Consider the following 72,089-nt stretch of genomic DNA (forward strand, 5'->3'; position numbering starts at 1 on the left):
CTTCCTTCCACTTTATTGATTTTGAATTGTCAAGTAAAACCGACAAGAAAAAGCAATAAAATTCTCTCTTCAGAACTCATTCATGCATGATACTGACAATCACTACTTTGATGTAAGGCAAACACATGTTACCAGGATGGAATATGTACAAAAAACAGGACGGCATGGCATGTTCACAACTGTTTGTGTAAACTAAGCAGAAACCATTCCAACAAATAAGAAGTAATGCAAGCTAGACACCACATGGAAGATGCAACCAATATGACTCTGCCAATAAATGGAATTTTAACAAATTAGAAGCAGCGCATGCTATAAATCATATGAAAGATGCAACTAATATCGCACTGCATATACTAAAGGTGACTCATCATATTGATTGATGCGGGATACAAAAAAACAATATTTTTATGTAAGGACATGCTTAATAGACAGATGTACTATGTACTAAATACAGGAAGGCATGTCACATTAACAGGTATAATGTATAAGCTAAGCAGAATAGCACATGCAGTTTAACGAGATTGGAAGAATTACAATCTAGACACCATATGCAACATGCAACTACATATCAAGCTGCCAAGTTAGAGCAAGCACCTGCGATGCTAGTGTAGGGGAAATGCGGTAATCAACTACAGAGCTACGTTCACTATCTTCATCTAGCCTTGCTGTTTCTTGAGAATCATGTCGGGAGGCTGACGCTGCATTCTTTAAATGAGGAGTAGTCCACTTGCCTGACTGCCTCATCATAAGTGATTGATGAGGGATACACAAGAACATTAGTTTGATGTAAGAACATGGTTAATACACAGATGTACTAGTATGTACCAAAAAACAGAAAGGCATGTCATATTCAAAGGTATAATGTGTAAGCTAAGCAGATGCAATCTAACCAAATTGGTAGCAATACAAGCTAGACATCCGGCTGGAGTGGTGAGCATGATCATCTAGGACCTGAGAGCCTGGTGGGAGGCGGGCTGCTTCGCCACCATCGCGGCTTTTTAGTTGGCTTCCAGGTGATGCATGTCTTTGCTGGGCTTGTCACTGGCTCGGCCAGTGCCCTGACTAGCTATTTGTCTTCTGGTGCTCACGGGATGGTGGTTCATGTAAAAAAATATTTCCTTATCTTAATAAAGACCGACTTCGGCCTTTCGAATACAAGCTAGACACCATATGGAACATGCAACCACATATGACACCGCGAAGTTAAAGCAAGCACCTGGGATGGTAGTTCATTGCAAGCGAGGTCATCAACTCCAGAGCTACGTTTACCGTCTCCATCTGCTGACACCGCACCCTTTATAGCACTGTAACGTGTCGTGCCTACCCGCATACAAAGCTGGAGCAACTTCTCTGTTTTCTTTTCTGCTTCTCTTGAGGCAGACTCTGAAATACCCTTGCATAAAAACACAATAGTGAGAGTATGGGTGAAGTGTGTGCAGAACTAGTGCACTGTAAAAGTAGCAGATAGCATGTGGTTGAAAAATAAATGATAGGAGACATATGATAGCTCTACAACATTGCATGGCAAACAAAATTAGATTCTACTCCATATGATTTTGTAATATATGAGCACAGGAAATGCAGGTACTCCTCCAGCACACCACCACATGTGGTCATATCAAGATAACAGCCGACTAAAAATAAATAGGTCAGTCGATTTTTTCAAATGAACCGTCCGATCTATAAGGAACGGGCAGATGGCCTTCGTCTACCTCCCGCCAGTCACTGTTGATGATCTTTCTTGAACCGCCAGTGACCACCGGCCCAAACCCCTGCCTCTGCCGCCCCGCCCTCCCCTCGCCCTCACACCACCGCCGTGCTTGGTAGCGCTCCGAGGCCATCACTGTAATCCCGGCCGACCTCCAGATCGGGCGCCAGTAGCTCTAGGACCCACACGCCCCTAAGATAAACATTGAGGTGCTGCTTCCCCGACGTAATAGGTGGACTAGCGCCTATTACGGCAGGGAATGCTTCCATTAATTGGGAATCAACTGACCAGGAATTGAACTTCAGGGGGTGACGGACCTCTAGCTAAGGTGAAATAGTATATGAGGAGAAACCTTGTGCATCGCGAGTTACTAGGAACATCTAGTATCAAGAAGAAGCAGTCAACTAGTGTCTTCTGTGGGATGAATACCATGCAAGCAGACACGTAAGATTTGCACAAATAAGGGAAGAGGAGTACCCTTAACGGTTGCCAGTGTGGTCTCCTCCATATGTCACGGCGATCTTCTTTTTTCTCCCGGGGGAACTGATGTTTTGGAGAACGGTGGATCCTTGGACATACCCATGGCCAAATTGTTGACTGTGTTACCATGGTCGTATATCGGTGGAGGGGAAGTAGATCCGAGGCGACGAAGGACGGTGTAGCAAGAACAGCTCCAGTGCGGTGGACGGTGGCGAAGTTGGAGCGGTAGCGGTGAGGCGCAGGACAGCGTGGTTGAACTGGCTCACGTACGGACGACTCGGCCTCGGCTTCAACTACTAGCCGTGGAAGGCGTTGCGGTTGAGGTTGCGGTGGACGACGACGTCGGGGTATCGGCTCCGGCGTGATGGAGAAGGGTGGCGGTTGATGGGTGGGATGGGGTGGCGGACGGAGGACGCCGGGGTTTCGCGGCTAGTGGAGAGGTAGTTTTTGCACCCACGGAGTACGAATGGGGAATCGGACGAGTGGACGGGGGGAGGGGGAGCTAAGGGAGAACCATGTTTCGATTTGGGACGCGCTTGTTTTTGGCTTTTTTGAACAGAAGATGGGACGCGCTTGTTTGAAATTTGGGGAAAGTACAAACTTTGCCCCCTCTTAAATTTCGGACCTACTACGGGTCGGGGGTAGGATGGTAATCCCAGGTGTCCCAAATAGTGGGCGGGAGCGATTTCGGCCGCGCGCATGTGTGCTTAGGCGGCCATTTTGTATGAATGTTTTTCGGAGGCGGTTGCGTGGCATCTAGATGAAGCTACAAACCTACCCCGGTTTAGACCTTTGGACGTCGGGCCGGTAGGTTTCATGGGTCGGAGTTATTAGAAAAGTAATTTCCTTGTACTACCAAACATTGGTCTCACGCGGTTTCGGGCGAGTAGAGGCTCTTTTGGCGCTTCGTTCGAAATTTTGAAACACAAGCATTCACGTTTAGAGTACTCTTGAACTATGAGGATTGACCTAAATAGACAATGTTATATTTGACCTTGTATGTTTGAAAACCTCATTAAATTATCCGCTTCTTTTTGAAATTTTGACACTTGAAAATCCTATAACTACGATTATTTTGGAATGGAGGAGCTAAATTTGAATCTATTTTGTACACGACTACATATGCTATTATGTACAAAATCAGAGCAAAGATTGGTGCCCCCATAATTTAGGTATGATTTACAAATGCCATGATATCAAATTCAAATAATTGAATGGACTTCATGTTGAATTCGATTTTTTAAACCACCTTAAGTTGAATTCAAATGTATGCTAGTTCATAGGTAGCTATTTATAATGTTCATTGTGTAACTTTCGTATGTATAATGTGCTTTACACACACAACATGAACTATACTCACGTTTATATTCGATTGCTAAAGCGATGCATTGTCTGGAGTTCAAAATACTAACTATGTGGATCAATTGTGTCGAATAATAACATAGACATGCTCAAATTCGATAGAATCTAGATGTCTGATGGATCAATGACCGTTCCTTACGCGAATTGCAAATATCATGATCCCATCCTAATATTTGGATACAATTTATATCTTTAATCAATGTGTACATCAGTCTTTTACGTGTAGTTTCACTCTCCATCGGTGGTCTCTCACACATGCTCACACACTCTCTCCCGAGGTGTCTTTCTCGCACACATGCTCTCGATATAACCCTCCCTCCCTCTCGTAACCATTTACGACAGTTTTCACTAACCTTTATCACAAGCACTCTTCCTCTCGCTAGCATACACACGCACAATCCCCATTGACCCTTTCTATATACATAGACCTGCCTACATGTCTCCTGTTTCACATTATCTTTAGGCATGTCTCTCACGCATTGTCTCACACCTCTCTTCCTAATCGACGAGTATGATTCTAGGAGAGCATTATGTAGGATGCCCCTTAAAGTTAGGTTGGATGAATAGTAAAATCAGAGATAAAGGGGTTACCTTATTCCGAGAACCTAGGGTTACAAATTCTAGCCGGCTTTGTCAGTGGACATAGAGTCCTTCACAATTCTGCTATCTTTATCTTGTACGACTAGTCATCCATGGGTCTCCCTAAATGCGTCACGGGCTGACCAATGTGGCGCAGGATGGAACCGAAAGAAGGGCCTCACCTCGACCCATCGGACCTCAAGCGGTGACACACCTTCTACCCCCACGTCTCATTATCTTCTCACACCCACACATACCAACACAGACACCACACAAAAAAATTCTACTAGTGCCTCTATCCCCTCCCCCTTGCATATACACACTCAAGGGAATCTCTCGTCGTGACGTCATATCCGTCTCTCTCTCTAGACCACTCTCATTTCTCGTGTTATCTCTCCCACGCCACCCCCCCCCCGCCGGCCCCTCTATCCATGCATCTCTCGAATACGTAATACACACACATACCTCTCTAGGCCCTGCCAAATGCATCAACTACACATTCACACATGTTTCATCACGTACCCCATTGATGTGAAAAGCCCTCTCTTCACGTTTATTTCACATACAACATTCCTTTTGAATAAAGTGTGGCAAAAAAATTATTTTAGAATTTCTACATATATACAACATTACAAAGTTATATGGAGGAGTACGAACGCTAATTTGCATTGCATGGTGCCCACAATGATATTTATTCCACACTGTGAATTTGTATATTTTTATACTATATATAAAGTTAGTCATAATAAAGAGAAACGAAGAGCATCTCTCTCTCCATCGCATACCCCCCCCCTCTACGCCCCTTTCACGTATGCACACAAACTATCTCCAGGTCCTCTAAATGTAAGCTCCCAGCACATTCACGCATGTTTCATCTTTCTCTCGCGATATATACAGTGACGAGCATTGTATTTGAAGCGAAAGCATGATACGTACATTTGACTTCAGAATCCACTCATTACGGTCACCATTTACGTTTTGTGGTTATTATATAGTCACGGGCTCACCGTACAACTCTATATTTGCTCAAGACACGACTAGTTGACTAGTTAAACGCACCACGTGGCACCTCTAGTGTTGCTTCACATTATCTCACTACCATTGGGCCCACCTGTCGGCTTGTATCTACTCTACATCTACACTCTTATAATAAAATACACTCTTATAAAAAACAAGTTGGTGATGATGGTGTGCCTGCCATCCTGCAATATAGGCCGTCCGATTTATATCTGACGGGTAGGAAGAAACTATGACAATTTTGCAAAAAGGTACCCGCACACCTCTCCACATTTGCAAATAAGGCCTTCCCTTGTTCATCCTTTTCTCTCACAAGATAAACTAGTCATACAAATGCATCTTGATGTTATGTGCAACGCACGACCATCTTGCTAGTAAGAATGAAAACAAACGACAAAAAAATATTCGATGGTGGTTCGAAGTCATGACCGCGGGCACAGCGGACAAGGTGGCCTTGTATTGGTATGTTGAGCCATCTGTTTTAACACACAAGAGTTAGTATGGTGATTATACACACACGCACGCATGCACACGAACTGCATGCACGTAACACTCACACGAACACATGCACTCATGCACGCACGCAACACTCACACGTACACACGCAACCACGCACACACGCAACACTCACACGCACACACGCACGCATGCATGCACACACCAGCACACCACACGACCAACACACACTCTCACGCTCAAGTGCTCAACCTACACGTGCATGCGCACACATCATGCCCTGACAGACACATACACAACCAGGTGATTCCCGCGCACGGGTTGGAGTCTTGTCGCACCTGCGTAAATTTGTGTTTATCCGACCTTTTCCTTATGCGAACTGATAGGTGGGACCACAAGGAACGTGGTCAATTTAACTAGTCAACATAGTGCCATTGCCACGCAGACTATTTAGCCGGTCAACAGAGTGCAATCCGATGCTGAACCGTGAGCAAGTGACCGTATAATCACCACAAAACGTATATAGTGACCGTAATCAGCTTATTTTGAAGTTCGATGACCGTATTACGCTTTTCTCTCTGTAGGCCCTCCAAAACTAAATCTCTACACATTCTCGCATGTTACATCTAACAACTATGCAATACAGCACTACTACTACACTCTAACACAATAAATCATATGTGTTTTTAGTTTTACTAGATATCATATTGTTACTTAATTATTCAGTTTGCATACATTAAATTGCCTTTGAAATGTATGGCCAGTATCATCTACCGCGCGGGAAAAATCCCGCCCTTTCCTATTTAATCGGGTTTGTATCAATGGATCGTGTGAAACAGCAAAACTATAGTACTATACAGTACAAGTGACAGTTCACTGGGTCGTCGTGTTGTGTACTCCTCCGTCGTAAGAGTGGAGCACTCGCTTTCATAAATCTTCTAGTCCCTTTTGCCGACATGTGGGACATCAAGCTACCGGGTCCACGTGCCATACCGAAATACAGTTCAGAGTAGCCGGGGTGAAGCACCCCAGTCATGGCGCCGGCGTAGTAATGAGCAATGAGGCGTCAAATCACAAAGCTGCACCTTTCCCGCAGTTAAGTTGGAGGGACGAAGTAATAATGCTAAAAAAGGAGGGACGAAGCAACCATCATTTCACTCGTTGCTGAATCCACTTCTCCCTCATCTTCTTCAAGTTAACCACGTGTTGCTTCTGCCGTTGTTCTGCCTCATGTGGGACGCGAATCGGCTTGGTAAAGCACTGACACGTGGGACCGCATGTTAGCAAACCACCAGGACAATGTCCTCTACAAATAAGAAACCTCCCCCGCCATCCGCGCGGCAAAATCACCTCCTTTTTACTAATCTTGATTCTATAATTTTTTAGATCAATATAATTGAGATTTGTATAGATAGCACACATGAGCAAAATCAAGTGGTACAATTAAGGGCATCTACAATGTGCAGCCAAATGTGAAAATAGCTTTTGGCATCGTGGGAACCATTGTGGAGGTGCTGGCAAAGCCAAAAAGATGGAACCGAAGCTCCCTGGTTGATTGATTGAAGGAATAGAAAAATGCAACATCTCTCCTCTTTCTCCCGTGCTTGGACGCAAGTACAGTATAGAGCACAGAGTCTACTCCTTGTCCCTTCTATCACAAATCACAAAGCAGTGAGGCGTCAAATCACAAAGCACGGACGAAGCAACCATCATTTCACTCTTTGCTGACTCTGTTTCTCCATCGTCTTCTTCGAGAAACCACCTCACCGCACTAAGTTGGACGGACGACGCTATTGTGTACTAGTAGTACTAGTACATTTACGCGTCCTTTGGTTCAATGGACTTCCTGGATGCAAATAAGGCGGTTGTCTCGGCTTGCAGGCGGCACTTGTGAACGACGTGGTCTTCCTCAATGGTGTTCTCCGTCGAACGCACTTCGCCAAACCACAACATTCGAGATATCGTCGATGTTACCGCAATGGGGAAGGAATTCAAATATAGTTACTACCTCCATTTTTTTTGTACACAAGGCCAGTATATAAAAATTACGATTTACAAAAGGCCACTAACACTAATCGAGGCAAAATTGATGGGGTTTGCCTCGTACTAGCAACCAAGGACATTAATATACCCTGCATGCATGCGGAAGTGAGAAGGTTGGTTTGCATGGCGCTGCATTAATCAAGTGATGAGGAGTGAGATGGTTAGCTCTTTGGAGTTTGGAGGAAAAAATACGCATTAATTGACACATCAAACCAGGATTTTTATCGATTAATCCCGCAAAGGAAAACCCCGCCTTTCTTTTTTAACACTAGTACTCCTAGTACGTACGTACTTATCCTGTTTGGGTCTAAGCCTTGCATTGCCATCCTCCGCCACACATTTTTGCCAAGCTTGCCTAAAGTTTTCAAAATGAAAAGGAGGTACACTTGCGCATGGCTGTCGCGGTCGCACCGCACCCTCACACGGTCGCTCCTGCACGCCGTGGTCGCACCGCACCCTCACACAGTCGCTCCTGCACGCCGCAAACCCAACCAAGGGAACGCACCCTCACCGACATGTGATGTCGCATGTGAACAAACCAAACTCAACCATCCTACCGCTGACACATAATTTTCTTTCATAGAGTATGTTTATCCAACCGCATATTGGGGAGTATCCGTACAGCCCGTGCGGTGGTCTGTTGGGGAAGAAGAAGAGGTGAGGAAGGAGGGTTAGGAGACATAGGATATTCATCCAACCACCTGAAATGGTAGACTGGCCCAAGTCAGGCGACTTGCATAACAATATATGTTTTTACGCAACAAAAGATCCATAAAAACAACAACATAAAGAAAAACTATCATTGCTCGCGGAATGAGACGGCCTCGTCGTCTTTGGCTGCCGGCGTGAACCAGTCGTAGCTGCTGACGTGTGCCTCCACACCGTGGTTGTCCTCGGCCTCCAGCTACTCGTTCATGCGGAGCGTGCGGATGCTCTGCACGGACGAGAGCACCGCCCGGTTCAAGTCGAGGACGTTCGGTTCCGCCTGTAGGAGGGCCTCGATGGCAGCGGCATCCGCGCGCTCCATGTCGAATCGAGCCTCCGTCGTGTGGTTCAAGTCCAGGACGTCTGGTTCCGCCTGCAGGAGGGCCTCGATGAGAGCGGCATCCGCGCGCTCCGTGTCGAGTTGAGCCTCTGTTGTCCGGTTCAAGTCCAGGATGTCCGGTTTCGCCTGCAGGAGGGCCTCGATGGCAGCGGCATCCGCGCGCTCTGCCTCAAGTGAAATGATATGCTCTATCACACATAAACCTCCTTATATCTTCCTCAAAACAGCCACCATACCTACCTATTATGGCACTTCCATAGCCATTTCGAGATATATTGCCATGCAACTTTCCACCGTTCCGTTTATCATCATGACACGCATTACTATTGTCATATTGCCTTGCATGATCATGTAGTTGACATCATATTTGTGGCAAAGCCACCTTGCATAATTTTTCATACATGTCACTCTTGATTCATTGCCCATCCTAGTACACCCCCGGAGGCATTCATATGGAGTCATATCTTGTTCTAGTTTTGAGTTGTAAGTCATGAGTTGTAAATCAATAGAAGTGTGATAATCATCATTATTAGAGCATTGTCACCAAAAAAGAAAAGAAAAAAGAAAGGACAAAAAAGGACAAAGAAAAAAAAAGAAAGGCCAAAGCAAAAAAAGAAAAAAAGAGAAAATAAAAAAGGGGCAATGTTACTATCTCTTTTTCCACACTTGTGCTTCAAAGTAGCACCATGTTCTTCATATAGCGAGTCTCATATGTTGTCACTTTCATATACTAGTGGAAATTTTTCATTATAGAACTTGGCTTGTATATTCCTACGATGGGCTTCCTCAAAATTCCCTAGGTCTTCGTGAGCAAGCAAGTTGGATGCACACCCACTAGTTTTCTTTTGTTGAGCTTTCATACATTTATAGCTCTAGTGCATCCGTTGCATGGCAATCCCTACTCCTCATGTTGACATCAATTGATGGACATCTCCATAGCCCGTTAGTTATCCTCGTCAATGTGAGACTTTCTCCTTTTTTGTCTTCTCCACACAATCCCCATCATCATATTCTATTCCACCGATAGTGCTACATCCATGGCTCATGCTCATTTATTGCGTGAAAGTTGAAAAAGTTTGAGATTATTTAAGTACGAAATAATTGCTTGGCTTGTCATCAGGGGTATATAATTTGGGAGCATTTTTGTGTGACGAAAATGAAGCATAGCCTAACTATATGATTTTGTAGGGATGAACTTCTTTAGCCATGTTATTTTGAGAAGACATGATTGCTTTGATTAGTATGCTTGAAGTATTACTATTTCTTATGTCAATATGAACTTTTATTTTGAATCATTTGGATCTGAACATTCATGCCACAATAAAGAAAATTACATTGAGAAATATGCTAGGTAGCATTCCACATCAAAAATTCTGTTTTTATCATTTACCTACTCGAGGACGAGCAGGAATTAAGCTTGGGGATGCTTGATACGTCTCCAACGTATCTATAATTTTTTATTGTTCCATGCTATTATATTACCAGTTTTGGATGTTTATGGGCTTTACTTTACACATTTATATCATTTTTGGGACTAACCTACTAACCAGAGGCCCAGCCCGTATTGCTGTTTTTTTGCCTATTTTAGTATTTCGAAGAAAAGGAATATCAAACGGAGTCCAAACGGAATGAAACCTTCGGGAGCGTGATCTCTGGAATGAACGTGATCCAGAGGACTTGGAGTGCAAGTCAAGCAACAGCCGAGGTGGCCACGAGGGTGGAGGGCGCGCCCCCTATCTCGTGGGCCCCTCGGGCGGCCACCGACCTACTTCTTCCTCCTATATATACCCACGTACCTCGAGAACATCAAAGGCGACCACGAAAAACTATTTCCACCACCGTAACCTTCTGTATCCGCAAGATCCCATCTTGGTGCCTTCGTCGGTGCTCCGTCGGAGGGCTTCTACATCAACACCATAGCCCCTCCGATGAGTTGTGAGTAGTTTACCACAGACCTTCGGGTCCATAGTTATTAGCTAGATGGCTTCTTCTCTCTTTTTGGATCTCAATACCATGTTCTCCTTGATCTTCTTGGAGATCTGTTTGATGTAACTCTTTTTGCGGTGTGTTTGTCGAGATCAGATGAATTGTGGGTTTATGATCAAGTTTATCTGTGAGAAATATTTGAATCTCCTCTGAATTCTTTTATGTGTGATTAAGTTATCTTTGCAAGTCTCTTCGAATTATCAGTTTGGTTTGGCCTACTAGATTGATCTTTCTTGCAATGGGAGAAGTGCTTAGCTTTATGTTCAATCTTGCGGTGTCCTTTCCCAGTGACAGCAGGGGCAGCAAGGCACGTATTGTATTGTTGCCATCGAGTATAAAAAGATGGGGTTTATATCATATTGCATGAGTTTATCCCTCTACATCATGTCATCTTTCTTAATGCGTTACTCTGTTCTTATGAACTTAATACTCTAGATGCATGTTGGATAGCGGTCGATGTGTGGAGTAATAGTAGTAGATGCAGGCTGGAGTCGGTCTACTTGTCACGGACGTGATGCCTATATACATGATCATGCCTAGATAATCTCATAATTTTTCGCTTTTCTATCAATTGCTCGACAGTAATTTGTTCACCCACCGTAATACTTGTGCTATCTCGAGAGAAGCCACTACTGAAACCTATGGCCCCCGGGTCTATCTTTTGTCATATAAGCTTTCAATCTACTTTTATTTGCATCTTTACTTTTCCTATCTATATTATAAAGTACCAAAAATATATTTATCTTATCATACTATCTCTATCAGATCTCACTTTCGCAAGTGGCCGTGAAGGGATTGACAACCCTTTATTGTGTTGGTTGCGAGTTATTTGTTTGTTTGTGTAGGTGCGTGGGACTTTTGAGGAGCCTCCTACTGGATTGATACCTTGGTTCTCAAAAAGTGAGGGAAATACTTACGCTACTATTGCTGCATCACCCTTTCCTCTTCAAGGAAAACCAACGCAAGCTCAAGACGTAGCAAGAAGGATTTCTGGCGCCATTGTCGGGGAGGTCTTCGCTCAAGTCAAGACATACGAAGTACCCATCATAAACTCATCTCCCTCGCATTTACATTATTTGCCATTTGCCTCTCGTTTTCCTCTCCCCCACTTCACCCTTTCCGTTTTATTCGCCCTCTCTTTCCCAATCTTCTCCTCTCTCTTTTGCTTGTCTTTTGTTTGCTCGTCGTTATGGCTAGTTCCTTATCCGCTCCTATGTCTCCCGAGTTTGAAGTTCTTCACTTCAAGCAAAGGCAAGGAGAAAACTTAAAGGATGCTTGGTATAGGATGATGGAATCTTATTGCAATTGCACCCTAGAGGTGAATTTTAGAATTCTACTTCGCAATTTTTATGTTGGGCTAAATATGTCGCATAGACAACTCTTGGATTGCATTGCCAAGGGTAATTTTATTGAAATTGATCCTAGTATTGTGCGTGAAATTATAGAGGGAATAGTGGGAACACTACCTCAAAAGGGGGGACCACATCCTACCCAAGAAGAAACACAAGTGTTTGGAAAGATTTGCAAAGTAACAAAAATATTACAAAAGTCTCGTGAGCCTCTTAAAAGTGTTAGCGGAAATCTTCACCGCATGAATATGTTGATTACTCTTTGCAATAAGCGGTTAGATTCTTTAGATCTAAAAATTTCTGAGTATGAAGGGAAACGTAAAGAACCTCCCGGATTCGAGCATGACTCCGCTAAATAACTGAAAATTAAAGATGGCACTACTTAGATCTATCCTCGCTTTTATGCCTAGCTAGGGGCGTTAAATGATAGCGCTGGTTGGGAGGCAACCCAATTTTATTTGTGTTTTTTGTTTTTGTTCCTGTTTAGTACTCCCTCCGTTTTTATTTAGTTCGCATATTAGCTTTGGTCAAAGTCGAGCTTTACCAACTTTGACCAAGTTTATAAATAAAAATATTATGATATACAATAACAAATCAACAATATTAGATTTATTAATGAATGTACTTTCACATCGTATAGATTTATTATAATAAATGTCTATATTGTTTTCTATAAACTTGGTCAAACTTTACGAAGTTTGACTTCAGTCAACTCTAATATGCAGAGTAAATAAAAACAGAGGGAGTAATAAATTTTGCATCTACCTTCTTTTTAGATGAGTTTTTATGTTTTAATTAGTGTTTGTGCCAAGTAGAACCTATAGGATAACCTATGGTGATAGTTAATTTGATTATGCTGAAAAACAGAAACTTTGCGCGCACGAAATTAGTTTTGTTAATTCACAAAAACGTGCTTTTGCGTTGATTCTTTTTGATGCAGATCAACAGACAAATTGCCCAGGACTTCATATTTTGGTAGGATTTTTAGAGTTCCATAAGTATTCAAGGGTTATAGATTGCTACAGACTGTTCCATTTTTGACAGATTCTGTTTTTCGTTTGTTGTTTGCTTATTTTGATGCATCTATGGCTAGTATTAAGTGGTATGAACCATAGAGAACTTGAAAACAGTTGGTTTAACACCAATATAAATAAATAATGAGTTCATTACAACCTTATGTGGTGGTTTTGCTTTCTTTCATTAACGGAGCTTATGAGATTTCCTGTTGAGTTTTGTGTTGTGAAGTTTTCAAATTTTGGGTAAAGATTTGTTGGACTATGGAATAAGGAGTGGCAAAAGCCTAAGATTAGGGATGCCCATGGCACCCCAAGATATTCAAGAATAGCCAAAAGCCTAAGCTTGGGTATGCCCCCGGAAGGCATCCCCTCTTTCGTCTTCGTTTATCGGTAACTTTACTTGGAGCTATATTTTTATTCGCCACATGATATGTGTTTTGCTTGGAGCGTCTTGATGATATTAGTATTTGCTTTTAGTTTTCCACAACAATCCATGCTGTACACACCTTTTGAGAGAAGCCCACTTTATTGGAATTTATTAGAATACTCTATGTGCTTCACTTATATCTGTTGAGCTAGATAGTTTTTGCTCTAGTGCTTCACTTATATCTTTTGATGTCTAGTACACAACCTTCTTCTTGTAGACGTTGTTGAGCCTGCAAGTGCACAGGTTTGTAGGACAGTAGCAAATTTCCCTCAAGTGTATGACCTAAGGTTTATCAATCCGTGGGAGGCGTAGGATGAAGATGGTCTCTCTCAAACAACCCTGCAACCAAATAACAAAGAGTCTCTTGTGTCCCCAACACACCCAATACAATGGTAAATTGTATAGGTGCACTAGTTCGGCGAAGAGATGGTGATACAAATGCAATATGGATGATAGATAAAGGTTTTTGTAATCTGAAAATATAAAAACAGCAAGGTAACTAATGATAAAAGTGAGCGTAAATGGTATTGCAATGATAGGAAACAAGGCCTAGGGTTCATACTTTCACTAGTGCAAGTTCTCTCAACAATAATAACATAGATAGATCATATAACAATCCCTCAACATGCAACAAAGAGTCACTCCAAAGCCACTAATAGCGGAGAACAAACGTAGAGATTATGGTAGGGTACGAAACCACCTCAAGGTTATTCTTTCGGATCAATCTATTCAAGCATTCGTACTAGAATAACACCTTAAGACACAAATCAACCAAAACCCTAATGTCACCTAGATACTCCATTGTCACCTCAAGTATCCGTGGGCATGATTATACGATATGCATCACACAATCTTAGATTCATCCAACCAACACAAAGTACTTCAAAGAGTGCCCCAAAGTTTCTACCGGAGAGTCAAGAAAACGTGTGCCAACCCCTATGCATAGGTTCATGTGCGGAACCCGAAAGTTGGTCACCAAAACATACATCAAGTGGCACGTGATATCCCATTGTCACAACAGATAAACACGGCAAGACATACATCAAGTGTTCTCAAAGTAAAGACTCAATAAGATAAGATAACTTCAAGAGGGAAACTCAATTCATCACAAGAGAGTAGAGGGGGAGAAATATCATAAGATCCAACTATAATAGCAAAGCTCACGATACATCAAGATCATGCCATAGAGAGAACACGAGAGAGAGAGAGAGAGAGAGAGATCAAACACATAGCTACTGGTACATACCCTCAGCCCCGAGGGTGAACTACTCCCTCCTCGTCATGGAGAGCGCCGGGATGATGAAGATGGCCACCGGTGATGGATTCCCCCTCCGGCAGGGTGCCGGAACAGGCTTCCGAGAGGTTTTTGGTGGCTACAGAGGCTTCCAAGAGTGCCCCAAAGTTTCTATCGAAGAGTCAAGAACGTGTGCCAACCCCTATGCATAGGTTCCCAATGTCACGTAACCCGCAAGTTGATCACCAAAACATACATCAAGTGGCACATGATATCCCATTGTCACCACAGATAATCACGGCAAGACATACATCAAGTGTTCTCATAAAAGACTCAATCCGATATGATAACTTCAAAGGGGAAACTCAATTCATCACAAGAGAGTAGAGGGGGAGAAACATCATAAGATCCAACTACAATAGCAAAGCTCGGGATACATCAAGATCATGCCATAGAGGAACACGAGAGAGAACACGAGAGAGAGAGAGAGAGATCAAACACATAGCTATTGGTACATGCCCTCAGCCCCGAGGGTGAACTACTCCGTCCTCGTCATGGATAGCGCCGGGATGATGAAGATGGCCTCCGGTGATGGGATCCCCCTCTGGCAGGGCGCCGGAATGGGCTCCCGAGAGGTTTTTGGTGGCTACAGAGGCTTGCGGCGGCGGAACTCCCGATCTATCTTCTTATTCGATGGTTTTAGGATACGTAGGGTTATATAGGTGAAAGAAGTCGGTCGGGGGGGTGCTCGAGGGGTCCACGAGACAAGGGGCGCGCCCTGTAGGGGGGGGGCGCCCCCTATCTCCCGGGCTCCTCGAGTATCTTCTGACTTGACCTCCAAGTCTCCAGGATGATAATCTTCCAAAAAATCACGTTGCCGAAGGTTTCATTCCGTTTGGACTCCGTTTAATATTCCTTTTCTTTGAAATACTGAAACAGGCAATAAAACAGCAATATGGGCTGGGCCTCCGGTTAGTAGGTTAGTCCCAAAAAATGATATAAATGTGTAAAATAAAGCCCATAAACATCCAAAAGGGTAATATAATAGCATGGAACAATCAAAAATTATAGATACGTCAAGCATCCCCAAGCTTAATTCCTGCTCGTCCTCGAGTAGGTAAATGATAATAACAGAATTGTTGATGTGGAATGCTACCTAGCATAATTCATAATGTAATTTTCTTTATTGTGGCATGAATGTTGAGATCCAAATGATACAAAATAAAAGTTCATACTGACATAAGAAATAGTAATACTTCAAGCATACTAATCAAAGTAATCATGTCTTCTCAAAATAACATGGCTAAAGAAAGTTATCCCTACAAAATCATATGGTCTGGCTGTTGCTCTATCTTCATCACACAAAGTATTTAATCATGCACAAACCCGATGACAAGCCAAGCAATTGTTTCATACTTTAGTAATCTCAAACTTTTTCAACTTTCATGCAATACATGAGCGTGAGCCATGGACATAGCACTATATGTGGAATAGAATGGTGGTTGTGGAGAAGACAAAAAGGAGAAGATAGTCTCACATCAACTAGGCGTATCAACGGGCTATGGAGATGCCCATTAATAGATATCAATGTGAGTGAGTAGGGATTGCCATGCAACGGATGCACTAGAGCTATAAATATATGAAAGCTCAACAAAAGAAACTAAGTGGGTGTGCATCCAACTTGCTTGCTCACGAAGACCTAGGGCATATTTGAGGAAGCCCATCATTGGAATATACAAGCCAAGTTCTATAATGAAAAATTCCCACTAGTATATGAAAGTGACAATATGAGACTCTCTATCATGAAGATCATGGTGCTACTCTGAAGCACAAGTGTGGAAAAAGAGATAGTAGCATTGTCCCTTCTCTCTTTTTCTCTCATTTTATTTTATTTCTTTTCCCTTTTTTTTCTTTTTTTCTCTTTTTTTTTTCTTTAGCCTTTCTTTTTTTTGGCCTTTCTCTATTTTTCTTTCTCTTTTTTTTCTTTTTGTAAAGTCCGAAGTCTCATCCCGACTTGTGGGGGTATCATAGTCTCCATCATCCTTTCCTCACTGGGACAATGCTCTAACAATGAAGATCATCACACTTTTATGGATTTGCAACTCAAGAATTATAACTCAAAGCTAGAACAAGATATGACTCTATATGAATGCCTCCGGCGGTGTACCGGGATATGCAATGAATCAAGAGCGACATGTATGAAAATTATTAAGGTGGCCTTGCCACAAATACGATGTCAACTACATGATCATGCAAAGAGCAATATGACAAAAGTAATGCGTGTCATATGAACGGAACGGTGGAAAGTTGCATGGCAATATATCTTGGAATGGCTATGGAAATGTCATAATACGTAGGTATGGTGGCTGTTTTGAGGAAGGTATATGGTGGGTGTATGGTACCGACGAAAGTTGCACGGTACAATAGAGGCTAGCAATGGTGGAAGGGTGAAAGGGTGTGTATAATCCATGGACTCAGCATTAGTCAAAAGAACTCATATACTTGTTGCAAAAATTTAGAAGTCATCAAAAACCAAAGCACTACCCGCATGCTCCTGTTGGAAATATGCCCTAGAGGCAATAATAAATGGTTATTATTATATGTCCTCGTTCATGATAATTGTCTTTTATTCATGCTATAATTGTGTTATCTGGAAATCGTAATACATGTGTGAATACATAGACCACAACATGTCCCTAGTAAGGCTCTAGTTAACTAGCTTGTTTATCAATAGATGGTCATGGTTTCCTGACCATGGACATTGGATGTCATTGATAACGGGATCACATCATTGGGAGAATGATGTGATGGACAAGACCCAATCCTAAGCATAGCACAAGATCGTGTAGTTTGTTTGCTAGAGCTTTTCCAATGTCAAGTATCATTTCCTTAGACCATGAGATTGTGTAACTCCCGGATGCCTAGCTTTGGGGGTGCCAAATGTCACAACATAACTGGGTGACTATAAAGGTATACTACAGGTATCTCCGAAAGTGTCTGTTGGGTTGACACGGATCGGGACTGGGATTTGTCACTCCGTATGACGGAGAGGTATCTCTGGGCCCACTCGATAATACATCATAATAATGAGCTCAAAGTGACTAAGTGGTTGGTCACGGGATCATGCATTACGGTACGAGTAAAAGTGACTTGCCGGTAACGAGATTGAATGAGGTATTAGGATATCGACGATCGAATCTCAGGCAAGTAACGTACCGATTGACAAAGGGAATTGTATACGGGATTACTTGAATCCTCGACATCGTGGTTCATTCGATGAGATCATCGTGGAACATGTGGGAGCCAACATGGGTATCCAGATCCCGCTGTTGGTTATTGGCCGGAGAGTCATCCCGGTCATGTCTGCATGTCTCCCGAACCCGTAGGGTCTACACACTTAAGGTTCGGTGACGCTAGGGTTGTAGAGATGCTAGTATGCGGTAACCCGAAAGTTGTTTGGAGTCCCGAATGAGATCCTGGATGTCACGAGGAGTTCCGGAATGGTCCGGAGGTGAAGAATTATATATGGGAAGTCCATTTCGGCCATCAGGAAAGTTTCAGGGGTCATCGGTATTGTACCGGGACCACCGGAAGGGTCCCGGGGGTCCACCGGGTGGGGCCACCTATCCCGGAGGGCCCCATGGGTTGAAGTGCAAGGGGAACCAGCCCCTGGTGGGCTGGTGTGCCCCCCCCCCTTGGGCCCCCCTGCGCCTAGGATTGGAAACCCTAGGGGTGGGGGGCAACCCACTTGGCTTGGGGGCAAGCCACCCCCCTTGGCCGCCGCCCCCCCTTGAGATCCCATCTCCAAGGGGGCGGCGCCCCCCCTTGGCCCTATATAAAGAGGGGGGAGGGAGGACAGCCGCACCCAAGTCCCTAGCGCCTCCCTCTCCCTCTGCAACACCACTCCCGCTCGTAGAGCTTGGCGAAGCCCTGCCGAGATCTCCGCTGCTTCCACCACCACGCCGTCGTGCTGCTGGATCTCCATCAAACCTCTCCCTCCCCCTTGCTGGATCAAGAAGGAGGAGACGTCTTCCCCAACCGTACATGTGTTGAATGCGGAGGTGCCGTCCGTTCGGCACTGGGATCATCGGTGATTTGGATCACGATGAGTACGACTCCCTCAACCCCGTTCTCTTGAACGCTTCCGCGCGATCTACAAGGGTATGTAGATGCACTCCTCTATCTCGTTGCTAGATGACTCCATAGATTGATCTTGGTGAAGCGTAGAAATTTTTTGTTTTGTGCAACGTTCCCCAACAGCTCCTAGGGGGATAGATTGGTAGGAAAAGACCATCGCTCGTCCCCGACCGCCACTCATAAGGAAGACACTCAATAAATAAAATTGTGCTCCAACTTCATCACAAAGCGGTTCACCATACATGCATGCTATGGGAATCACAACCCTCAACACAAGTATTTTTCATGATCACCTCAACTAGCATGACTCTAATATCACTACCTCCATATCTCAAAACAATTATCAAGCATCAAATTGATCATAGCATCCAATTCACTTTCTATGATAGTTTTTATTATACCCGACTTGGATGCCTACCATTCTAGGACCAACTTTGTAACCATAGCAAATACCATGCTGTTCTGAAAGACTCTCCAAATAATATAAGTGAAGCATGAGAGACTAGCAATTTCTACAAAATATAACCACCGCCGTGCTCTAAAAGATATAAGTGATGCACTAGAGCAAATGACAAACTACTCCGAAAGATATAAGTGAAGATCAATGAGTAGTCGAATAATTGTGCAACTATGTGAAGACTCTCTAACATTTAAGAATTTCAGATCTTGGTATTGTAATCAAACAGCAAGCAAAACAAAATAAAAAGACATTGCAAGGATAGCACAACTCATGTGAAGAAGCAAAAACTTAGGCTCAACCGATACTAACCGATAGTTGTTTGAAGAAGAAAGATGGGATGCCTACCGGGGCATCCCCAAGCTTATATGCTTGAGACTTCTTGAAATATTATCTTGGGGTGCCTTGGGCATCCCCAAGCTTGAACTTTTGTGTCTCCTTAATTCCTCTCATATCATGGTTTCTCTTTTTATCAAAAGCTTCATCCACACCAAACTCAACAAGAACTCGTGAGATAGGTTAGTTTAAACCGATGCAAAACCTTATCATTTTCTACTGTAGCAAATCACTAAAATTATTATTCAACATTGCAAACTAAATGTCTCTGCATATTTAATACTCCTATCCTCAAATAGAATCATTAAACAAGCAAACATATGCAAACAATGCAAACATGACAGCAATCTGCCAAAACAGTACAGCCTGTAAAGAATGCAAGAGTATCAATACTTCCCTAAATCCAAAAATTATGAGAAAAATACTACGCTGTAGAAGATTTATCAGAGCTCAATATGAAAAAAGTTTCAACATTATACCATTCTCTGACTTTTCTAGGGAATTTTTGCAACAGTGATAAACTTTCTGTTTTCAAACAGCAACATGTATACTAGCAAAATAAGCATGGCAAAGGCTATCCTTTACATTTTTATTGAAACTAAAGATGCAAAACATTATTCTAAATAATAGCAAGCAAATACTAACAAAAGAAAATGACGCTCCAAGCAAAACACATATCATGTGGTGAATAAAAATATAGCTGCAAGTAAAGTTACCGATGAACGAAGACGAAAGAGGGGATGCCTTCCGGGGCATCCCCAAGCTTAGGCTCTTGGTTGTCCTTGAATATTACCTTGGGGTGCCTTGTGAATCCCCAAGCTTAGGCTCTTGCCACTCCTTATTCCATAGTCCATCGAATCTTTACCCAAAACTTGAAAACTCCACAACACAAAACTCAACAGAAAACTCGTAAGCTCCGTTAGTATAAGAAAATAAAACCACCACTTATGTACTGTAATCAACTCATTATAAATTCATATTGGTGTAATACTACTGTACTCCAAATTATATATGGCTCATACCCTTCGATACTACTCATAGATTCATCAAAATAAGCAAACAACACATAGAAAACAGAATCTGTCAAAAACAGAATCTGTCAAAAACAGAACAGTCTGTAGTAATCTGTATCAAACGTATACTTATGGAACTACAAAAATACTACAAAATTAGGAAGTCCTAAGCAATTTGTGTACCAATACAGAGCAAAAAGAATCAGATCATAAGAACGTTTATGTGAATTAACAAAACTAATTTACTTGGTGCAAAAGTTTCTGATTTTCAGCAGGATCAACACAACTATCACCGTAAGCCATCCTAAAGGTCTTACTTGGCACTTTATTGAAACAAAAGCTATAAAACATTACTATTACAGTAGCATAATCATGTGAACACACAAAAACAGTAAGGATAAATATTGGGTTGTCTCCCAACAAGCGCTTTTCTTTAATGCCTTTCTAGCTAGGCATGATGATGGCAATGATGCTCACATAAAAGATAAGAATTGAAACACAACGGGAGCATCATGAAGCATATGACTAGCACATTTAAGTCTAACCCACTTCCTATGCATAGGGATTTTGTGAGAAAACAACTTATGGGAACAATAATCAACAAGCATAGGAAGGTAAAACAAGCATAAGTTCAAAACTTGAAGCACATAGAGAGGAAACTTGACATTATTGCAATTCCTACATGCATATATTCCTCCCTCATAATAATTTTCAGTAGCATCAAGAATGAATTCAACAATATAACCAGCACCTAAAGCATTCTTTTCATGATCTACAAGCATAGAAAATTTACTACTCTCCACATAAGCAAAATTCTTCTCATTCGGAATAGTGGGAGTATCATAAGAGACTTGAACACTAAAAATTGTTTCCACATTAAAAGAGTAATGTTCAGAAAAAGGGTAATCATAATCATGACAAGATTTGTAAATATAATCATCACTACTTTTTATAGCATAAGTTTCATCACAATAATCATCATAAGTAGCAACTTCGTTCTCATCATAATCGATTGAAACCTCTCCCAAGATAGTAGAATCATCACTAAATAAAGTTGACACTCTTGCAAATCCACTTTCACATTCATCACAATAAGATTCAACATCCTCCAAAATAGTGGGATAACTACTTCCTAAAGTTGACACTCTTCCAAACCCACTTTCATCAATATAATCATCATAAGTAGGAGGCATGCTATCATCATAACAACTTTGCATATCAAAACTTGGGATGCTAAAAATATCATCTTCATTAAACATAGCACCCCCAAGCTTGGGACAAACATTAATTTCAACAAATATATTCTCAAATATTTCATCCTCATCAAACATAGCTTCCCCAAGCTTGGGCCCTTTCATATCATAAGCATAATCACTCTCATCATTAAAAATATTGATAGCACCAATAGTATAGCAATTATCATCATCACAATGAGTAGTAGGAGCAACATCATTTGGGAGGGATACCTTTCTACCTTTGTTGCTCCTTCTTTTCTTTTTCTTCTTCACATTATGTGTGGTTTCAACCTTCCTTTTTGAGCTCCTTATTGACGAGATTGGTTGAATAGAAAGCTCCTCCTCGTTACCTGATTCATCATAAGAAATAATAGGAGGATATTGGGGAGTCTCTTCCCTTTCATCAGTATTCTCATCATCTTCTATTTGCTTTCTTTTCTTTAGGTAATTGGCAATATAAGGATTTTCAATGCAATTCACCGCACAATACAAATAAATCTTCTCTAGATCAATATCAAGGAATTTCTTATGGGCAAATTCTGGAAGGTCCTTGAGTAAATGTTTCAATTATTCATAACCCAAAAGCAAACTAAGTTCATTGTAATGAGCAAGGGAGATCGAACCATCACAATTTTTGGACATGATTCGATCATGAAACAATTTGCATAGGAGATGTAAATGACCATGTTCATTGCAAAGTTCACAAGTACGGCAAAGGAAATTCAAATTTTCAGCACTCACATTTAACCTTTCTTGCAACCATTTAGTTTCTAAATGCTTATGCCTCTTGCAATATATATCTTCTCTATTTGGTGTGTTCATGCAAACATGCACTCCACAAAAGTTGACATGCTCATAAGATATATTTTCATCATGACTAGAGCAATCATCATTAGTACTATGGATATTCAAGGAGTTTATACTAACAACATTGCAATCATGCTCATCATTCAAAGATTTAGTACCAAGCATTTTAAAGCATTCTTCTTCTAGCGCTTGAGCACCATTTTCCTTTCCATCAAACTCATGAAAGATATTAAAAAGACGAAGCGTATGAGACGAACTTAACTCCATTTTTTTGTAGCTTTCTTTTGTAAACTAAACTTGTGATAAAACAAGAAACAAAAAGATTCGATTGCAAGATCTAAAGATATACCTTCAAGCATTCACCTCCTCGGCAACGGCGCCAGAAAAGAGCTTGATGTCTACTACACAACCTTCTTCTTATAGACGTTGTTGGGCCTGCAAGTGCACAGGTTTGTAGGACAGTAGCAAATTTCCCTCAAGTGGATGACCTAAGGTTTATCAATCCGTGGGAGGCGTAGGATGAAGATGGTCTCTCTCAAACAACCCCGCAACCAAATAACAAAGAGTCTCTTGTGTCCCCAACACACCCAATATAATGGTAAATTGTATAGGTGCACTAGTTCCGCGAAGGGATGGTGATACAAGTGCAATATGGATGATAGATAAAGGTTTTTGTAATCTGAAAATATAAAAACAGCAAGGTAACTAATGATAAAAGTGAGCGTAAACGGTATTGCAATGATAGGAAACAAGGCCTAGGGTTCATACTTTCACTAGTGCAAGTTATCTCAACAATAATAACATAGATAGATCATATAACAATCCCTTAACATGCAACAAAGAGTCACTCCAAAGCCACTAATAGCGGAGAACAAACATAGAGATTATGGTAGGGTACGAAACCACCTCAAAGTTATTCTTTCGGATCAATCTATTCAAGGGTTCATACTAGAATAACACCTTAAGACACAAATCAACCAAAACCCTAATGTCACCTAGATACTCCATTGTCACCTCAAGTATCCATGGGCATGATTATACGATATGCATCACACAATCTCAGATTCATCCAACCAACACAAAGTACTTCAAAGAGTGCCCCAAAGTTTCTACCGGAGAGTCAAGAAAACATGTGCCAACCCCTATGCATAGGTTCATGGGCGGAACCCGCAAGTTGGTCACCAAAACATACATCAAGTGGCACATGATATCCCATTGTCACCACAGATAAACACGGCAAGACATACATCAAGTGTTCTCAAAGTAAAGACTCAATCTGATAAGATAACTTCAAGAGGGAAACTCAATTCATCACAAGAGAGTAGAGGGGGAGAAACATCATAAGATCCAACTATAATAGCAAAGCTCGCGATACATCAAGATCGTGCCATAGAGAGAACACGAGAGAGAGAGAGAGATCAAACACATAGCTATTGGTACATACCCTCAGCCCCGAGGGTGAACTACTCCCTCCTTGTCATGGAGAGCGCCGGGATGATGAAGATGGCCACCGGTGATGGATTCCCCCTCCGGCAGGGTGCCAGAACGGGCTCCCGAGAGGTTTTTGGTGGCTACAGAGGCTTGCGGTGGCGGAACTCCCGATCTATCTTCTTATTCGATGGTTTTAGGATACGTAGGGTTATATAGGCAAAAGAAGTCGGTTGGGGGGTGCTCGAGGGGTCCACGAGACAGGGGGCGCACCCTGTAGGGGGGGTGGCTATCTCCTAGGCTCCTCAAGTATCTTCTGACTTGACCTCCAAGTCTCCAGGATGATAATCTTCCAAAAAATCATGTTACCGAAGGTTTCATTTCGTTTGGACTCCGTTTGATATTCCTTTTCTTCGAAATACTGAAACAGGCAATAAAACAGCAATATGGGCTAGGCCTCCGGTTAGTAGGTTAGTCCCAAAAAATGATATAAATGTGTAAAATAAAGCCCATAAACATCCAAAAAGGGTAATATAATAGCATGGAACAATTAAAAATTATAGATACGTTGGAGACGTATCAAGCACGGCGGTGGCTTAATTTTGTAGAAATTGCTAGTCTCTCATGCTTCACTTATATTATTTTGAGAGTCTCTTAGAACAGCATGGTATTTGCTATGGTTATATAATTGGTCCTAGAATGGTAGGCATCCAAGTTGGGTATAATAAAAACTATCATAGGAAGTGAATTGGATGCTATGATCAATTTGATACTTGATAATTGTTTTGAGATATGGAGGTAGTGATATTAAAGTCATGCTAGTTGGGTGATTATGAATTAAAGGATGCTTGTGTTGAAGTTAGCAAGTCCCATGGCATGCATGTATGGTTAAAGTTGTGTAACAAATTTGAAACATGAGGTGTTCTTAGATTGTGCATCCTTATGAGTGGCGGTCGGGGACGAGCGATGGTCTTTTCCTACCAATCTATCCCTCTAGGAGCATGAGCGTAGTGCTTGGTTTTTGATGACTTGTAGATTTTTGCAATAAGTATATGAGTTCTTTTGACTGATGTTGAGTCCATGGATTATACGTGCTTTCACCTTTCCATCATTGCTAGCCTCTTCGGTACCGTGCATTGCCCTTTCTCACCTTGAGAGTTGGCGCTAACTTCGCCGGTGCATCCAAACCCCGTGATATGATATGCTCTATCACACATAAACCTCCGTATATCTTCCTCAAAACAGCCACCATACCTACCTATTATGGCATTTCCATAGCCATTCCGGGATATATTGCCATGCAACTTTCCATCGTTCCGTTTATCATCATGACATGCATTACTATTGTCATATTGCCATGATCATGTAGTTGACATCGTATTTGTGGCAAAACCACCTTGCATAATTTTTCATACATGTCACTCTTGATTCATTGCCCATCCCGGTACACCGCCGGAGGCATTCATATAGAGTCATATCTTGTTCTAGTTTTGAGTTGTAATTCATGAGTTGTAAATCAATAGAAGTGTGATGATCATCATTATTAGAGCATTGTCCCCAAAAAAGAAAAAGAAAGAAAGGCCAAAAAAAGAAAGGCCAAAGAAAAAAAAAAGGAAAAAAGGCCAAAAAATAATAAAAAAGAAAATTAAAAAGGGGCAATGTTACTATCTCTTTTTCCACACTTGTGCTTCAAAGTAGCACCATGTTCTTCATATAGCAAGTCTCATATGTTGTCACTTTCATATACTAGTGGGAATTTTTCATTATAGAACTTGGCTTGTATATTCCTACGATGGGCTTCCTCAAAATGCCCTAGGTCTTCATGAGCAAGCAAGTTGGATGCACACCCACTAGTTTTCTTTTGTTGAGCTTTCATACATTTATAGCTCTAGTGCATCTGTTGCATGGCAATCCCTACTCCTCATGTTGACATCAATTGATGGACATCTCCATAGCTCGTTAGTTATCCTCGTCAATGTGAGACTTTTTCCTTTTTTATCTTCTCCACACAATCCCCATCATCATATTCTATTCCACCCATAGCGTTATATCCATGGCTCACGCTCATGTATTGCATGAAAGTTCAAAAAGTTTGAGATTATTTAAGTACGAAACAATTGCTTGGCTTGTCATCGGGGGTATATAATTTGGGAGCATTTTTGTGTGACGAAAATGAAGCATTGCCTAACTATATGATTTTGTAGGGATGAACTTTATTTAGCCATGTTATTTTGAGAAGACATGATTGCTTTGATTAGTATGCTTGGAGTATTACTATATCTTATGTCAATATAAACTTTTATTTTGAATCATTTGGATCTGAACATTCATGCCACAATAAAGAAAATTACATTGAGAAATATGCTAGGTAGCATTCCACATCAAAAAAATTGTTTTTATCATTTACCTACTCGAGGATGAGCAGCAATTAAGCTTGGGGATGCTTGATACGTCTCCAACGTATCTATAATTTTTTATTGTTCCATGCTATTATATTACCCGTTTTGGATGTTTATGGGCTTTACTTTACACATTTATAGCATTTTTGGGACTAACCTACTAACCGGAGGCCCAGCCCGTATTGTTGTTTTTTTGCCTATTTCAGTATTTTGAAGAAAAGGAATATCAAACGGCGTCCAAACGGAATGAAACCTTCGGGAGCGTGATTTTTGGAATGAGCGTGATCCAAAGGACTTGGAGTGCAAGTCAAGCAACAGCCGAGGCGGCCACGAGAGTGGAGGGCGTGCCCCCTATCTCGTGGGCCCCTCGGGCAGCCACCGACCTACTTCTTCCTCCTATATATACCCACGTACCCCGAGAACATCAAAGGCGACCACAAAAAACTATTTCCGCCACCGTAACCTTCTATATCCGCAAGATCCCATCTTGGAGCCTTCGTCGGTGCTCCGCCGGAGGGCTTCTACATCAACACCATAGCCCCTCCGATAAGTTGTGAGTAGTTTACCACAGACCTTCGGGTCCATAATTATTAGCTAGATGGCTTCTTCTCTCTTTTTGGATCTCAATACCATGTTGTCCTCGATCTTCTTGGAGATCTATTCGATGTAGCTCCTTTTGCAGTGTGTTTGTCGAGATCCGATGAATTGTGGGTTTATGATCAAGTTTATCTATGAGAAATATTTGAATCTCCTCTAAATTCTTTTATGTGTGATTAAGTTATCTTTGCAAGTCTCTTCGAATTATCAGTTTGGTTTGGCCTACTAGATTGATCTTTCTTGCAATGGGAGAAGTGCTTAGCTTTGGGTTCAATCTTGCGGTGTCCTTTCCCAGTGACAGTAGGGGCAGCAAGGCACGTATTGTATTGTTGCCATCGAGGATAAAAAGATGGGGTTTATATCATATTGCATGAGTTTATCCCTCTGCATCATGTCATCTTTCTTAATGCGTTACTCTGTTCTTATGAACTTAATACTCTAGATGCATGTTGGATAGCGGTCGATGTGTGGAGTAATAGTAGTAGATGCAGGCAGGAGTCGGTCTACTTGTCACGAACGTGATGCCTATATACATGATCTTGCCTAGATAATCTTATAATTATTCGCTTTTCTATCAACAAGCGAGTGTGACTAAAAATAATTTAAGTATATGTCTTAGTACATATGATAACTTCAAACCATGCTCTCCTATAGCATAAAGTAAACATAATTGTATATCAAGGCAAACTACTACTAAGTATAGAGTGTGTAGTGTATTCTTCACTTCTTCCAGCTATCATACTTAAGCACTTGTTGCTCATGCCTAGCCCATGTATCTCTCTGGCTCCCTCCTAATCCCCTTTGGTCTATCATGCAAGGTTCATTGGATGTGTTCATATGGTTTTTTCCTCTTCTTTATGCAATCAGTCCTTTCCTTCCTTATTTTGCTTCTAGTTTTGGCGTTCCATTCTTCATCAATGACACCTTTGATGGTGCAATTGTCGGCATGACTATTGTTGTCTCCCTGCATATATGCAAAAACAATGTTATTAACGAAACATTTGTAAATTTCTGTAAATTCATGGTAGATATTAAGCTTGTATATCATCGACATATTTACCTTGTTCATTCTTGTACTTTCTTCAATTGTGAGATCACCATCTATGTCATTTCCTTCCTCTTGTACCTGTAACAAAGAATGTGGGAATTTAATAATGTATTATGTAATACATATATGATGAAATGCATACACAATATTAGATTAAAGTGGGAAATGACCAATACACTGATGGATTATTATTTCGTACAATGATTTTATATTTTGGAAATAATATATTTAAAATTAAATCATTTTCCTTTTATTTGATATTACCTCATTATTGGTTTCTTCATTGGCGGAATCATCATCTATGTCATCTTCTTCCTCTTGTACCTATAAGATGGCGGTAGTTTAAATGAACATCATAGAGCATATTGTTAATAGATATTTAAGGTGGAATGTATTCATCTATAATTCTGTATTGTTTTTTTGAGCTTCGCGGAAGCAACCTTGGTCGCAGGATTTTTATATCCCTCATTGTGGTTGTCATTTCTGAAATCTTTGTTATATCTTGGATCTACGGTTTCATCATTTTCTTCTTCTTCTTCTTCTTCATCTTGTACCTATACATAAAATATTTCAATTTAGAACACAATAGAACTTTGTGTTTATCTTGAAAACAATATAGAAAAAGTATGTACATTTTACCTCACTATTGAATTTGATTTTGTTCATAACTCTTCTGAGTTTCCTGTTGGTAGGCCTTCTAACATCTGTCTTGTTTTGTCTGTGGTCTTTATCTGAATCATCTTCTATGGTAATTGTATCTGAACTTGTAGCTTGAATGTTTGCTACCTCCTTTTCAAATACATTTTTACGTTTTTCGGCGATGTCATAAAATAGTAAAGTAATTTCAAAGAATATCTTATTATTAAAATTTTCTGTAAGAACCTTTTTTTTTTATTTCGCGAAGCCTTTCTTTTAAAATCCTACTTACATCTCTTTAGTTTTGTCTCTCCTTTTATCTTCTGCGAAAAAGTTTTTGGCTCTTCATGTGTGTTTTGTTATGTCATAAATAAATAGGCCGTAATCAATTATGAATGCATATACAGTGAGACAATTTTTTTCAATTTGTTACCTCGTCATCAGGAGCTTCAATTTTAACAACTGTTCTAGAAGCAACTGGTCTCACATCTTTTTCATATCTTTTGCTAGACTTCTGTATCTTTGTCCTCCGTTGTTGTTTTTTGTTGGATGATATTGAGGTTTCCTTTCTGCACATATCCTTCTTCTCATCATTTGTTGCATTCTTGGAGGAGTGGTTCACCTATAAGAATGAAAATTATTTTTTAACATTTAAAAACAAAAATTGCACACTTGTGAGAGAGAAATCATTAATTAGTGGGAACACCTTGTTATGGAAATTGTGCATATCAGAATTTGAAGAACCTCGTGTGTCTTGCCTTTCTAGTATGCCCTATAAAGAGTGTGCTCATATTATAATTTTATAAGCCATTTAAAATACTCAAATGTGCATGCATACCTCTTCAGCCATTTCATTTGAATTTTCCATCTCAAGTTTGTCATCAACTTCAAAAGTGTAGCTCACTTTAAAATTTTCCATACACTCTTCTAGATTCCTTGAATTTAACTTCAGTCGGAATATGAGTGTTCTGCCATAAAGATTCTGAATAACATCTGGTACCGTGTTGTTTAATCCCTCCTGCTCTAATAGGGTCGATGCAGATATGTTGCCTAAAAGTCTCTTTGCTACCTCGTTAAAAACCACGAAAGTTGTTGTTGCCGTGCCATCGCGTACCTTCAGTTTGAGTAGGTACCTAATATGATGTTGTCAAGTTATTACTAGTATATTATTAAAACAAATGGAACCAAAGACAATCTAGTGCACAACATGCTCACCGCATGTCTGGATTTTGAGCTACTTCATGACAGGAAGTGCAAATATAGTTATCATGTTCCTTTTTTGTAGCACAAAAGCAAAGTTTGCATGCCATGTACCACTAGCCTTTATCTGTTATAATATCATCAATTGTTGCTTTTTTTGTGCATACAAATTCCTATTAAAGAGAAAATATATGAGGTTATTACATAATAATGTACAATAAATAAGGTACAGTATGATGATCAAGGTTAGAGGGAAACCTTTCTTTTGACATCAGCATATCGCAGTTCTATAATTTCCCTCAATGTTTTTATGTTGTACAACATTTGCTCTTCAATTGCTCCTTGGGTGCTTTCATTGATTCCAATCATAGTTGGAATAACATCTCTTTCAAAATACCTATAATAGGTCACAACATGAGCACATAAACTTGTAACTTCAAAGACATACATAATTGCATTATTATATAGCATACCTCTCAATAATTTGGTCTGCCTCTGGAAGTTCAGGGTTGAGGAAGACTTTAGATGCATTTGTTGTGCGTAGTGATAGCCCTGGTAACAAATTATCAGTAATTTGGACTTGAGTTTACACAAAAAGATTGTAGTTCTCACCATTGAATTTTCTGACCAAATTTGAAGTGACAATCACTATTGTTTGTTTGTCCAAAAGACTTTCATTCACTGTATTTGCTAAAATATCCCCCCATAGCGTGATTCGGATCTTTTCATCTCTACACGAATTTATTTATCAAAAAGTGATATAAAGATCATCTATGCAATTCAAAAGAAAATGTATAGTAATAGAATCACTTACTCTAGTAAAAGGATTTCAATCTCACGGATGTTTGAAGTTTGAACCATGCCCGTCCCTTTATTTTTTTGTACTTGCTCTATTGGTTTCATTGCAGTAAGCAATCCAATGACATCTGCACATAATCATATTTTAAAATCTAGCTAGTTCACCAATGCTTGTTCTTCGATATGGATTATGATCATACTTGAGCACCGTTTATCAATACAATATTCACCCTACTATCCAAGGTATCGCCATCAACAAATTTGAAGTGGTAATTGAAAAACTTGGATTTTCCTTCATCCACTTCCTTCACTGCTGTATCATAAACAAAACTGATTTTGAGATTGTTCTTCAATGGTCGGTATTTTTCATACTCCAAGACTTTGAAGGTCTTAATTATGTATATGGAGTCCTCTTCAATTTTTGATTTAAATTTATTGACCAGTTTGCTCCCAATAGAAGCATGGATCGCATGGCCCTACATAGAAAGAAAAGATCAGCAAACTTTGGAAAGGATAAATTGAAGAAACATTATATATGTAATACTTGCACCTTTTTGTCCAATAAAATCATATCAATGCTAATGAGCTCATTAGTTGATAAGTTAATTTCATCCCAAAGTCTTAAAACTTTGACTTTGATTGTCCATGTCTCGTTTCGTGTAGTCAATGCATTCAATGGTGTATATGCCATAATCTTTGAGGCCCTTTAAATATAAGAACAGAATGGTCATTAGTAAAGTAAGAAATATAATAACATGCAAGCAATCCCATTTATTTCTGTAGACTTCTATAGTATATTATCTTCACGTGAAAACTGGAAGGAACATCCATGGCATTAACCTTATGTAGAAGACTATATGAAATAAAAGTAGATGAATCAATACAATCTTATTGACAATTGGTTTTAATTTATGTTTCAGATGGAGCTGGTGCCATGACTACAGAAATCCACTACAACATCTGAGGCTGATCAAATATGGAAACCATCTATGTATGTCTCTCTGTATCTATTTTTAGGTGATGAAACTTGTGAGCTAACATGTGAAACCTTTTTATATTGGCACTACCTACAGTATGAATTAAGAATTATTGATCCATTAATAGATCTGATCTATAATAATAGGTATAATCTATTTTATGAACAACACCTTATGCACCATCTATGCTTCTCTACATCGCAGCAAGTAATCCCACTTGGATATGTTATACTTGTAGTATTATTCTAGACTTGTATAGTATGTTATCTTAACGTGAAAATACTGGAAGCAACATCCATGGCATTAGCCTTTCGTAGGTGAGCATTAAATATGAACCTGACACCATTAAGATAGGAACCCACACATATATGATTGTAGATAATCAACCTTCGGAGGTAATGGCAAATATTTTTAGATCATGACTGCCTAGAGTATAATTCAACCATTATTGATCCATTAATAGGTATGATCTATAATTTCGGGCAGATGAAACTTACTTGATGTAGATCGTTTTCTCGACGGAACTGTCTTGTCACCGCTGGAGGAATACAATTCCCGTTTGCTCGACAGAACTGTCTTGTGTTTGCTATAGGAAGATAATTCTGGAGTTGAAGCTTTGGTCGCTGGAAGAAGATGATGTGGGAGGAAGATGTTGCAACCTTTCAGGTCGTGGGGAAGGTATTATATGGATGGTTGAGTTTCTCTCATCTGCACGATTGAAAGAAAGTTTTTTCATTAGAGACCTTTTTTTTGAGAAACGGAGAGATATGGTAGTTCTGATTTGTTTCAGTACACCCCATTTGTAGACATCACGATCGAACGAAAGCTTTTTTGGTAGCAGCCTGGACAGATATTCTGTTTGGAGTTTTTTTTTGAGAAACGAAAAGATATGGTAGTCTTGATTTGTTTGGGAAAATCTCGTTTGTACACATGTTTTTCTATAAACGAAGAGATATGGTACTTTTCATTTTTTTGGGCACATCCTGTACGATCTCTATTATGGGTGTCATGGCCCAACTTGTAAGCGTATATGTTTTTCTGAAACAAAATGTGAAGCCATCGTTGCACGTATGGACCCATCTAGTTTACGAAGATCTAATGGTTGTGCTTTGTCGGGACATCTAATTAAAGGTCGGATATGTCTAATTATTGTGGGATTTTACAGGACAATTATCTTTATTTTGGTGACCCCGTCAAGTCCTTTTTATATATAAATAGATTGCTCGATAGTAATTTGTTCACCCGCCGTAATACTTATGCTATCTCGAGAGAAGCCACTAGTGAAACCTATGGCCCCCGGGTCTATCTTTTATCATATAAGCTTTCAATCTACTTTTATTTGCATCTTTACTTTTCCTATCGATATTATAAAATACCAAAAATATATTTATCTTATCATACTATCTCTATCAGATCTCAGTTTTGCAAGTGGCCGTGAAGGGATTGACAACCCCTTTATTGCGTTGGTTGCGAGTTCTTTGTTTGTTTGTGTAGGTGTGTGGGACTTTTGAGGAGCCTCCTACTGGATTGATACCTTGGTTCTCAAAAACTAAGGGAAATACTTACGCTACTATTGTTGCATCACCCTTTCCTTTTCAAGGAAAACCAACACAAGCTCAAGACATAGCATGGGACCGCGGTTGAGAGCAAACTGACGTCCCTCCCCATCCCCCACCCACGTCATTTATACTACCACTCCCTCTGTTTTATGCAGAGTAAATAAAAACAGAGGGAGTATACTACGGATGAGGATCCCCTGACGTGGCCGAACCCATTGAGTAACTGACATGCGGGGCCTAGCAAGCATGGGGTCCGCTAGTAAGTGACCGAAAGGGAGGGTAAGGCAGGGATATCTACGTCAGAGGATCCAATTCCACTACTGCTCCCTCCTTCCGTTTACAATACAGGGCCTAATGCCTTTTTCGAGGCTAACTTTGACCAAATGTTAGAGTAATAATATATGGCATGCAACTTACACAAAGCATACAGTCAAATTCGTATGTGAAAGGAGCTTCGAATAATACAATTTTCACATTATACATCTCATGTACTATTAATCTTGTCAATAGTCAAATGCGGTTTTGAAAAACGCATTAGAGCATGGTTAATAATATAGCTGGTCGATGTCTATAAGGAACCGGCATGTCATCTATAGCCATCATCTATTATATGCACTCATACAGTAGTGTGGGCTATAAGGTTGGCTATTTCCCGCAAAAAAAATTATAAGGTTGGCTATTGTATTAGTACTTTTTTCCATCTCCTCTCTATCTCTTTCTTCATATTTATTGTGTTTAACTAGGAATGCGTATATAGCTAGAATCTTGCATGAGAGCTCACCCCTTACTTTTTCACATCTCTCTCCTCCACATAGGCCCTATATAAATGGAAGGAGGGAGTACTACTATGAGCACTACATACTCTAGTACAGATGTTGTCAGTACTCCACTAGTACTATTGGGCAGGGAGCTTTAAAAAGTTACTATTGGACTGGCTATATGTGGCGAAATCCTAGTAGGAAGAGCATGCGCGAGAACAATCACATTCACGTGGTTGAAAACAAATTGGAAACCATCTCGAGTACAAATCTAGGAGTACGTACGAATCTAACAATATTGTTTGGGTGTTGTTGAATGTTGATACTTTTTTCTGTAAGTTTGATCAAAGTAGAGATACTTTGACTACACATAAACTTATATGTAAACTAGAAAGGATAGGAGGAAGTATATTGTACGTTCAAAAACGAAACAAACATTGAATACCCTTTATATATGATTTGCGGATGCTATGATCATCAGTTCAAAATTTTGAATCCGCCTTAGGTATCACACATGCCCCACTCATTCTCTCTCGATTTAATCTCGGGGTTCGGAGATCGATTGAAAGAGGACTAGGGTGGGTACAATAGGTTCGTACATGCTTATAAACGTACAATATACTCCCTCTGATCCCCATAGAGCCCCCCCCCCCCCGTGCGGGTCATTTATATCATAGAAACAGACCAAACCTTTATCTCCTTGCACGACACGCAATTGATATCTCAACATCAATCGATCTCGTCAACATGTGTCGGGGCATGAACCTAATGGGATGTCAAAACTAAGACGCGAAGCGACACATAGTGGAGGCAAAGTGAAATTTTAAATGAACTGTTTGTTTGTATGCATGTCGGACAAATTACAACATTGGAAATACAAGCATGGTCTAGGCCCACATGTGAATGATACTCGGCGGAATGTTCAAATGAGGCATGCGGGAGGATGGACTCGACCGGAGGGCGACATGATCGATGGAGAGGAGGGTTGGAGAGGAATGAGAAATAAGCAAATGCCACATGATTATACTTGAACGGCTCAAATAAACAATAAGTTGTCTCACTTGGCCTACATAGTGAAAGGCCTAATGCGCAACACGGAGCACTGACGCTCGAATATGGCCGGGACAACAGGGAAACCGACATGTAGGGCACACCTGTCGAGATGATGTAGCGCAGACTAGTCCAATGGAGGAGCTGGCCCACGACCTCCTCACCACCGGCAACCGTTCATGTGGGTCGTGGGGGGCAACAACGTGGCGCAGCTCTAGCACCGCCTCTGGACACGGCGACCGCGGTGAGCAACACGCTCATCGTCGCTAGACACGGTCGGTTTCAGTGTGCCGAGGGTGGCGTTAGTGCTGTGGCACGACCAATAGTATGTTTGGTTTGTGCCCAAGGTTGCCCCATCAAAGCATTGGGTAGCCAAAATTTTGGTTGAGCTTTTGGTTGCCCATGATTTGGCCGACATTGGCAAGAAAAATGAACTAGAGTTGGCTAGAGTTCATTGGCATGCCAAAAAAATGGCAACCATCCAAACAAAGACCAATCTTTGGGTCATGACCAAAATTTTGGTAAGGTGCACTTTTGCCACAATCCAACCCCCCCCCAACACCCGGCTTGTCGAGGATGCACGGGGCGCTGCGACACGTCCGCGGAGTGGTGTAGCGCGGCCAACTGCATCCTCAAGACCTGAGACCATGCCGGGTCGTCTTGCTTTTTCAATGACATGGGGGATCGCATGTGAGCAAAGGGCGTCTCAAACGTTGCCACGACCGCAGCTGACTACCCTGGCACACCAAAAACCCTCGTCCCTTGTGTCATCGCGCGATGCGTTCCCAGCCGGTGCCAGCTGCCCGCATTCATGTTGTTCGTCTGTATGTTGTCGTTAAGAGGCTCGGTGCCCGAGGAACCAACTCCATCGACTTAATGATGCATCCGGACGCTTGGCCTCACCGGAATGCGCTACTTGAAGTGGCAATGCCCAGCTAACCTCCACACCATAGTGCATCGTCCTCCTACCTGGCACCACATCCGCCATGACCGCAAGTGCGAACGCTTTGTGGGAGATCTTGTCTTCGGGAATGAAGCTCGAGGTCTCCGCCCTCGCTCAAGTCGCCTCTTGCGACGCAATAGCGGCGTAGCCGGATGCGGACGCGACCGCACAAGCGGTGGCCATGCTGGCGGCCGATGATGGGAGCACTGTCAGCCACGCGTCCTACTTGTCGCCGTCCAACGTCTGGCGCTGCCGAGGTCGGGGACTCCTCCGAGGATGAGTAGGGCATGGGAGGCGGCAGGGCATGGTGTGCCAACTGGTCGGTCTGTATCCCGTGTTCTACTCTTCCTCGCCGGAGACCGCACCTTCACTTCACGGGTCTTGAACCCCGCCCCCATACATAGAGATTGCAGATGGAGGACGTCGGTCGCCGCCGTAGAATAGGTTTCGGGTCGGGTTTCTTTTATTTTCTGTCCTATAAAAGTTCGAAATGTAATGAAAATCTGTCGTGTTTGCATTAATCTCGGCCGATGTATATGAACTTTCACAATAATATAGTATATTGTAGGAGTACTAGCAAGATGCCCGTGCGTTGCACGGAACATCGAGATCTTGTGGGAGAAAAGGATGAACGAGGGAAGACCTTATCTACAAATGTGGAGAGTGCGGGTAAATTGTCATAGTTTCCTTCCTATCCGTTAGATATAGATCGGACGACCTATATTGCAGGATGACAGGCACACCATCATCACCAACTCTGCTTTTTATTGAACCGAGACAAAGCTAACATGCGAAGTAAATAAACACATAGGGTCTATACATACACAATTTATCTTAGGCACTCAAGTAGTACGTCCACTACACATTCACGCATTTCACATCTTTCTACATCTACGGGAACCTACGAAAGGGTTAACGTAAATTACCTCTCTCTCTCCTCCCCTGATTTTCATGGTGGTGGGCCCCTCCCTCCCCCAATCTACAATCAACAGCTCACATGTTCCACATTACGTTAGTTACGTAACTGGGATTACGTAGGTGTAGCATTACTCGTTCTAAAATACCCAACTAAGCCAACCTCCCAGCATATCGCACGGGAAAAGACCCGGCCGCGTCGTTTTAGTCGGGATTACCGGATTACTAGTAGTAGTATCGATAGATCGCGTGAAGCACCAAGTTTTGGGGGCGAAGCACCTAGTTTAAAAGGAAAAAAGGCAGTACACTCACAACACCCCTATCACGGTCGCATTGCACCCCACACATGTTCGGTCCTGCACACGGCTCACGCAAACGGAACACGCTTCGGCTTGCCTCTTCACTGACACGTGGGACTGCACTTGGAGAAACTGACCATGTGCCAAACTCCCCCCGCCCACCGCATGAAAATCCCCCCCCCCAAATCCTAAATTCAACCGCCCTTCGGCCAACTAGCCAATAATATTCCCCAAACCCCCCTCTCCTTATCCCCCTCCACTCCATTCGCTCCACCAAAGCCGCCCTCCACGCCGTGCCGATACGTCGGTGCCATGGTTCGTCGAGGGGACGCACGGCGATCCACTCGCTCCCACAGTACGCTCTCATAGACTGCTGTCCTCTAGTCGCGCCGCCACCGCTGGCGACGTTCTTGTGGAGGCGCACGTTGGTCAGCGCCACCACTGCTGGTGACGTTCATGTGGAGACGCACGACGGTCAGCTTCTCCCATGGTACGTGCATTCTAGACCGAGGCCCCGTGCATGTCGGTGTAGCGCTGAATGTTAGCTGATAGACGCTGTTAATCTCACTATTTGCCGAAGTAGTTTACAGTCAATATGCTCTGCTTAAGAAGCTTCCTTGCCCTATTCTGCACTCAATCTGCTTAGCTGAGATGGCATGCCAAGGCCGATTAGTTGCTAAAATATCCTGCCATATATTTATTGTGACGTAGATTGCCATGGTCTAGTAGCCAATCTGTTAGGTGAAATGGCTCTACACCGTTTTATACTCGATCTTTGTTGCTGCGATGGCCTTTGATAGTTTGATGGCTGTGTGCTCGGCCTCGTTGACTGCTGAAACAGCCTGCCATAATTTAGCACTCGAATCTATTTGTTGAATTAGCTTTACATATATTTCGTTACTTAGATCTGCTCGTCCAAATATCTTGCCATAGCTTTAGACATCGACCTAGGTATTTTTTTTCTGGACTTCATAAAAAACCATATATGTTTTTCCTGTAATATCTAGTAGAAGAACTAATCTGTATGTCTAACAGATGGACAAGACTTGGATAACCTCTGCTCGAAGATTCTCCGCTGCATATGTCGAGGGGGTTGAAAACTTCATGAACTTTTTCATAGCTGAGTATGGTGGTCCGAAATCGGATGTGCTCTGCCCGTGTAGCAATTGTATGAATTCAGTTACAAGACCCCAGTCAACTGTGCAAAATCATCACACTTGTATAGGATGTCGGACACATATACTAGGTGGGTTCATCATGGTGAAGCTGTGAGCGTCAATGTTATTGACTACGTGGAAGCAGCAGATCACCATCTTGATCTGTCTGATGCTTAGGTGGAAGAGGAGGAGGTGGTGGTGGTGGCGGAGCGAGTGAGTTTGACCAACATTGAAACAATGCTACAAAATGCTCGTGCATTCCCCGAACTTTCACCTGCAGAAGAAAAACAGTGGGCCCGCATGTTGGAACAATGCAACGTGGCTATCACCCCAGGAAATAAGCGGTCAGTATTCTCGGCTATGGTCACCTTTCTTCAGGTGAAGACATCTGAACGGATGACCAACAAATCATTTGATGCGATGTTGGCTGCTTTCCGCAAATCTTTCCAAGATGCGTCTGAGCTGCCACACACCTACAGTTAAATGAAGAATTTCCTTCGTGCAGTTGGAATTGGATATGATATGATCCATGTTTGTAAGAATAATTGTGTTCTGTTCCGGAAGGATTATGCCAACTTAAGTGAATGCCCGAAATGCAAATCATCAAGATGGAAAGATGGTGATGTTGTGAAGAGGATTCCTCATAATGTTCTGAGACATTTTCCAATTATACCAAGATTGCAGAGGTTGTTTCATGATGCTGAAACAAGAGAGGATGTACTGTGGCATTCTAGGAACTAGGAGTACAGAGATCAGAATGCAATGAGCCATCCATCTCATGGTAGTGAGTGGAAAAGCTTCAATCATAAACACAAAAAGTTTGTTGCTAACCCGAGAAACATTAGACTTGGCTTAGCTTCAGATGGATTTAACCCATTTGGCCACCAAAGCGCCACATATAGCATGTGGTCAGTGCTTGTTATCCCTTACAACATGCCTCCAAATGTCTGCACCAAAGAATCAAACTACATGATGGCCTTGCTCATCCCAGGTCCAAAAAGTCCTGGAAAGGATTTTGATTTGTTCATGGAGCCTCTTGTGGAGGAACTTCAACAACTATGGAGGGGTGTTCTCACTCGAGACCTATATAGCAGCCCACCAATTAATTTCTTTCTGCGTGCTGTTATAATTTGGTGCATCCATGATTATCCGACTTTGGGCACTATGTCAGGGCGAACGACACATGGTTACAATGCATGTGTTCGCTGTGACAGGAATCCGCTGTCATACGCAATACTTAGCAAGATCTGTTACATTGGACACCGCCCTTTCCTTGCCAAGGACAAGTCGCATCCTAGAAAATATCGAAGACATGTGTTCAATGCAAAGCATGAAAAATGTGATGCGCCAAAGAGGCTCATCGTTGATGAGTTGCAAGTGGAATTAGAGAAGGTCAGGCATATTACACCAGGAAACCATCCCGGTAATGGTAGCGGGAAAAGGAAGCATGGCAGGGCAGAAGAGAGATTATTGTTTACCCGCAGGTCCACTTTATGGGACTTGGAGTATTGGAAAGATTTGGATCTGCAGCATAATCTTGATACGAGACGAAAGATGCCTTAAATCTAGGATTGATTTGACACACCTGGGTATCAGACAGGATTTGCAGGTGCAAGATGAAGGTAAACCACGGGATATGGCACCACTTGTGTACGTCTTGGACAAGGTAAAAAGAAAAGAATTCTGCGAGGTCCTGTCACGTGTGAGATTCCCACATGGATTTGCTTCCAACCCTGAAAGGAGAGTCAGTGCAGATGGAAACAAGGTACAAGGGTTGAAAACTCATGACTGCCACATCCTACTTCAAAGGGTTTTACATGTTATCCTTACAGGATTGGGCCGCCCTGACTTATACAAATCAGTTGCAGAGTTGGGACCATTCTTCAAGGAACTCTGTAGTAGAAATATCAGGATAGATGCTTTGGAGCGTCTTAGAGACAAGATACCAACTATCCTATGCGACCTTGAGAAGATATATCATCCAGCCTTCTTTGATGTGATGGTGCATTTGGCTGTTCGTCTACCTGATGAGGCACTACTTAGAGATCCAGTATAGTATGGATGGATGTACCCTATTGAAAGGCGGCTAGGCACTTTCAAGGGCTATGTTAGGAACAGAGCTAGACCCGAGTGTTCCATTGCAGAGGCCTACATTGCTATAGAAGCATTGACATTCTGGTCAAAATACATTGAAACAGCTGATCAGCTTAGCAAAGAGGTGGGTGAAGACAATCCCAGGCTCAATGTTTCCGATTGTTCTGTTCGAGTTACAGGGAAGAGTCGACAAGACGACAAACCTAAAGATTTGGACAAAATGGTTTGGTATGTGTTGAATAACTATCTCGAGATTCTACCTTATATCGAGTAAGTGCTAAGTACTGCAGCTTATACATCATAATCTACTAAACTTGCAACACATTCTTATATATTTAGATGTTTGATGCAATCACTATGTTGTGCAGCATCTACAAAAAGGAGTTACTGCCGTAAAATCCAAGAAACATTGACAAACTGGTTATGGCAGGATTTACGAAATGGTTCAAGAGCCATGTAAGCTTTTGGATTGCACTTTTAGTTTCTTTAATATATTGAGTACATAAGATGATCATCTTGTCTATTTTCTAACCATAGGTTAAGAATATGCGGGGGGATGGGCAGGCAGTTAATGATGCCCTTTACGCACTAGCAATGGGTCCTTATACTCGGGTAAGACATTACGAATCTTGCGTTATTGGAGATGTGCGCTACAACACCCTTGCACGAGACGAAGGCAGGAAGACACAAAACAGTGCCATCATGAGCACGGATACGTATGACAAAGAGACAACTGAAATGTATGCTAACATAACAGACATTGTTCAGTTGCAGTATATCTCTAGTTTCGAGGATCATTGGTGTGTGGTTCTGTTGTGTTGTCGTGGGTATAACCTGTTTTCCAGGATCACAAAACCCAAAGCTCAACCCGGCAATCTCACCCATGGGCGGCCGCGCCCATGGGCACCCGACCCTAATGGGTAGGGTATGGGTCATCATATTAACCCATGGGTAAACCCGATGGGTAACCCGATTAGTCATGGGTAGGGTATGGGCACAAGGTTCTACCCGTGGGTCGCCCGATGGGTCACCGATTAATACTATTGATTAAAATATATTTGTTATTTTATATGATGTGTAGACATTTTGCTGAAGATGTGCTAATTAATTTAGTTAGAACAACACAACGCTGGCAGTAGCATTTTTTAGTGAACGCTGCACTAGCGGTGCATGCATGTTTGTGATAAGGCCCATCTCAGAGTTACTAGTTCAGCCTAATAAAAGGAGTGCTAGTTCGGCCTATTGGGCCTCCAGTGGCTGAAGGTCATGCACGACTGATGTGTTGTGCATGCGTGGCAACGAATGGGAGGTGCTCTTTTAGTACCACCTCGCTTGCGGGAGCGCAGGGTAGGCCGAGCTTAGCTATAAAAGGAGGCGGAAGGGCATCGATACAGAGGAAAGGCAACGACAGCCAAACTCCAGGCATGCAAGCAGTCTGTTAAAATTAAAAAATGAATTAAAATGTTAGACCCGATGGGTGCCCTATTGGGTCGGGTCACCAGTCGGGTTCGGGCATGGGTCTCCTCCTCTACCCATGGGTAGGGTCGTGGGCAGACAGTGCACCCGTATAATATTCGGGCATGGGTCTATGAAACCTTCACCCGGTCAAACCCGACCCGACTGCCAGGTTGACCCAGAGCCGATGATTATTTCAAATCCATCAATGTCAAGGCGGCATACCAGACCAACGAGCCTTTTATTTTGGCAAATCAAGCAACACAAATATTTTTCTTGGAAGACACATTTGCACGTAGCGATGATTGGAGAGTATTGCAAAGGTTTGAGCAGAGGAATTCGTTTAATGAAGTTGCACAACAAGATGATGCTTACACTGCTCCTAATGTACAAGATAACACAGATGTTCCTAATATCTTTCAGAACCATCACGTCAATAACACCGGCGAAAAGATTGTCTGTCGTGTTGTGGACATACAAGAGTTGATCAAGAAGAAGCCAACGTTCGAGGACGCTGAGAACGAAGAAGAAGATGACACCGTGGGGAATTATGATTCAGACTAATACACATGGCGAAGATGTTGACGTTGCTGCTGCGGATGATGATTACATTGCTTTTGCCGTATTTGCCTGTCAGAAGACGTTTTTTATCTACTATGTGAGATTGTGTTTGGTATGACCACTGAAACCTGATGGACATGTTGTTTAGTATTTTGCTGTGAGAACATCACTTGTTATGTATGTTGATTTGTGTTTGGTGATTGTATGACGACTAAAATATGATGACAATGTTGTTTAGTTGTACTCATATTTGGCTGTGAAACTTGAATTTGATGACATAGTTTGTTGTTGGACTGCAATTTGCTCGACGTCTTCAAATGAGAACAAAGCTGACCCGACAGGGCCTCTACTAATTCATTTATTTATTACCAAAAGGGCCTCTGTTATTTATTTATTTATGAGCAAAAGGGGATACCCCCTAATTTCCGTTAATAGAAATCATTAGATGTTCACCACACTATGCCCAGCCTGCTACACAGGTTTCATTCATTACTAGTTTCAGCAAAGTGCTCATGTCATAGCCATCGAATACATCATGAGTGCTACATACACTGCAAATAAAGAGACAATCATCCCACATAGCACATCGATTTTGCCCATTATCTTCACAAGCTCTTTCATCTCCTCATTATTGTCAAGGTCGTTCAGCAGTTGTTGCTTGGCCATGATCAGAGGAACTGCATCTTTAAACTTCTGCTATGCATCTTGTCCAACACCCCAACCTGCTAGTATTGGGATTCCTTGGCTAACCAAATAATCAGCATAGTTGCATTCTTCCACATCAGCAACTTCCCAGAAATACAAATCACACGAATCTTCCCTTTTCTGCACGAATCAAATTGGAAGATCATCAACTAAACTATTAAACAATCAGCAACTGAAAGCAGCAGAACAGCACTTAAACATATTATTACCCCATGATTCGGACATTTGTAGAAGACTTGGCCAGGGTTGAGGATAGTGGTTGAGACGCAACGGATGACTCTGCGTGATTTGCAGCAGTGGCACCACACCAACAGCAGCGGTTGTGATGAGCAGCCAGCTGCGGTGCGCGTGCCGGCGGGGGTGTGATGAGACCCACAGGCGATGGTACGGGTGGCGACTTGGTGCATATATGGTTGTTGCCTACTGAAGAGCAGGTGGACGAGCAGCCAGCGGACATGGTTGCTGCGGCCAGAGCTTCTGATGCTAGGCAGAGTAAGTAGAGAAGAGGAGAAGCGAACGTTGGATATGTCAGTTTCATTACTTGCAGAGTAGCATAGCACCATATATATTCATAGTCTAGGTTTGGATTCGAACCAGCTACAGGAGCACGCCTCTCTTTTTCTAAAACTCAGCAACATCTCTTTACTGGTACACTAGCTTGTTCTGTACGCCTTCTCAAGTCTTTGATTTTCTTTCCCTTTTTTGCGAGGAAGGAAGGAGGACAAAATTGAGAGTTCCCGGGATTCGAACCCAAGACCTCTTGGTTGAAAACCAAGGGTGCTAGTCACTTGTGTGGCGAACGTTCCCTGGGAGGAGGACGGCAGACGAACGCATTTTCCTCGTAGTTTTAGTTGCGACACAAGATTGAACGGTCGCAGTTTTGGGAATGTTATCAGGCGAACGAGCCCAGTTTTTCTTTTCTTCATATATATAAAAAAGTATGCTACTTGGTGTCAGCTTAGTCAACAAACGACTCTGCCAACCTTGTGTTGGGGAACGTAGTAATTTCAATAAAATTCCTACGCACACGCAAGATCATGGTGATGCATAGCAATGAGAGGGGAGAGTGTTCGTCCATGTACCCTCGTAGACCGTAAGCGGAAGCGTTATGACAACGCGGTTGATGTAGTCGTACGTCTTCACGATCCGACCGATCCAAGCATCGAACGTACGGCACCTCCGATTTCAGCACACGTTCAGCTCGATGACGATCCCCGGGCTCCGATCCAGCAAAGCTTCGGGGATGAGTTCCGTCAGCACGACGGCGTGGTGACGATGATGATGTTCTACCGGCGCAGGGCTTTGCCTAAACTCCGCGACGATATGACCGAGGTGGAATATGGTGGAGGGGGGCACCGCACACGGCTAAGGAACGATCCGTAGATCAACTTGTGTGTCTATGGGGTGCCCCCTGCCCCCGTATATAAAGGAGGGAGGGGGGAGGCTGGCCGGCCCTTGTTGGGCGCGCCAGGAGGAGGAGTCCTCCTCCTAGTAGGAGTAGAACTCCTCCTTTCCTACTCCTACTAGGAGGGGAAGGAAGGGGGAGAGGAGGGGAAGGAAAGAGGGGGGCGCCGCCCCCCCCCCCCCCCTCCTAGTCCAATTCGGACCAGAGGGAGAGGGGGCGCGCGGCCCTTCCTGGCCGCCCCTCTCTCTTCCCACCAAGGCCCATGTGGCCCATTAATTCTCCGGGGGGGGTCCGGTAACCCTCCGGCACTCCGATTTTCTCCGAAATCACCCGGAACACTTCCGGTGTCCGAATATAGTCGTCCAATATATCAATCTTTATGTCTCGACCATTTCGAGACTCCTCGTCATGTCCGTGATCACAACCGGGACTCCGAACAAACTTCGGTACATCAAAACTTGTAAACTCATAATAAAACTGTCATCGTAACGTTAAGCGTGCGGACCCTACGGGTTCGAGAACTATGTAGACATGACCTAGAACTATTCTCGGTCAATAACCAATAGCGGAACCTGGATGCCCATATTGGTTCCTACATATTCTACGAAGATCTTTATCGGTCAAACCGCATAACAACATACATTGTTCCCTTTGTCATCGGTATGTTACTTGCCCGAGATTTGGTCGTCGGTATCCAATACCTAGTTCAATCTCATTACCGGCAAGTCTATTTACTCGTTCTGTAACACATCATCTTATAACTAACTCATTAGTTACAATGCTTGCAAGGCTTAGGTGATGAGTATTACCGAGAGGGCCCAGAGATACCTCTCCGACAATCGGAGTGACAAAACCTAATCTCGAATTATGCCAACCCAACATGTACCTTTGGAAACACCTGTAGAGCACCTTTATAATCACCCAGTTACGTTGTGACGTTTGGTAGCACACAAAGTGTTCTTCCGGTAAACGTGAGTTGCACAATCTCATAGTTGCAGGAACTTTGTATAAGTCATGAAGAAAGCAATAACAACATACTAAACGATCAAGTGCTAGGCTAACGGAATGGGTCATGTCAATCACATCATTCTCCTAATGATGTGATCCCATTAATCAAATGACAACACATGTCTATGGTTAGGAAACATAACCATCTTTGATTAATGAGCTAGTCAAGTAGAGGCATACTAGTGACTTTATGTTTGTCTATGTATTCACACGTGTATCATGTTTCCGGTTAATACAATTCTAGCATGAATAATAAACATTTATCATGATATGAGGAAATAAATAATAACTTTATTATTGCCTCTAGGGCATATTTCCTTCACCTTGACCGTTGGATTGACATTCAATGTCTGTCGTGTTTCTTCAGTCTCTTCTTCCTCGAGCTGCCAAAGCCAAACGAGCACCGACAGGACCGCCTGCTCCCGCCTCCCACGGCTGGTTGTGCTGCCGTGCACGCATCGTGGCCACATCGCACCCTAAAACTCTATGCATCTTCCCCGGCTCCTGCTCGTTCCCGTCCGAGGCCTCACCATCGTCCTCCGCCTTGGTTCGCTCGCTGCGGTGCCGTCCTCTGTCCCAAACATGCACTTAGTTCCAAAATACTTTTTTCTTTCGGATTTTGATATTTTCAATTTCATTGTTTTTGTGCGGGTAAAATTTCATTGAATTTAAATTATGGTATATTTAGTTTAAAATTAATTTGAATCTGGTTAGAAATTTCGGGTTGTATGCTGTTTGGGACAGATTTGGAGGCTGACTTGTGGGTCTACTAGGTTGACGTGTACGAAAGGCTTTGTCAACTTAGTCCACAAATGATTATAGCAGCAGTGATCGTTGGATGTTAATCTAACGGCCGTGCTGCTTCTTCAATATCTGATCTTCTTGCTCCAGCCCCCCAAACCAGCGCCGGTGGGACTGCCTGCTCCCGCCTCCCATGGCTGGTTGTGCTGCCGCACAGGCCACACCGCCCCACCCTACTCCATTGGTGGCCAGGCCATTCCTCTACTCACCCACACCTCCTGTTATTTTCTGGCGACAGCAACCGGACCAGTAAACCCTCGTACTCCCCACCGCGTGGGCAACCATTGCCGAGTCTTCCCCGGCTCCGTGTCGTTCCCTTCCTAGGCCTCACCGTCGTCCACCGCCATGGCGCTCTTGGCACAGCCTGGTCAACATGGTCAACGAACGACATCCATCGGACGTGGACTGTACGTGGAGAGGCTGACAGCTGGGTCCACAGCCGCACACAAGGAAATGCCTCCTTATTACGCGCAAAATAATGATTACTCCACCTGACATCTGGGACCCACCGGAAGGGCCTCTATATTTCATGAAAAAGTGCCCCCCGCTGACAGGTCGGACCCACCAGCTATCTTCGCACACAAGGAAGTGCCTCCTTATTACGCACAAAAAATGAATACTCCCCCTGCCAGCTGGAACCAAGCATAGTGGGAGGCTGACTTGTGGGCCTACCAAGTTGACGGGGATGGAGGGCTTTGTCAACTTAGTCAATATGAACGATTCTAGCTCCAGTTATCATACGATGTTCATCCAATGGCCGTAGTGCTTCTTCAACCTCTGGTCTTCTTGCTCCAGCCACCCAAACTAGCGCCGGTCGTGCCGCGTGCTCCTGCCTTCCGTGGCCGGCTGTGATGTCGCGGAGGCCTCACCACCCCCTACTACTCCCACCGCTGGCCAGGCCATCCCTCTACTCACCCACACCCCCTGTTATTCTGCGGCGACGGCAGCCTCACACCGCAGCCGAACCAGTGAACCCTCGTACTCCTCTTCGTGTGGGCATCCACAGTCGCGTCTTCCCCGGCTCCGCGTCGTCCCCTTCCTAGGCCTCACCGTCATCCACCACCTTGGTGCTCTCGGCGCGGCGTGGTCAATGTAGTCAACGACTGACTTCCAGCGGAAGAGTACTGTACGTGGAGAGGCTGGCAGCTGGGTCCACGGCCGCATCAAGGAAGTGCCTTCTTATTATGCGGAAAATAATGATTCCTCCACCTGACAGCAGGGACCCACCGGACGGGCAATCGTATTTCACGAAAAAAAACATTTCCCCCCTGACTGCTGGGACCCACCAGCTACATCTTCACACGCAAGGAAGTGCGTCCGGGCAAAAAAACAATTTGCCCCCCTGACTGCTGGGACCCACCAGCTACATTTTCACACGCAAGGAAGTGCCTGACAGTCAAGACCCACCTAGTCGGAGCGTACGTAGCATTTTTATTCTGGTCGCGAATGTGTACGTACATACTGGTGGATGTAGAGGCGCGCACATGTCGTAGTAGAGGCGTGCACATAGCATGTACACGTACGGACATCGTCCAGTGTGCAAGAAAAAAATATGGCCACGTACGTACATACGAGCGGGGTCTCGAACGCCTACTCGCGCATACGTACGGCCAGGGCTCGTGTACATGGCTAGGTCGGAATGGAGAAACAGCATCGTCGTCGTGTTCATGGGGAGCCAACCGGCTGGGTCGGAATGGAATGCGTCGTCGTGTTCATCGGGAGGGCTTGGACGGAACAGCCGATGGAAACGAGGCCTGGCATACCACAGAACCGAGGAAACGGCCTTGTGTTCGACCGGTCACGTTCAAAACGGGATCCTAATCATCGGGAGGGGTTTCACGTACCGCAAAACGGAGGAAACGGACTTCTATTGTACCTCCTACGGTCGAAACGGGGTCCTGTTGATCGGGAGGGGTGTGGCGTACCGCAAAACGGAGGAAATAGACTTGCGTTGGAGCGCTACGGTCGAGACGGGGGTCCTGTTCATTAGGAGGGGTGTGGTGTACCGTAGAACAGGACTCCACGGGATACTGTTCATCTCCACCGTCGACCTACTCTAGCCTCCACGGGCTACTGTTCATCCACCGTCGACCTCCTCCAGCCTCCACCTGCGACTGCTCATCCACGGGCTCCTGTTCATCCAGCCTCCACCGTGCGCTACTCCACCGGCTACTATTCAACCAGCCCTCTCCACGGGCTCCTGTTCAACCACCCCTCCACGAGCTACTGTTCATCCAACCCTCCACCGGCTACAGTTCAACCAGCCCTCCACGGGGTCGTCCTATTCATCCAGCCCTCCACGGGGTCCTGTTCATCCAGCCCCAACTGGCTCGATCGGGGTCCTGTTCATCCAGAGGCAACACCACGGGGTCTATTCATCCACCCCCACCAGGAACTGTTCATCCAAACCCCCCAGCAACGCTCACTATTCATCCAAAGGCAGCATCGATCGGCTTCAGTTAGTAGCAGTAGTGAAGGAACCGCTAGGTCAGGTTCAGTTAACAGCCATCGATCGATCGCTCGGGTTCAGTAACACATAGCCTGCAGTGCAATCGCTTGGGTTCAGTAGGCGAACGCCTTGCTCGGGTTCAGTTAGAGCCCAACGCCTCGCACCCACGCGCGTGCGTGTACAAGAGAAACGTGCAAACCTCCGTGCATCGCTCGGCCCCGACCACCCACCATAACCAGGAACACCCCGATATTTTCCTCGCCCTCGCTTCTACCATGGTTTTTTCCGTCATGGACGGCCCAAAGAATGTCATGTAGCTGCGTCTCTGGCCCGCCCAGGACAAAAAGCCCATTTTCTGTCATGATTTTTTGTCATAGAAGTGGGAGCCCACCACATCTATGATGATACCGGGTTTTGTCACAATTATTGTCATAGAAGTGTCATAAGTATGACAGAAAAATTTTGTTCGGCCCAAAATGTCACGGATGTGTATTTTTTTGTAGTGTCCCCTATGGCCCATGTAGGCCCAATAATTCCCCGGGGGGTCCGGTAACCTCCGGGTACTCTGAAAAATACCTGGACCTTTCCGAAACCATTCTGGTGTACAAATATCATCGTCCAATATATCAATCTTTACTTCTCAACCATTTCGAGACTCCTCATCATGTCCGTGATCTCATCCGGGACTCCGAACAATCTTCGGTTACCAAAACACATAACTCATATAATACATATCATCATCAAACGTAAAGCATGTGGACCCTACGGGTTCGAGAACTATGTAGACATGACCAAGACACCTCTCCGGTCAATAACCAATAGTGGAACCTGGATGCTCATATTGGTTCCCACATATTCTACAAAGATATTTATCGGTCGAACCGCAATGTCAACATATGTTATTCCCTTTGCCATCGGTATGTTATTTGCCCGAGATTCGATCATCGGTATCCTCATACCTAGTTCAATCTCGTTACCGGCAAGTCTCTTTACTCGTCCCGTAGTGCATCATCCCTTAACTAACTCATTATTCACAATGCTTGCAAGGCTTCATATGATGTGCATTACCGAGCCCAAAGATATCTCTCCGATACTCAGAGTGACAAATCCTAATCTCGATCTATGCCAACCCAGCAAACACCTTCGGAGATACCTTTAGAGCATCTTTATAATCACACAGTTATGTTGTGATGTTTGATAGCACACAAGGCATTCCTCCGGTATCTGGGAGTTGCATAATCTCATAGTCGGAGGAATATATATTTGACACGAAGAAAGCAGTAACAATAAAAATGAATGATCATTATGCTAAGCTAACGGATGGGTCTTGTCCATCACATCATTGCACTAATGAGGTGATCCCGTTTATCAAATGACAACTCATGTCCATGGCTAGGAAACTTAACCATCTTTGATCAACGAGCTAGTCTAGTAGAGGCATACTAGGGACACATAGTTTTGTCTATGTATTCACACATGTATCAAGTTTTCGGTTAATAAAATTCTAGCATGAATAATAAACATTTATCATGAATAAGGAAATATAAAATAACAACTTCACTATTGCCTCTAGGGCATATTTCCTTCAAAAGGTACATGTCCTAATATTCTTGGTAGACCTTTCCTTAGAATGATTGGTGAAATTATTGACATGAAATGGGAAACATTAGATTTCAATTTCCATTAAGGAAGGGCATGGAACACTTTCCTAGAAAGAAAAATAAGTTGCCATATGAATCTATTATGAGGGCTACTTATGGATTGCACACCAAAGATGACAATACCTAGATCTATGTTTTATGCCTAGCTAGGGGCGTTAAACAATGGCGCTTGTTGGGAGGCAACTCAAATTTATTTTTATGTTTTTTGTTTTTGCTTCCATTCTTGAATAAATACATATTATTACCTCTGTAGTAATTGTGTTTTGGTGTGTTTAATTAGTGCTTGAGCCAAGTAAAGCCTTTGGGATACTTTGGTATATCGTTGATTTGATCTTGCTGAAAAACAGAAACTTTTGCGTCCAGTAACAGAATTGTTTGAAATCACAGAAGCGTGACAAGATCCTGAATTTTCTACACAAGATTGACATATGAATTGCCTCTGTAGTCCTAATTTTCAGATTTTTTTTGGAGTTACATAAGTAAATTAAGTTTACAGATTCCTACAGACTGTTCTGTTTTTGACAGATTATGTTTTCTATGTGTTGTTTGCTTATTTTTATGAATCTATTGGTAGTATCGGGGGGGGGGGTATGAACCATGGAAAAGTTGGAATACACCAATATAAATAAAGAATGAGTTTACAACAGTACCAAAAGTGCTGATTTATTTTCTTATACTAACGAAACTTATGAGTTTTCTGTTGAGTTTTGTGCTGTGAAGTTTTTAAATTTTGGGTAAAGATTTGATGGACTATGGAATAAAGAGTGGCAAGAGCCTAAGCTTGGGGATGCCCAAGGCACCCCAAGGTAATATTCAAGGACAACCATGCATCTAAGCCTGGGGATGCCCCAGATGGCATCCCCTATTTCGTCTTCAATCCATCGGTAAATTTACTGAGGCTATATTTTTATTAACCACATGATATGTGCTTTGCTTGGAGCGTCTTGTATGATATGAGTCTTTGCTTTTTGGTTTGCCACAATCATCCTTTTTGTACACACCTTTTGAGAGGGACACGCATGAATCGTGAATTATTAGAATACTCTATGTGCTTCACTTGTATCTTTTGAGCTAGGCTATTTGCTCTAGTGCTTCACTAGTATCTTTTTAGAGCACGACGGTGGTTTTATTTTATAGAAATGTTCGAACTCGCATGATCCACTTGTATTATTTTGAGAGTCTCTAAACAACATGCTAATTTGCTTAAGTTATGAATTTTGTCCTAATATGATGGGCATCCAAGCGGGATATAATAAAAACTTTCTAATAAAGCGCATTGAATACTATGAGAAGTTTGATTCTTTGCTTTTGTTTTGAGATATAAAGATGGTGATATTAGAGTCATGCTAGTGAGTAATTTTGGATTGGTAGAAATACTTGTGTTAAAGTTTGTGATTCCCATAGCATGCACGTATGGTGAACCGTTATGTGATGAAGTCGGAGCATGATTTTTTTTATTGCCATCCTTTGTGTGGAGGTCGGGATCGCGCGATGGTTAACTCCTACCAAACCTTCCCCTAGGGGCATGCGTTTAGAACTTTGTTTCAATGGCTTATAGACTTTTGCAATAAGTATATCAGTTCTTTATGACTAATGTTGAGTCCATGGATTATACACACTCTCACCCTTCCACCATTTCTAGCCTATCTAGTACCGCACAATTCTCGCTGGTGCATTAAACCCACCATATACCTTCCTCAAAACAGCCACCATACCTACCTATTATGGCATTTCCATAGCCATTCTAAGATATATTGCCACGCAACTTCCATCGTTCCGTTTATTATGACACGATTCATCATTGTCATATTGCTTTGCATGATCATGTAGTTGACAAAGTATTTGTGGCAAGGCCACCGTTCATATTTTTGTACGTGTCACTTTTGATGATTGCACATCCCGATACACCGCTGGAGGCATTCATATAGAGTCATACTTTGTTCTAGAATTGAGTTGTAATTCTTGAGTTGTAAGTAAATAAAAGTGTGATGATCATCATTATTAGAGCTTTGTCCCATGTGAGGAAATGATGGTGGAAGGTATGATTCCCTCACAAGTTGGGATGAGTCTCCAGACTTTATAAAAAAATAAAATAGGCCAAAGAAGCCCAAAATAAAAAAAGAGGCCAAAGAAGCCCACCAAAAAATGAGAGAAAAGAAAGAAGGGACAATGTTACTATCCTTTTTTCCACACTTGTGCTTCAAATTAGTACCGTGACATTCATGATAGAGAGTCTCCTATTTTGTCACTTTCATATACTAGTGAGAATTTTTTATTATAGAACTTGGCTTGTATATTCCAATGACGGGCTTCCTCAAATTGCCCTAGGTCTTCATGAGCAAGCGAGTTGGATGCACACCCACTTAGTTTCTTTTTGAGCTTTCGTACACTTATAGATCTAGTGCATCCATTGCGTGGCAATCCCCACTCACTCACATTGATATCTATTGATGGGCATCTCCATAGCCCGTTAATACGCCTAGTTGATGTGGGACTTTCTCCTTCCTTTTGTCTTTGGCACAACCACCATATTCTATTCCACCTATAGTGTTATATCTATGGCTCACGCTCATGTATTGCGTGAAAGTTGAAAAGGTTTGAGAATACTAAAGTATGAAACAATTGCAATTTATTTTCAGATCTATAAAACCAAAAACCCAAAAATACCTTGTTGCAATTTATTTGTTTTTACTTTGTTTTACATTTTCGTAATCTTTCATATCTATCTCTATCAGATCTCATCATTGCAAGTGACCATTAATGGATTGACAACCCCTTTATAGCATTGGGTGCAAGTGTTTGATTGTTTGTGCAGGTGCATAGATTAGAGACTTGCATGTACCTAATACTGGATTGATACCTTGGTTCTCAAACTGAGGGAAATACTTATCTCTACTTTGCTGCATCACCCTTTCCTCTTCAAGGGAAAAGCCAACACAAGCTCAAGAAGTAGCAGACCGCCATGAGGGGGCTGGTCCGCAGGGCGTCAACATAAACCCATTGTGACCTGAAGTTCTCCACCTTCTTTGAGATCATGTCGATTAAGATCTTGTGCATCTCGTCGTCAACGCGGAAGGAGGCACCCCCGGAGCGGTGGTTCCCTGAGGAGAAGACCCACAGGCTATAGAAAGTTCGGAAGAGCGCCACAGACGACATCACTCCCAAGAAGGACTCACAGAAGTATGCGAAGAGATAGAGAGAGGACGAGGATGGAGTTGGGATGGAGATGCAGGAGGCGAATCTCGTAGTGCTCAAGGATGGCGAGGAGAAAGTCAGAGAAGGTTGGCACCAACCCGGCGAAGAGCGAGTGGAAGAAGATGTTGACCACCATGGACCCGAAGGTGGCGTCGCGGGTGCGAGCCTGACCAGATCTTGGAGGTGCCTCCCTCGTGGTGCGTGGAGGCCAACAAGGGGTGAGCCCTGGCTAGCCCATTCTCGTTGATGATGGTGGATGGCAGCAGGGCTGGACCGGGCTTCGCTGCCTGGGCTCCCTTGATGGAGGAGGCCTCGGAAGTCACATGCTTCTTGTCGGGGGCCATGGCGACGAGGAGGATTGGAAGTTGTAGGAAGAGGATCAAGGAAGCTGCTCACGTGCAAGACGAAGGGAGAGATGGAGACGGGAAGCAATGATGTGCTTGCACCCTGTGCACCCAGGCTTTATCCCTAGGTCGGCGATTACCGAGGCATCCTTGGGAGTAGGGGTGTCCCGCCCATAAAAGTCGCCACGCGTCGCCCTGTAACATCCCAAATTTTCAATTTGGAGGTTATACATAGATCATCATATGCATATCATATTTATTCTTGCATTTGCTTGAGATCCTAGAAATCTTAAGCAACTCAAGGACCCAACGAGAGAGTTGGAGGTTTCACAAAGTTCATATTTGAATTTATTTCAAATTGGAGAAAGGATCAATTTGATTTTATTATTTTTCTCTCCAATTATTTCCAATATCAAAAATATATGAGAGAAGAAAATGACTTCTTCAACCCAAGAGAAATATTGGAGAAAGAATTTTAAAATCAAATAATGATTTTATTGGTATTTTATTTGCTATCTTATTTGAATTAGAAAAATATTGCATTTTTGAAAATTGCGTCTTAGCCCAGAAAACTATTCATCTTGTCCTAAATATTAGGTTTGGACGGTGAAAATTGTTTTTGGAATTTTTACAAACATTTTTATATTTTATTAGGATTTTTCTTTCGGGCAAAACTTAAAAAAAACGTTTCAGACCGACTGGGCCGAAGCCCAGCCGGCCTAGCGTCGCGCCAGCCCAACCGGCTCGGGACCGGAGTCCCGAGCGCCGCCGCCACCATCCGCCGGAGGGAGTCCGAACCGGACTCCTCTCCCGCGCTGTCGTCGCATGCCCCCTCCTCCAATTTGGAGTGCCCCCGACCCTTTATAAGTGTCGCCCTGCCTCCGTTTCCCCCCTCGCCAAACCCCGCCGCCCGACGCCGCTCGCGCGCCACGTCGCCGCCCGCACCATCTCCCGACACCCCGCCGTCGCCCGCCGCCATCGACCGTCGCCGTTGAGCCGGCACGAACCGGTCAAACCCCGGATTTTTCAGTTTTTTGGTTCGGTTTAGTTTCGGTTTTATTAGTTAACAAACGTCCATTCGTTCATTCGTTTTAACGAATGGTTTTCGCCGTATAAGTTCTGTTAGCGAAGTTCACGCCGTAGGATTTTTCTTTTTAGTTTATTTTCGGCCAGGGACCTATCCACGAATAGTTTTATCATGATTTAGCCCCTGATCTTTAAACTAGCATAACCTTTTACTCGTTTATCCAAATTAGATGAAACCAGCACCTAAATCTTCGTATTGTTCTGTTCTTTCCGGTTAACAAACTTGAACATGATTTTAGTACTGTAAAATTTGAGTTTAGTCTAGATTAGTAAATGATTTTGTTTCGTTCGTATTTTGAGTTTCGTTGCTCCATTTGAGTTGAATCTTTTTTAAAATCATAGCTAATCATTTGTACCTACTGTTAAGATCTAATCCACATAATAATAATTTTGTTAGGTTTTATTTTTGTTAGTCTAAGCCGTTTACTTGTTTCGTGTTTGATTTGGATCTTTTCTCGGCTTTCTCGTTGTTTTGTTTGAGTGATTGCTTATGTATGCTACTAATTGTCTATGCTAGATTATCCGGAGTGCGCAGCTTGTTGTTATGAATCTTTAGAGTTTGCAGATCGTCAACAAGGCAAGTTACACTTTGATCATACTCTTTTATACCCAGTTTTTACTATGCATTAGTATTGCCCCTCAAATATTTGAATGATTAGGATTGGGAACATGTGGTTTTGGTTGTAGTACTTGAGGTAGGAGCCTAATACCTTTTGATCACCCTGGGAATATATGTTATGCTTATTTATTGCTTATCCATGCTCGTAAACGGGGATTGGATTGTGATTCACACATGGAAGTTTGAGAGTTATTTAATCATGGATAACATTAAGGTGGCAACTTAAATGTACATCTGGGTGGATTGGTTGAGGCACCTGGGGAACCCAGTGTTGCATGTTTTTGGGAAATCCTGGAGTACCCGTGTGATTTTCCTACGGTTCGCCACCCAGGCTCAAAGGGATCATAAGATTAGTCATGCTAGAAACTTCCGTTTGCAGCCACAAGCCATTATGGGCTCTGGCATAGTTGAGTAAGTTGCATGAGCTCTTGAAGAGGTGGACTAGCAGATGTAGGGGAAAGTAGGTGTACCGGTCCGCCTGGAGTAGAGAGTTAATGCTTCAGAAAGACTATGTCTCAATCATCCGATCATGGATGCGGTTGAGTCTCGTGGGGAAAAGTGCACAAACCTCTGCAAAGTGTATAAACTAATCATGGTTAGCCGTGTCCCCGGTTATGGACATCTTGAGTATCTAGTACTTGAATCTATTTATGTGATCTCATCACGTTACTTTAATTAATTTGATTTGGGTTAATGATGATATCTTTAATTGGGATTTGAGTTGGGGTTACCTTCTCAAATATTGGGCAACTTGGGAGTAGTTAAATAAATTTATTCCTTTGTTGTAGGAAAAACTAGCTTTATGCAAAGTCATAAACTTACAGCCTCCACCAGCCAAATATTGCATGTAGATATAGTTCTTGCATTTTATTGCTTTACAGCTTAACTCTGCCAGCATATTCAATGTGCTGACCTACATGGCTGCAACGTCTCATGTTGCAGACTACTCAGACGACAAATAAGGTGCGATAGGTCATTGTTTTGCACTTAGCTATGCCGTTGGAGTTGATGGACTTATTTACATTCGAAGCTTCCGCCGTTATTTAGTTTAGATGGCCTTCAGCTGTTATATTTTTGTGTAATCATACTCTTTATGAGGACTCGATATAATAAGTGTGTGATTGAAACTCTGTTATAATTCCTCGAGTACTATGTGTGTCAGCATTACCGATCCAGCGATGACACAGATGCACAGAGACTTGACCGTTTGAGGTCTGGTCGCTACACGCCCTCTAGGCCCCGCGTTGTTTCGCTCCTAACGGGAGGAACCTGCACGCCACGGGCCCGGGGGCTACTGTCGGCCCAGTGGGAACCTGTAAGTGCATCTAGTGTCACCCCTAGTTGGTTTTGTAGTATTGACGACAAACCTGGTTGAGGGACTAATGTGTTTGTGAGAATTGCATGATAACACAGGTAGTAGTCCCTCATTGATTCGGTTTACCTATCGGAGATGACCCCTAAAAATGTGTGAAGACATTGAAGACAATGATGGTCTGTGAAGCTATTCACGTTGAAGACTATGACATGAGAAGACATCGCGTGAAGACTATTGAGCGCGAAGACTTAGTTGTTTCGTTGTTTCCTTTTCTTCTTTGTTGAGTTATAGGAACCACCGCACTGTTAAGTGGGGTCCAAGTGAACAAAGTCAGAGTGGCTGAAGTGATGCTCAACCAAATCCTATGTCTTCAAGCAAAGACAATGAGAGCAAATCTTATCCAGAGTCGGATGAGTCAGCTTTACTTGTAGCCCAAGTCAAGCTGCCGCGTGTGTTTGAAATCTGACCGTTGGGACACGTGTCAGTTCCTTAGTGACCCAGGGTCATTTCGGACAAATCAGGTCAGGTTGCCCAGTGGCTATAAATAGCCCACCCCCTACACCATAAATTGGTGGCTGCTCCGAGTTAGTGCATGGCTTTTGCCGATTGAGAGCAACCCACCTCTGAAGCATTTGAGAGAGAATCCTTGCGAGGACAAAGCCCAAACCACCTAGAGCCCAAAGAGTGTTTGGCATCACTTAAGTCTTTCTGTCCGCGTGATCTGAAGAATTGTTACACTTTAAGACTATGAATCCTCCAGCCGGTTAGGCGTCGCGTTCTGAGCATCCAAAAGTCATTATGGATTGCCGGTGAACGAAGTCTGTGAAGGTTTGGAAGTCTACCTTGAAGACTTACCAGAGTGATTGGGCAGGGACTAGGTGTCCTTAGCTCAAGGGGAATAAGGTGAAGACGCGGTCTTCTGAGTTGAATCTCAGCCTCCCTAACCAGACGTACAGTTGTCACAACAACTGGAACTGGTCGAACAAATCTCTGTCCTCTCCAAGCTACTGGTTCTATCTATCACTTCTCTTTACTTACAGTTTGTCTTCGTGAAGTCATTGCCTGCTTGCATTATCTATTTGACTTCACTGTGTGACTACTTGTTCTGATTGGCTTCACACTATCTTCCATCCTGATCCTTACTACCTATCTGCTAATAGTCTTCGTGCTTTCACTTCATTGAATACTTGACTATGGCTTGCCTAGTGTAGTCTACCTTCTGCTGCATACAAATAGTGTAATTTCTATTGTTTGTCTTCGAAACTCCCATGTTTTGAAGACTTTCATAAAAATCGCCTATTCACCCCCTCTCTAGTCGATAACTAGCTCTTAGAATTGGTATCAGAGCAAGGTACTCCCTTGTTCTGTGTGCTTCAGTTTAACCACCTGGAGTTTTAGCTATGTCGACTGCAGGGATAATCAAAGTCTCCGTTGCGTGCCCCATCTTCGATGGCACTGAATACCCCTACTTGAAGAATAAGATGTGCATGCATCTTGAAGCCATTGATGTCGATCTGTGGTATGTCGTCAAGAACAGCGTTCCCAAGACCAGTGAATGTGTCACCCCTGCTGATGTCAAGAAGTTCATTCAACTGGACTCTACTGCCAAGAACATCATTTGTGGTCATCTGACCAAAGGACAGTATGGCTGTGTGAGTGTTCTGGAAACATCGAAGCTAGTCTGGGACTGGCTCTCCAAGGTCAATGAAGGCGTCTCAACTCAGCGAGATCAAAGGATCGGTGTTCTCCGCAACCGCTTCAAGAGACACGACAATGAGAACGTCCAGCTCACATTTGATCGCCTCACTGATATCACAAATGAGCTCCAAGCACTCGGCGCCACTGAGATCACGAAGCATGAAATAATCAAGACACTACTGAGATCACTTGACAGCTCATTTGACACCTTAGCCCTGATGATTCAAGAACGCCCTGACTTCAAGACTCTCGATCCGTCTGACATACTTGAGAGTCTCAACACACATGAGTTTCAGCTATCTAAGAAACGAGATATCTATGGCCCCAACTATGGCTGAACTCGCGCTTTGAAGGTAAAGGTTGTTTCCTCATCTGAAGAAGAATCTGACTATAGTTCTGGTGATCCTGAAGACATTGGAAAGGAGCTTGCTATGTTTGTGAATAAGTTCTAGAAATTCACCAAGAAGAAAGGCTTTAGAAAGTCTTCATGATCCAACTCAAGAAATGATGAAGCTTCCACCCATGACCACAAGAAGAGAACCTGCCACAAGTGCAAGAAATCTGGTCACTACATCTCTGAGTGTCCAAAGTGGGACAATGATAAGAAGAAGAAGAGCAAAGAATATGATTCTGATGACAAGAAGAAGAAGAAATCCTCAAAGTCTTCTTCCAAGTCTTCTTCCAAGTCTTCATCACACAAGAAGAGCTCATCTGGCAAGGAGATGGATTCAGAGGAGGAGTCTGCTTCTGAGGAGGCGGAGGTGGAGTCTGAGGAGGAGTCCGACTCTGGTGTTGCGAGTTTGGCTCTAGCTACAGCCTACGTTGCCAAGTCCATCTTCAACACTGAAGACAATGGCTCCGTCACCAACGCTGGTGATAATGATAAGGACGACTCGGCTCTGTAGGGGATCGTTGCAGAAATTAAAAAAATTCTACGCATCACCAAGATCAATCTATGGAGTAACTAGCAACGAGGGAGAGGGGAGTGCATCTTCATACCCTTGAAGATCGCAAGTCGGAAGCGTTGCAATAACGTGGATGAGGGAGTCGTACTCGAAAGCGATTCAGATCGCGGTGGATTCCGATCTAAGCGCTGAACGACGGCACCTCCGCGTTCAACACATGTGCAGCCCGGTGACATCTCCCGCGCCTTGATCTAGCAAGGAGGAGGGAGAGGTTGAGGAAGAGGGCTCCAGCAGCAGCACGATGGCGTGGTGGTGATGGAGCGACAGTTCTCCGGCAGGGCTTCGCCAAGCTCTTATGGAGGAGGAGAGGTGTTGGGGAGGGGAGGGGCTGCGCCTTGGATGTGGTGTTGCAGCCCTCCCCTCGCCCCTCTATTTATAGGAGAAGGGGGAAGGGGGCCGGCCCCTCTAGATGGGATCTAGAGGGGGCGGCAGCCAAGGGGGGAGGGGGCTTGCCCCCCAAGCAAGGGAGGCGCCCCCCTTAGGGTTCCCCCCAACCCTAGGCGCATGGGCCCTAGGAGGGTTGCGCCCAGCCCTCCAAGGGGCTGGTTCCCTTCCCTCTACAGCCCATAAGGCCCTCCGGGACAGGTGGACCCTCCCGATGGACCCCCGGAACCCCTCCGGTGGCCCCGGTACAATACCGGTATGCCCCCGAACATTTCCGGTGACCGTATAACAACTTCCTATATATAAATCTTCACCTCCGGACCATTCCGGAACTCCTCGTGACGTCCGGGATCTCATCCGGGACTCCAAACAACATTCGGTAATCACATACATATCTTCCTTATAACCCTAGCATCATCGAACCTTAAGTGTGTAGACCCTACGGGTTCGGGAATCATGCAGACATGACCGAGACAGCTCTCTGGCCAATAACCAACAGCAGGATCTGGATACCCATGTTGGTTCCCACATGTTCCACGATGATCTCATCGGATGAACCACGATGTCGAGGATTCAAGTAATCTTGTATACAATTCCCTTTGTCAATCGGTACGTTACTTGCCCGAGATTCGATCGTCGGTATCCCAATACCTCGTTCAATCTCGTTACCGGCAAGTCACTTTACTCGTTCCGTAATGCATGACCCCATGACTAACTACTTGGTCACATTGAGCTCATTATGATGATGCATTGCCGAGTGGGCCCAGAGATACCTCTCCGTCATACGGAGTGACAAATCCCAGTCTCGATTCGTGCCAACCCAACAGACACTTTCGGAGATACCTGTAGTGCACCTTTATAGTCACCCAGTTACTTTGTGACGTTTGGTACACCCAAAGCACTCCTACGGTATCCGGGAGTTACACAATCTCATGGTCTAAGGAAATGATACTTGACATTAGAAAATCTCTAGCAAAAACGAACTACACGATCTTGTGCTATGCTTAGGATTGGGTCTTGTCCATCACATCATTCTCCCAATGATGTGATCCCGTTATCAATGACATCTAATGTCCATGGTCAGGAAACCATGACCATCTGTTCATCAACGAGCTAGTCAACTAGAGGCTCACTAGGGACTTGTTGTGGTCTATGTATTCACACATGTAATACAGTTTCCGAATAACACAATTATAGCATGAAAGATAGACAATTATCATGAACAAGGAAATATAATAATAACCATTTTATTATTGCCTCTAGGGCATATTTCCAATAGGCTCCCACCTACTGCTTCATGGCATGTGGTGCCAAGGTAAAATCACGTGATGCCTACTTTCAAACATCAAGTGAAGATGACTCTGATGGTGAATCCAAACCTAGTTCAAAACACTTGCTAAAATTGCAACTGAACAACAAAAAGCTATGGAACATATTCAAAAACTGTTAGACAAAAGCGATGACATGTTGGACGCGGAAATGACCCGATCTCGGTCCTTAATTGAAGACATCAAAAATCTTCATGTTAAGTACGAAGAACTTGAAGGTCGTCATGAAAAACTCACAACAACTCATGAAAAGCTTTCCTACGATTATCTTCAAAGGAAGCAAGATCTTGAGAAATTGAGAGCGATTCATGAAGATCTTCAAAAAGAGAATGAGCCACTTCGCGCTCAACAGATCAGTCCCGCTCTGGAAGGATTTGAACCACCATGTCTAAAATGCATTGAGCATGATAACGCTGCCTCTATTGCTAAATGTTCTACTGCTACTCCTGTTGCAATATCTTCCACTGTCAATGTGGTAACTAACCCCTCTACTGAGGATACCACTACTATTGTTGATGAAAATGCTAGGTTGAAGACACTGCTTGAGACAGGGATGTAGTAAAGTCTCAAAGGGCATCAGACATTATGTGATGTCCTCAAAAAGCAGATTCTGAACCGAAACCCTAGGAAAGAGGGTGTTGGGTTCGAGAGGAAAATGAATGTTGATGGGTCTTACTGGAAGCCTGAGCAGTACCCCAAAACCACATGGGTTGCTGCAAAGGAACCTTCAGTAGATCCATCCACCTTATCTGGTTTCACTTGTGCTAACCATGTCATCATTGATGAATCCTTTGATGCAAACTACAAACTGTTTAAGAATCAGAATGGCGAAGTGTTTGCCAGATATATTGGTACTAACTACAGGAATGGGCCACCTATGAAGAAGATATGGGTACCCAAAAGCTGTCTTGAGAATCTTCCAGTGAATATCATTATGACACCACCTGGGAAGACGACAAACCCCATACCAAAGGCTTCATATGGTCCAAAAGCTTTATACAGACCAAGGACTCATCTGAGTCACCCTAACGTCAATGTTTTGCAGGGAAATCATACTCAGACCCATGAATATGAGCGTGTTTCCTCAAACCGCTATGTTAGTAAAACAAAGAACTTTTCTGCTTATTCCTATGAGTATTATTCACCTCCTGCAAGGCTATTTACTAGGGATCCAAAGCCAAAGTTCTCAGATGCTGCACTTAGACTCATTGCTTCTAAGCCACCCCCGAAAATGTGGGTGGTTAAGAAAACTTAACTCTCTTTTGCAGGGAAAGGTCTCCAGCCGGAAATCAAAGGCGTCCGATGCTAATGCTGGGGACCTTAGACATCTTGTGGGGCGCAAGATAAAATTCCCAAATGGTCTTACTATGTATTTCGTCCCGGGATTCCTTGACACTCATCCTATCTATCCTAACAAGATCTGAATTTCCATGTTCCACTTGTTCGTCAAATGTTTATGCTTCACAACTCGCTTGGTGAAGCCTATCCCCCAAACTGCACTGTAGGCTATGACACCTCATACTTCAGAATGGATTATGGACAGTGGATGCACTAACCACATGACTAGCGATCGAAGTCTTCTGATGGATTCAAGGCTACGTCCCATCAAACAAGAGTCACATCCCATTTGCTGACACTGGTAAAAGAAAGGTATTGGGTCCAGGTAGAGTTGCAATATCAAGGGATCATCACATGGATAAAGTGATGCTTGTTGGATCCCTTGGTTTCAACTTAATGTATGTCTCAATGCTTTATGACTTCAACATGATTGTGCTATTTGGAAAATATCGTTGCCTTGTACTAATGGAATCTGACAAGTCTCTAGTCTTTGAAGGGTATTAGAAAGATGATCTGTATATGGTAGATTTCTCAGCAGGACCACAGATGGCCGTATGTCTTCTAGCAAAAGCTTCAGAGTGTTGGCTTTGGCATCGAAGACTAGGGCATGCTGGCATGAGGAACTTGCACACTCTCGCGAAGAAGAAGCATGTCGTGGGCATCGAAGGCGTCAAGTTCAAGAAGGATCATCTGTGTGGTGCCTGCGAAGCTGGAAAGATGACTAGGGCCAAGCATCCCTCGAAGACAATCATGACTACATCTCAACCCTTCGAGCTGCTACACATGGACTTATTTGGCCCTACTCACTAGTCTACTCTCACAACCACTGCTTGCCTCTGTGGCTTTGTCATTGTTGATGATTATTCAAGATATACTTGGGTGCATATAATCCTCTACAAGAATGAAGTGCAGGATGTCTTCAGACACTTTGCCAATCGTGCCATGACAAACTATGGCGTCAAGATCAAGCATATCCGAAGTGACAACAACATTGAGTTCAAGAACACCGGCCTCGACCTTTATCTGGATACTATGGGCATCACACATGAGTTCTTTGCTCCGTACTCACCTTAGTAGAATGGCATCATGGAGCACAAGAATAGAACTCTTATTGAGATGGCCCGAACAATGCTCGATGAGTACAAGACTCCACGGAAGTTCTGGCCTGAAGCCATTGATACTGCATGCCACATCATCAACCGTGTTTATCTTCACAAGCTTATGAAGAAAACATCCTATGAACTCCTAACTGGTAAGAAGACAAATGTAAGCTACTTCAGAGTATTTGGTGCTAGGTGCTGGATCAAGGATCCACATCACACTTCAAAATTTGCACCGAAAGCACGTGAAGGTTTTATGCTTGGTTACGGAAAGGATTCGCACTCCTACAGAGTCTTCAACCTCTTTCACTATAAAGTGGTTGAAACTGTGGACGTGCGATTCAATGAGACTAACGGCTCGCAAATAGAGCATCTGCCAAGTGTGCTAGATGAAGTACCTCCTAGTGAATCAATCAAGCAAATGGGAATTGGAGAGATCATACCTTCTGAGGCTCATACTGAAGAGGAACTTATCATTTCTGCTCCTAATCAACTTGAAGACAATGCTCAGCCTGAAGACAATCCCCCAAATGATGACAGTGATCAGCAAGAGCAAAATCTTCATCCTGTTCATTCTCGTGTTGCAAATGAAGTACATATTGAGAAGATAATCGACAGCATCAATGCACCTGGTCCACTCACTCGTTTAAGAGCTACTCAAAGAGCAACACAGCTAACAAATTTTTGTGGGCATTTTGCATTCGCCTCAATCTCTGAACCCAAGAAAGTTGCTGAAGCCTTCATGGAACCTGAATGGATTCAAGCCATGCAAGAAGAGCTTCAACAGTTCGAGCTGAACAATGTGTGGGAATTGGTCAAGCGCCCTGATCCTCGTAAGCACAATATCATTGGCACCAAATGGATATATCGCAACAAGCAATATGAGCATGGTCAAGTTGTCAGAAACAAGGCTCGTCTCGTGGCTCAAGGATACACTCAAGTGGAAGGGATTGACTTCGATAAAACATTTGCTCCGGTGGCTAGGCTTGAAGCCATTCGCATACTGCTAGCCTATGCAAATCATCACAACATCCTTCTGTATCAAATGGATGTGAAGAGTGCCTTCCTCAATGGAAAGATTGAAGAAGAAGTATATGTTGCACAACCTCCTGGCTTTGAAGATCCAAAACATCCTGACATGGTATACAAGCTCAACAAGGCATTGTATGACCTCAAACAAGCCCCTCATGCTTGGTATGACACACTCAAAGACTTCCTGAAGAGCAAAGGCTTCAAACCTTGTTCACTAGATCCTACACTCTTCACGAAGACATATGATGGTGAACTATTTGTGTGTCAAATCTATGTGGATGACATTATCTTCGGCTGCACTAACAAGAAATACAGTGATGAGTTTGGTCACATGATGCAAGAGCAATATCAGATGTCCATGATGGGCGAGCTGAAGTTCTTTCTGGGTCTCCAAATCCATCAGCAACGCAATGACATCTTCATATCTCAAGAAAAATATCTCAAATATTGCCTTAAGAAGTTTGGAATGAAAGACTGCAAAGGATACACGACGCCAATGCCAACCAATAGTCATATGGGTCCCGACGCCAATGGTAAAGAGTTCGATCAAAAGGTATACCGCTCCATGATTGGTTCTTTACTTTATTTATGTGCATCTAGGCCAGATATAATGCTCAGTGTTTGCATGTGTGCCCGATTCCAAGCGGCACCAAAGGAATCACATCACTTAGTCGTGAAGCGAATTCTTTGATATTTGGCTTACACCCCAACACTAGGATTATGGTATCCAAAGGGCTCAGAGTTTGATCTAGTTGGATTCTCAGATGCTGATTATGCTGGTGACAAGGTTGATCGCAAGTCCACATCAGGCACATGTCACTTTCTGGGATGATCTCTTGTCTGTTGGTCTTCAAAGAAGCAAAACCGTGTATCTCTCTCCACTGCTGAATCCGAATACATTGCTGCTGGATCTTGTTGTGCTCAGCTTCTCTGGATGAAGCAAACTCTCAAGGACTATATGGTATCCACTTGAAGAATGTGCCACTCTACTGCGACAAAGAAAGCGCCATCAAGATTGCCAACAACCCAGTTCAGCACTCGAAGACAAAGCACATTGAAATTCGTCATCACTTTCTCAGAGATCATGTCATGAAGGAAGATATTGATATCATTCACGTCAACACAGAAGAGCAATTGGCTGATATCTTCACAAAGCCCTTGGATGAGAAAAGGTTTTGCAAGTTGCTATGTGAGCTAAATATCTTGGAATCCTCAAATGTCCTGTGATTGGACACACATCCTAACACTTATGCATTTTGATGACTTAGATGTGCAACACACAAAGTAATGTATATCTTCAATCAATGAAGACATACACTCTAAGTGTGAATACATTAATGCGGAATTTGACTTCGGAGCGCCTCGATAATTGTGCGCCATGTTTGGGTCTAATACTTCCTATACGGTGGGTAACGCCACCACCAAACTTTTGTTTGAAGTGTTTCCCTTGGCGTTATGATTGCAAAACCTTCGTATTTGATTTGTCTTCATACTTGACTTATGTTCATATTTATCATCATCCTGTTGATTTGGTCTTACACTGGTTTTATACATATTTGTGTTCTGTCCTCTACAGCATTCACTTATAGCTATGACTTCTTGCTGAATCTTTTGATCTAAGTAAATGTGATCGGACCCTAACCTATCTATGCTTCTACCTCAACTCTATCTGTCCAAATCATATGCATTCTATTGAAGACTGTCGATTGTCTTCACTGAGACCTTGTTAGCTGAAGTCAATCTGACAAACATTTACATCTGTTTTTAATGCTATATCCTTATTGCCTAAAAGCCGGAGAATTCAGAACGACCACCCCGACAATCCAGGCGTGCGTGGGAACATGGAACAACTTCCAAGGTGTTGCATGCTTGCCACGTGCCTTTCAGATGTGAACCGCCGGGGGCACCTGCATAATTGCGCTCTGTCGTCCCTTTCCTTATAAATACCCATCACATCACGGTCAAAATCTTTCTTCCACCTTGCCACCTCTCACAAACCCTAGAGCCACCACTAGCTCTCAACGACGCCGGCGACGAAGCGCTTAGCTGCCACGACCTCACCGACGCCGTCCTCACGCCGGTCGCGGACCTCGTCTTCTCCACCGCTGCCGTAGGTGTCTTCTGTCGCCAAGTTAGGGCATGGGAGATCGAACTGCTCGGCCTCCAACTCCGCTCTGTCTAGCAGTTCTTCGTGTGGTAATTAAAACTTACTTTTTACCGTCTTTTTGATCTGATAGATTCATTCCTCTTTACCAAAAGTAGTTTCTATACTTCCAAAGTTGAATCTATCCCGTTCTGCATCTCATATTATACCTAGTATGTTCACTTATGCTTCTCTACAAGTTAGATTCCTCAGTTGTACTTATTCTTGGATTTGTACAAATCTGGAACCAACTCACAACAAATAAGTGAATGTCTTCGCGTTATGAGGTCAATGTCTTCAAACTGATTTATCTTCAAAATCTTCTGAGAATGCATATGACCTCTTCCCCTTCCCTCGCACATCTAATGCTGTCACAGGTACATGTCCGTGGGAGAATCCCTTGGTTCTCATAGTCTACATTCGTTTGCAGAATTCTTACGGAGTCACATAAATTCTCCTGAAGCCAGTTCTTGTCTGACCAGCCGTCAGAAGCCTTTGCTAGTTTTGAAGCCATTCAGTTTAAGCTTCATGGCAACTGAGAAGTCAACAAGAAAGGGCGGCAGACAGCGCCGTGGAAATACATCCAAAGATTTGCCGCCAGATCTGCACGAACTGTACAAGACAGACCCCAAAGAAACCTATGGTGAACGCAAGAATCGAATCCAATGGATTCGAAGAAATTGGGCAGAGGAATGGTTCAAATACAGATTTGTCACTGGTGAGTATGCCGAGAAGAATGCCATCAAGCGACCCTAGGGAGATATCCTATACAAAAATCTTCCTCCCAGGTCCAAGACTGAAGCTATTGATCAAGGCTTCTATCCGTGCATGGTTCGCGGACCACAACCAGAGAATGCTGACCCTTCTTCTCTGTTGTGGTGTCGCGAAGACAATCTGTTCAAGCGCAACTTCAAGTTCGCCAAAGACTCTGCTGTGAATAACAAGAAGGCATTTGGACTTGACTTCAACCCAGGTTCGTCTGCTCCTCGGGATGATGGCACCCATGAAGCCAATGAAAACAGAATCGACCCCTTCTACAACCTCGAAGGCCTCATCACTCACATTGTCGTCCAAGGTGCAAATGTGGATCACTCTGCCGATGATGCTGATTTTGATGATGCGCCAACTCCTCCTCCTAAGCCGTAGAAGCAGAAGAAAACCAAGGCTTCAAAACCTTCTGCTGCTTCAAAAGCTTCACGAGCGAAGCCATTGGCAACTGCCCCTCCTGCTCCAAGTATCAATTCTGAAGATCTCTCTTGCATCTCTAAGAAGAAAGAGAAGCCTCAGAAGAAAAATGTTCAGATTTCTGGTCAAGCACTGACACCGGCTGCCGTTCTAAGGAACAAAATTGAAGCCATTGATCTGTCAACTGATGATGAGTGCGGTGATGATGCTCTTGAACAGCTCATTAAGAGCAAGCAAGAGGGGGAGATCTTCAATGATCTGCCCCTCTTCAATGTGAACATTCTGGACAACTTCATTGATGAGTGGTTTGACAACCCCAATCTCAGCTTTGATGATCTTCAGCTCCCAATTGGCATCAGTGTCACCTTCCAAGGTGCCATTGCTCCTGAGCTGGCTCTGGCTCAGAGAATTGTTGAACTGAAAAACAAAATTGACTATGAGAAAGACCAGTTCAAGAAGCACGTGGCCAAGCTCAGTGTGGCTGATGCTCAAAACTTCAAGCTGATGCTGCATGACCTCAAGGAGGCATTTCGCAAGAAGCACGAAGAAGCCAAAGGTTCACGCGAGCGAATGAAGAATCTAGCTACCAAGTGTGTTCAAGTTTACAATGAAGCTGAGAAGCGCAAGGCACTTGGGCGTCCTGGCATAGACCCCAAGCTGGCTGCCAAGAAGAAGAAGCCTGTTGTGGCCCAAGCTGAAGCACCGAGGCGGGAAGAACCTCACACTGTCTTCCCTGCCAATATGACAGGCTCGAAGCCTAAGGTCCCCACAATGGCTTCAGAACAGAAGAAAGCCAGGGCAGCTGAAGCCGAAGCCAGAAAACGCAAACTCAAGAACACCACTGACGATGCTCCACCCACCAAGAAAAGAAAAACCAAGAAGAAAGATCGGGCTGCTCCCACAGAGCCCCTCGTCGTCGAGCCCATCTCTTTTGCTCGTCCTGCATCCGAACACCAAGAGCGTCAGTTGATAGTTCACGAGCCTGCTTCCACAGAGGCTACTGAAGCTGAAGAAGTTCCAACCGTTGACCCCATCACTGCTGAAGACATTGGTCCCCAAGACAACGTAGTTGATGATGAAGTCCTTCCTCAAATCGAGCACCAAACGGTATCATCGCCTGTTCTCACAAACAACGAACTCATCAGTATTGATCGTCCTTTGACGCCAATCTCTTGGGATGCCTCATGGCTGATCGCCCCCAACCAGCAACTCCAAGTCAAGACTCACCGCGAACTCCCCCACCTCAAGTCACCAATCCGGTGCATATTTCCCCATATGCGTCTGGACTGCAAAGCCATTGCTGGCCTGCCTTGCTTAGAAGAAGCCCTAGACTGTTTTAGAGATGCGGGCCTTCTCCAGTTTGTGACTGATAAGGATAATTGGAATGAAGAGCTTCTGCTGCAATTCTATGCAACTCTCCACATCCGCGGCTACAACAGGGATCCGAAGACATGGGTCCTTGAGTGGATGACATGCAATGTACACCATGAAGCCAAAGCCCTTTATCTCATTGAGCTTACTGGCCAGTCCACTCCAGGTGAACTATATGAACCTGGTTGTCAGCTTCACCGCAATGCATTGGAAAGCATCTTCCAGAAGCCTGAACCCCATATGAGCCAAATGCTGAGTATGATGAAGCCACTGCCGCAAGATGCTGAATATCCCAAGGAATTCTTTGTTGAAGACCTAGAGTATCTGCCCCGCATAATCTATCACATTATCAGGCGAACTCTATGGCCCATCAAAGGACATTCTTCCTCAGCAAAGCTTGAAGGCGCAATAAAGACATTGGTCTTCTATATTCTTAATGGCATCAGCTTCAATGCTCAGGATTTCTTCATTCGCCAATTTGCTGCATCTGGCTCAGACATCTTTGGTCTGAAATTCTATGCTCCATGGGTAATGCGACTGATCAAGCTTCACTCTGTTGTTGCCTATCATCCCTCTGCTCGCAACCATCTCATATTCTTGCCAGAGGTTGATATGTCCGTCAAAGCCATATACCCAGAGCCTGCAAAGGAGGCAATTTATCTTCACAATGTCGATCGTCAGAGTTTCTCTCAGCATGTTGGAGGAGTTCATGCTGCTACTCGTGTTTATCCGCTGGCTGGCAATACTCGCCGTGCCCGTACTGAAGCCACTGAAAGCACTATTGCTCCAAGGCCTCGGAAGAGATCTCGTGTGCTCAATGACCGAGAGCTTCTCGTGGCCTTGCATCAAAAACATGATAAGCATCATTACTGGCTAAAGCGTCAGATGCAAAGCCTCTTGGTGGATGTTAACCGCATTCGAAATCTTGCCACCAAGAATGCGTTTGTCACTCATAAAACCTGTCGGAGGTCTTGGAAGAGTCTGACATTGCTTAGTGCTGAAGCTGATCTTCAAGACGATGGCTTCACAAAGAGATTCAAGTTCGATACCACTCCTCCCCGGAATGCTGTCTTACGTCGGACTCCATATCTTGAAGATTCTGAGTACTCCTCCTCCGCGGCAACCGTTAATGCTAGAGTTCTTGATGACGCTGATGATGCTACTTCACCTCCTCCAACTTTGGCGCGTATCGACACTGCACCCAGTTCGTCTACACCACCAAACCTCAACGACGACCCTGCTGCCTCACCTACTCCTCATGGGAACAAGTAGAGACTATGTCTTCGAACCTTTTTGGTCCTTACTAACAAAATGGGGAGAAGCATATGTTGATAGTCTTCAAGCGGGTCCATATGGGCGGTTGCTATACTTTTCTAAGGGTTTACAACTCTCGCTTTTGATACATTTGGTTCTTTGAGTTGTAACACTTAAACTTGATGGTCGTTTGCTACTTTTGCTGTTATTCTGTGATGCGACGATAAATTCCGCATGTGCGATGATAAATCCCGCATGAAGTCATTCTGCATACATCCATTTTTCATTATGCATGTCATTATTCTTGTATATCTGTTCATGCATGATGTATTGTCTTCATAAGGTGAAGAGGATCTCCACAAGTACAACCTGCCATGTGCATTTGCATTCCAATGCAAAAATAATTATGTGCACATCTTCAGGGGGAGCTTTTTGCCACCTATGAAGACAATATCTTAATCCTTTACAATTTCACATACTTTTATCCCCGTTAAAAACTTCAACCAGTTTGTCATCAATCACCAAAAAGGGGAGATTGTAAGTGCATCTAGTGCCACCCCTAGCTGGTTTTGGAGTATTGACGACAAACCTGGTTGAGGGACTAATGTGTTTGTGAGAATTGCAGGATAACACAGGTAGTAGTCCCTCATTGATTCGGTTTACCTACTGGAGATGACCCCTAAAAATGTGTGAAGACATTGAAGACAATGATGGTCTGTGAAGCTATTCACGTTGAAGACTATGACATGAGAAGACATCGCGTGAAGACTATGGAGCGTGAAGACTTAGTTGTTTTGTTGTTTCCTTTTCTTCTTTGTTGAGTCATAGGAACCACAACACTGTTAAGTGGGGTCCAAGTGAACAAAGTCAGAGTGACTGAAGTGATGCTCAACCAAATCCTATGTCTTTGAGCGAAGACAATGAGAGCAAATCTTATCCAGAGTCGGATGAGTCAGCTTTACTTGTAGCCCAAGTCAAGCTGTCGCGTGTGTTTGAAATCTGACCGTTGGGACATGTGTCAGTTCCTTAGTGACCTAGGGTCATTTCGGACAAATCTGGTCGGGTTGCCCAGTGGCTATAAATAGCCCACCCCCTACACCATAAATTGGTGGCTGCTCTGAGTTAGTGCACGACTTTTGTCG

The 72,089-nt window shown here is 43.3% G+C and overlaps 2 protein-coding genes across 2 annotated transcripts; both read right to left on the reverse strand.

Annotated features, from left to right (window-relative positions):
• Nucleotides 1-29,147: 29,147 nt before the first annotated feature.
• On the reverse strand, nucleotides 29,148-30,068 carry LOC123041309 (uncharacterized). The gene is made up of 3 exons (XM_044463950.1): nucleotides 29,634-30,068; nucleotides 29,502-29,567; nucleotides 29,148-29,417 (listed from the first exon to the last, which is right to left on the reverse strand). Exons 1-3 carry the CDS (start codon nucleotides 29,712-29,714, stop codon nucleotides 29,217-29,219), a joined length of 348 nt encoding a protein of 115 aa, XP_044319885.1. The 5' UTR covers nucleotides 29,715-30,068; the 3' UTR covers nucleotides 29,148-29,216.
• A 43-nt stretch (nucleotides 30,069-30,111) lies between these two features.
• Nucleotides 30,112-31,321, reverse strand: LOC123039242 (uncharacterized). The gene is made up of 5 exons (XM_044462488.1): nucleotides 30,810-31,321; nucleotides 30,608-30,726; nucleotides 30,469-30,547; nucleotides 30,254-30,392; nucleotides 30,112-30,168 (listed from the first exon to the last, which is right to left on the reverse strand). Exons 1-5 carry the CDS (start codon nucleotides 30,896-30,898, stop codon nucleotides 30,112-30,114), a joined length of 483 nt encoding a protein of 160 aa, XP_044318423.1. The 5' UTR covers nucleotides 30,899-31,321.
• Nucleotides 31,322-72,089: the final 40,768 nt, after the last annotated feature.

The sequence above is a fragment of the Triticum aestivum genome, chromosome 2B, assembly GCF_018294505.1.
Source record: "Triticum aestivum cultivar Chinese Spring chromosome 2B, IWGSC CS RefSeq v2.1, whole genome shotgun sequence".
NCBI lineage: Eukaryota > Viridiplantae > Streptophyta > Magnoliopsida > Poales > Poaceae > Triticum > Triticum aestivum.

Excerpts from the sequence above, each read along its gene's own strand:
- LOC123039242 (XM_044462488.1), bottom strand. The coding sequence starts at position 30,898 with ATGAAACCAATAGAGCAAGTACAAAAAAATAAAGGGACGGGCATGGTT. Across the intron at positions 30,727-30,809 it reads ATTGAAATCCTTTTACTAGA|AGATGAAAAGATCCGAATCA; the intron begins GTAAGTGATTCT and ends AAATTCGTGTAG. Across the intron at positions 30,548-30,607 it reads TTTGGTCAGAAAATTCAATG|GGCTATCACTACGCACAACA; the intron begins GTGAGAACTACA and ends ATTTGTTACCAG.
- LOC123041309 (XM_044463950.1), bottom strand. The coding sequence starts at position 29,714 with ATGGAAAATTTTAAAGTGAGCTACACTTTTGAAGTTGATGACAAACTT. Across the intron at positions 29,568-29,633 it reads CAAATGAAATGGCTGAAGAG|GGCATACTAGAAAGGCAAGA; the intron begins GTATGCATGCAC and ends CACTCTTTATAG. Across the intron at positions 29,418-29,501 it reads TGCACAATTTCCATAACAAG|GTGAACCACTCCTCCAAGAA; the intron begins GTGTTCCCACTA and ends TCATTCTTATAG.